At 45.4% G+C, this 71,421-nt stretch overlaps 3 protein-coding genes across 4 annotated transcripts in view; 1 reads left to right on the top strand and 2 right to left on the bottom strand.

The window, feature by feature from the left end:
* The window catches only part of POLR1E (RNA polymerase I subunit E), a 15,909-nt gene extending 13,728 nt beyond the window's left edge, over positions 1-2,181 (top strand). Inside the window, exons 11-12 of the mRNA XM_019966221.2 lie at positions 569-700; positions 1,843-2,181. Of these exons, the coding sequence (XP_019821780.1) occupies positions 569-700; positions 1,843-2,002 (292 nt within the window). The 3' untranslated portion in view covers positions 2,003-2,181. The remainder of the gene's footprint in view (positions 1-568; positions 701-1,842) is intronic.
* Positions 2,182-10,007: 7,826 nt separating this feature from the next.
* Positions 10,008-52,652, bottom strand: FBXO10 (F-box protein 10). 2 transcript variants are annotated; one of them, XM_019966223.2, is made up of 12 exons: positions 52,535-52,652; positions 49,476-49,567; positions 32,215-32,805; positions 28,500-29,321; positions 26,597-26,746; positions 25,234-25,370; positions 20,046-20,116; positions 18,133-18,285; positions 16,855-17,124; positions 14,636-14,946; positions 13,359-13,537; positions 10,008-11,971 (listed from the first exon to the last, which is right to left on the bottom strand). In XM_019966223.2, the coding sequence occupies exons 3-12, from the start codon at positions 32,797-32,799 to the stop codon at positions 11,797-11,799; spliced, it is 2,853 nt and encodes a 950-aa protein (XP_019821782.2). In that variant the 5' UTR covers positions 32,800-32,805; positions 49,476-49,567; positions 52,535-52,652; the 3' UTR covers positions 10,008-11,796. The 2 variants fall into 2 exon arrangements, with proteins under 2 accessions (XP_019821782.2, XP_019821783.2); XM_019966224.2 differs by lacking the exon at positions 18,133-18,285.
* A 14,599-nt stretch (positions 52,653-67,251) lies between these two features.
* Positions 67,252-70,594, bottom strand: TOMM5 (translocase of outer mitochondrial membrane 5). Its single transcript, XM_019966225.2, has 2 exons — positions 70,384-70,594; positions 67,252-67,627 (listed from the first exon to the last, which is right to left on the bottom strand). Exons 1-2 carry the CDS (start codon positions 70,502-70,504, stop codon positions 67,593-67,595), a joined length of 156 nt encoding a protein of 51 aa, XP_019821784.1. The 5' UTR covers positions 70,505-70,594; the 3' UTR covers positions 67,252-67,592.
* Positions 70,595-71,421: the final 827 nt, after the last annotated feature.

The following is a 71,421-nucleotide window of genomic DNA, read 5'->3' on the forward strand; positions in this document are numbered from 1 at the left end:
AGAAGTTCTCATTAAGGCTCTGGGAAGTCCTGCAACAAAGACTACACCAAACACTTTTTCCAGGGACGCCTTCCCAGTGTCCCCAGAACCAGTGTTGTATGGAGAGGTGGTGATGCAGGCAGGGGCAGGTCAGGGGGATGACTTTGGGGAAGCCCCCTAAGCAGCACACCTGGGCCTCCTTCCTGCTTTTTGCTTGCTGTGTCCTGTTCTGACTGCTTGAAGAATCATGGGCAGCCAAGTGTGGAATGACTGTTTTCCCAGCACCCCTGCTGAGCAGGCTGGGAGGATGGGGATGGTCTGCACCAGTGCAGGCTCCAACTGTGCCTGGGGAAGGTGGAAATGCAGCCTTTTTTGTCCTCCCTGGAGGGACACTGGGATTGGCTCCACTGTGTGTGAAGGCTCAGGCAGTGTGACAGGACGAGGGATGTTGCTCAGATTCCTTTTCCTCTCCCCAAGATGAGAAGACAGTTGAATGCATATGGGAATAGGCTTGGATATTTTCCTTTCCTTTTGGAGAAATCATCTTGGAGTTTAATTTTGTCTCTTTTTTTCTACCACTGATTTGCAGTTTGCGGAACTTAATTTCAGACTCTATGAAGGCAAAGATCACCGCCTATGTGATCGTACTGGCCTTGCACATAAGTGGCTTCCAGATTGACCTGACAATGTTACAGAGGGACCTGAAGCTCAGTGAGAAAAGGTGAGCATGACAGAAGAAAAAGCTCTCTTAGGGAGCCTTGATGTAGTTCTGGTACTGCTGGAAAGTGTGACACACTATTGAGGGACCTGGGGACAATCTTTAGATGAATGAATGATTGACTGAATGGACAGGCAACCAGACATTACTGTGTGTCTTAACTACGCTAGGCACAGTGTCAAATCTGTCATAATCTCCCAGTGATTTCTCTTAAGAATCAGTGGAAGAATCTTTGGTTCAGAGAAAGCAGTGACTTTCCCAGGGTCACTCAGACAAGAAGAGGAATAGTCGGGCTTCAGAAATGAGCCTTCCATTCCCATGTAATTGAGCAGCCTCCAGTCTCCGAGTTGCTGTCACTGGAAAGAGGGATTCTGTATGATTCTGATGGGGTAACCTGGGGGTGGAGGTTGTATAAGAGAACCCCAGTTTCAGCTTAGCAGAAAGCACTCTCAGAGTCAGATGGAAGGAGCTACCAGGGGGTGTGTCTAAGGCAAGGCAGAGCAGGAGTTTGGCAGGGCTATCACATTCACACTTCTCTGAGCGGACTGGGAAGGCTGGCAGAAGTGGCGACCTTTCAGGCCCTTTCTAGCCTTGGTAGAAGGGATTCAGACTGAGTAGGGAGCATAACCGCCAGGGTGCTGAATTGCAGGGTGTGTTGGCCTTTGTCAGTGATTAAGGAGTATCTGACACCCAAGGACCCTGGTGGTGGTCCAAGAGCGCCTAGGAAAACGCCTTCAATGGACTCTTCCAGCAGTCTGGAGCAGGATTATTCTGAGGGCTGTGCACACATGGCTTCTCACGGATAGTGAGGTTGAACATTAAAGACAAATAGATTCTTGGAGTCTGTAAAATTCTGGTAAGTGCTTGATCCTTGTTATAGGAAGTAAACAGTTATCAACAGGAGTCAGATAACCTGGTTTTCTATCACTTGTATAGGCATTTTCTAACCGCTACACATTGACACGGGAATCTGATGGCTGTCAGCGATCTTGTCAGTCCCTGCTCGGAGCTTTGCTCCTGTGTCCACCTTTGGGATTCTGTCTTTGAGGCTTGGAGCACAAATGTGCCACCCCCTCCTGCCTGTCAAGCTTCCCTGAGCATCACATTGAGGAGACTCTCCCTTGTTTTATGTGTTTGTTCCTTAGGATGATGGAGATAGCGAAAGCCATGAGGCTGAAGATCTCCAAAAGAAAGGTTTCTCTGGCAGCGGGTGGGGAGGAGGAGCACAGACTGGGCACTCTGTCCATCCCGCTGCCTCCAGCCCAGTCCTTGGACCGTCAGTCAAAGCGAAGGAAAATGACCTAGAGGTGTGTGTTCCCAGACACAACATTTTGGCCACTCCTTCTGTTCATTTGCATTTTTATTTTTAAAGAAAGAGGGTTAAAGAAGAAGCCTTGCTTTGGCACGGGCATGAAGCCAGATGCCAGCACCTCAGTTGTGTTGGTCTGAAGCAGAAACATAAAGCAAGGCCCTGTTGGACTCTCTGTCTCTGCTTTGGTGTCACTGTGACTATAAATGGCAGATGGTTCATGTGTGGGATGTGGGACAGTCGGAGGCAAAAGATCTCACAGGCTGAACCTTGAGCCACATCTAATGGATAAAGGTTAACATTAAGAGAAATGTGAAATGCTGTGCTTAGGTCTGGAAGGACCACCGGCGTCCATGGTGAGGACAAAGCCCAGCAGGGCTGGGAGAGGAGGCTTCAGGTCACCAGTGTGATGGGGTTGCCCAAACATGCTAACTTAGTTCTGGGCTACTGAAACAAAGCAGAACCAAATCAGAGGAAGTGATTAAATCAGTTGCTCAGCTTGGCTCAGGCCACACACAGGGCAGGGGTGAGCCTTGAAAGCCAGTGAATTAATTGGTCAGAGCTCAGTACAGAAAACAAATGGTCCTAGATGTTCTTAAGGAGAAAGGAGTTTAACACATGGACAAAATGGTACGAAATTGTTAAAAAGTTGCAGGAGCTGGTGTCAGGAAGTTGCTGCTAGAACTGCTGAGTTGAAGAACACAGCTTGGGTGGCTGGCCAGGCATGAAGAAGCCACTTGAATTCATGAAGCTTCTTGAATTCAGCTGCTTCCGGAATTCATGAAGCTGGTAACTTGAAACTGGAATGCTGGTTCAGCCACCCATACTTTCAGTATCCAGGCTTCCACCTCCTGGCTTGTCAGCATGGACAGCCCAAAGATCAAGAGGCTGGCCGCCTACCTTGCTTCCTTCCTCTGTGAGTACACATGTAGGGATCTCATTTCGTCCAGAATCCTAGCAGTGAGGGTGTCTTAGAAATAGGTTTCAGCTCTCCAGCCTCTAGTTACAGGAAGCCATACCAGAAGCAGATGGGAAGGGGTGCTTACTGCCACCCATCTTATCTGCCAGGGGAATATGGAGAAGTGGTGTCCAGAGGGTTGCTGTGAGGAACGGGACTGTGACACAAAGTCTCAAGTATATGGCTGATGCTCAGACTCAGTTCTTCAAGGTTCTCCTGAGGCAGTGGGAGCAGTGCAGTATGTGGGGCTCATGCTGGGGGGCCGGGGGCAGTGGAAGAAGGAAGAGAGAACCCACCTCTCTCTGAAAATGAGAAAGGAAGATGTTTACACAGCAGCTGGGCCATCTGTTAGGGAAGACATAGTAGAAATGGGCCTTGGATGATTAATTCAGGGCATGTGATCCTTGTATTTCTTCGATTACTGGGGTGCGGCTGTCAGAGTCACTTCTAACACATGACCAGGCCTGAAATGCCCATTTTCCATGTTCTTGTCTGGCTTGTCCCCATTTGTGTCTGATCCTGGGAAGCGGGCACTTCCCTCCAGCAGAGGTGTGAGCAGGAAATCTAAATGCCTGTTATTTTTCTTTATATAAGCTGTTGCAAAAATCAGGTATGTGACTGCATCAGAAAAAATAATAATCCTGATTTGACTTTGGGAAAAGAATCCCTAATGTGTTTGCGGGTGTCATCATGAATACGTTTAGATTCTGATGGTTTTGACACCTCAAGGCTTAATTTCCAGCAGTGATTAGATCACAGCATATGACTGGCCCCTGAGCAGCCTCTGTCCTCATGGGGAAGCAGGCACTGTGTGGGTCACTTCCGTCACTCGCACCGAGGGGTGGTGTGGATGGGGAAAGGCCTTGAGTGGTAAGTATACTGCTGACCCTTGAAAACATGGATATGAACTGCTTGGGTCCACTTAGACGTGGACTTTTTCCAGTAGTAAACACTACAGCACCACATGAGTGGTTGGTTGAACCTGCAGATGTGGAACCACAGATACAGGGGCTGGCCTGAATCATATGTGGATTTTGCAGTTGTGTGGAGGGTCGGTGCCCCTAACTTCTTGCGTTGTTCAGGGGTCAGCTGTATACTTGTCCTGGGTGACAACAGGTGTACTTCACTAAGTGTAGGTGATGCGGTCCCAAGAGACTGAAAAGCCAGTTTTCGCACATCAAAGGGTTTGTGGATCAGAAGGCTCAAAAGGGGGCCCTTTCCAACAAGTCTCGAGAGAGGGCGCCTAGCACAGTGCCCAGTATATAAACAGCAGTGTCCGGAGTGAGCTAGAGTCCATAAGTGGCACCTTCTTTCCTTGGCAGAGCTATCCGGCAGTACACACTTGTAGAATAATGGGATTGTACTAGGTTTTTCCTGGCTCTCAAACCCCACTTATTTACTAATGCATTCCCAGAGGATTCCTTGATCCCACCAAGTTACTTGTCATAATCGCTTGATGATCTCTTTGAAGAAAAACAGACTGTGGGCTAGAGGCTTATACCCTTAATAAGATTTGCAGTTTGTGGAATAACTTATAGAATGTTAACAGAATGAAGTCTTTTCCTTGGAGGGAAGTGGCCCTGACCTGCTGACACTGTTGACAGTAATGAGATCAAAGAAGGAATATTTAACATCCTTGCAGAGGACTCAACATAAAAAAAAACTAATTAGGTAAAAATTTTTAAAGCATCTTCTTTTAAGAACTTTATTTTTATATAATGTCATACTTAGAAAGTTGCAAGAATAATTACAGTCATATACAGAGAACTCCTGTATATCCTTTACCCAGGCGCTCCAACTGTTTATGCGTCATCCTATTTATTATTTGCTTTGTGCACTTATATATTTCCTTTTGAACCATTTGGGACAGTTTGAGAAAAGCACCCTTTTTATCTTAAGTACTTCGGTGTGTATATCCTAAGAATAATGAGGCCTTTCTCTTCCATAAGCGCGTTACACTTACCAAAAGCAGGAACTCGGATCTGGCCCACAGCTCATATTCACGTTTTGTCCATCACACTTCATTGGTCTTATTTCATCTGAAGCAATTCCTCAGTCTTTGCCGTTCCTAACCTTGACATTTTGAAGAGTAAATTAGCCATCTTGCAGAGTATCCCTCAACTTGGGTTTACCTGGCATCTCCTTATGATTAGATTCAGGATATACATTTTCGGCAGGGAATTTACAGACGTGTTGCTCTGCTCCATACGCATCACAGTCAGCATGTGATGTTGGTTTGTCTTTAAGTTTATAATCTCTCCACTTTGGAGTTACTACTTTTCTTTTTGTAGTTAATTTTTGGAGAAATACTTTAAGCCTCTAAATATCCTGTTCCCCATCTAATTATCACCCATGAGTTTTAGCCTGGATTGATCATTTTTGCTGAATGAAGTACCATGAAGGCTACAAAATGACAAGTGATATTCTCACTCCCATAGTTTCTTACACATTTACTGTTGGCATTCTGTTGTTAAGGAGAAGCTTTCTTTTCTCTTACATTAAAAAATTTTTTTGTTCATTTAGTATGGACTCATGGATTATCCTGTGAACAGTTACCAATTATTTTGATGCTCAGATTGTACCACATTTGGCCAATCTGAGTTCCTTCAAGCTAGCTCTTGTATACCTGTCTTTTTAAGGATACTTCACAAGATATTCTAGCCGCCTTGTACTTTCCTGCTCTGGTCCTGGATCTGGAATCAGCCTTTTATCCAAGGAGCCTGGGTAGATGACATGAACGATTGGCCCAGACTAAGAAGTGAAATGCCATACTGACAATCAAAACAGATGGCATCTTTGGCTGCAGTCAGGCAAAAACTGGTTTCTAAGCAGGGGTGACAGGTCACTCAGACTGTACTAGAAGGCCAGGCTAGGCTTGACTTCCATTTAAAAGGATGATCACAGTGAATGGGCCCAATGCAGTGGCCATAACTGCACCCTGTGAAGTTCTACACAGGAGGGGAGAAGGAACTAGTGGAATGAGGGTGTTCCTACTGGGAGACTACCCAAGGTTGGAATAAGTCCAGCAGGCCCCAGGTGAGTCCACCATGAAGACTGGTCAGAGAAGAAACTGTGCTATTGGAAGGAGAGGGAAGAAGGTGGGCCCAGTGATGTTACTGGACGGGTGTCAGCTCATGTGCTGTTCCAAGACCCAACTCTGGCTCTTGTCTGGTCTGGCCACAGCATGCCCACCATTCACTATAGCCAGGGCCTCCTCTGACTACAGGGAGCAGTGGCCTCAACAGGACTGGGAGGCCTCGGTGATGAAGCTGTATTGGTTTTTTTTTAAGTATGGTTGATCTACAATGTTTTAGGTGTACAGCAAAGTGATTCAGTTATACATATATATCTATATCTGCTGCTGCTGCTGCTACTGCTGCTGCTAAGTCGCTTCAGTCGTGTCCGACTCTGTGCGACCCCATAGACGGCAGCCCACCAGGCTTCCCCATCCCTGGCAAGAACACTGGAGTGGGTTGCCATTTCCTTCTCCAGTGCATGAAAGTGAAAAGTGAAAGTGAAGTCGCTCAGTCATGTCCGACTCCTAGCGACCCCATGGACTTCAGCCTACCAGGCTCCTCTGTCCATGGGATTTTCCAGGCAAGAGTACTGGAGTGGGGTGCCATTGCCTTCTCCAATATCTATATCTAGCTATCTTTTTCAGATTCTTCTCTTAGTTATTACAAGATATGAATACTGTTTCCTGTGCTATTCAGTAGGTTCCTGTTGTTTATTTTATATGTCATAGTGTGTATCTGTTATTCCGAAATTCCTAATTTATCCCCTCCCCCCATATTGGTCTTTGTTGTGCTTATACACTCCCATCGGCAGGCATCAACATTGAGCCTGACTGGCCAGCAGGGAAGGCTAGGGAGGCCGCAGGGTAAGCTGCTTGGGTGGGGAACAGCCAAGACCTGTGAGGTCCACACAAGGGTTAAACCTTCAACTGTGGCAAGGCACCCTCGGGAGGAGACTTAGCTGCTGCAGACAAGCAAGCAACCCCAGGGAAGCACAGCTGCCTTAGAGAACCCTATCTTCTGATCCATGATTTCTGTACATAAGAGCTGGGACATACCTCCTGAGGTGCAAGACAGGACTCCCAAACTCTGTGTCTTCCTTAAGCTTTCCAAGACCCACCCGGGCTACTGAAGTGGATCTTCCAGATGCTTCCCCAGCCACGGAAAAGCCAAGATAGGATGGGTGGCCGGTGTTCCACTTATGCCTCCAGATGACTTGGCAGAACATGGGCACTGTATGTGTGTGTGTCCTGGCTGTTCCTGTTATGGAAGCCCTAGGTTAACAGCCTTACTCACACCTCTTCTGCATACAGCCTCTTAACGTTTGGTAGGGAACCTGCTGCTAAGTCACTTCAGTCGTGTCCGACTCTGTGCGACCCCATAGATGGCAGCCCACCAGGCTCCCCCGTCCCTGGGATTCTCCAGGCAAGAACACTGGAGTGGGTTGCCATTTCCTTCTCCAATGCATGAAAGTGAAAAATGAAAGTGAAGTCACCCAGTCGTGTCCGACCCTCCGCGACCCCATGGACTGTAGCCTTCCAGGCTCCTCCGTCCATGGGATTTTCTCCGGGTAGGGAAACTACTGAGCCTTAACAGGCATCACCATTCAGAACACAGTTCCCTCTGGGGAGAGCAATCAAGATGGTGAAGTAGTACGATGTGAAGCTCACCTCCTCCCACTAATACATCAAAAATATACCCACATGTGGGATAGTTCTCACCAAACATCTATTGAGCCCTGGCAGAAGACCTCAGACCCCTGAAAGAGCAAGAAAATCTCCACGTAACGGTAGGATGAAAGAAAAGGGGGGAGGGGAAGGAATCCAGATTGTACCTGTGCTCTTGGAAGGAAGCTGTGAAAGAGGAAAGGTTCCCCCACCCTGAAGTCCCTTCACCAGCAGAAATCAGCCAGAATATAAAGGAGCTTCAGAGCCTCTGAGGAGAGCACAGCCATCAGTCTGCCTCTGCTAGAACAGATAAAGACCTGTATAGACGGTCAGTGCTATGGGTGTGCACTCCCCAGCCTGATAGGTGTCCACTGGAGTTCATGTCCACAGTCCGGGGGGTGGCTGGGTGCAGAAGCTTAGGCTTCGGAGATTAGACTCCATGAGAGGACCGAGGTGAACTTCGTGCAAACAGCCTGAAGGGGTTGGGGTCTGGTAGCACCGCACCTGAGGGTGTACTCAGAGGGTGCCTGGGCCACCTTAGAGGGCAGGCACCATTGTGTGGGCAGTGAGTGAGGGGAGGAGCGAAACCCACTGTTACAGCCTTTATCACTGCATCAGCTCTCAGGCAGCAAGACACCATCCAAAAGAACAAGATCTGTCACCAACTTTGAAAGCTGCTGCCCCTTGGATGCAGGAGTCATCTCTAGTGGCTGACTTGGCCCTTCTGGGTTCCAGGAGACATTTCTCCAAAGAAGAGATACAGATGGCCAATAGACATGTGAAAAGATGCTCAACATTGCTAATTACTAGGGAAATGCAGATTAAAGCTATGAGGTACCACCTCACACTGGTCAGTATTCCATTCCTCATAAAACTAAAAACAATTACCGTATGACCCAGCAATCCCATTCCTGGGCATATATCCAGACAAAACGAATCCAAAAAAATATGTGCACCCCTTTGTTCATAGCAGCACTATTCACGATAGCCAAGACATGGAAGCAACCTAAATGTCCAGTGACAGATGAATGGATCAAGATGTGCATATATACAATGGAATACTATTCAGCCATAAAAGAACAAAATGAGGCCATTTGCAGCAACATGAACGGACCTTGATTATCAAGTGAAGTCAGAAAAAGACAAATACCCTCAGATATCACTTATATGTGGAATTTAAAATATGAAAAACGAAGGCTATAGGTCCCTCAGTCGTATCCAACTCTTTTCAACCCCATGGGCTGTTGCCCACCAGGTTCTGGTGTCCATGAATTCTCCATACAAGAGTAATGGAGTGGTTAGACATTCCCTTCTCCAGGGGATCTTCCTGACCCGGGGATCGAACCTGGGTCTCCTGAATTACAGGCAGATTCTTTATTGTCTGAGCCACAAGGGAAACACCTTATGACAAAACGAACCTATCTACAAAACAGAAACAGACTCATGGACATAAACTCTCAGCCATAAAAATAATGAAATTTTGCCATTTGTAACAAGGATGAATTTGGAGGGTATCATGCTTAGTGAAATAAGTCAGAGTAAGACAAATGTTGTATGATAGCACTTATATGTGGAACCTAAAAAATAAACTAGTGAATATAAAAAGAAACATACTCTTAGATCTAGAGAACAAAGTAGTGGTTACCAGTGGGAGATGGTGAAGGACCGGGAAGCCTGGCGTGCTGCAGTCCATGGGGTCGCAAAGAGTCTGACATGACTGAGCGACTGAACACGTGGGAGAGGGAAGGGGGAGAAAGGTGGGCGATTAAGAGGTACAAACTACTATTAATAAACTACAAGGAGAATCAACTACAGGATATTGTACAGCACAGGGAATATAGCTACTATTCTATAAATGGAGTATAACCTTTAAAAATTATGAACCACTATGCTGTACACCTGAAACATACATCCACTATACCTCAGTTAAGAATATTTAAGAGAAAAATTCTAAAACTATCCTAAAAAATAAAAGTCTTAATTAAAAGAGCACTTAAATACTAATTACTGGCTTTCTACTCAAGTTATGTGTAGATGCTAAATGAGTAAAACTGGGGAAAACGTGGTCATGGATCTGAAATCCCTTTGCAGACCATCAGGTCATCCACACCAGGGACTTCACTGTTGCTCTTCAGAAAGCGCATGGGGCAGGCAGGCCTGCACCATGGTCCCTGACCTGTGAGGACACAGACGTTAAAACCTGGGATCCTGTGGGAACAAGCTGAATGGACATGATGGCCCTGGTCTCCCGCCTCCTTCAGTGGAAGCTGTGGTACCTCTGGGAGGCAGAAAGGTGATGGGCCTGCATCCAGTGCTCAGGACCCCCAGTAGATACCCAGACCAAGGAAAGTACCCCCCAAAGTGCCTCTTAAAATATAGAACTTTATTTTGGTTGCTGAGATTTTCATAAGCACTTGGTTCACAGAAAAGTCATTTGTTACAAAATAATAAAAGGCAGCATTTTGTACAGCGACTCACATTGGGGCCACAGATAAGTGCAAAGAACAGTGCTGGGGAGTGGAGGGACCCACGCTCTTGTGCCCCAAGTCCTCAGGGAGGAGACTGAGCCCCCGACTCCCTCTAGCCACACCCTACCCGACCTGGGAGAACAGCACCAGGGGCCTGGCAGAACCTGCCTGGGACGCCAGCTGTGGGCGTACAACCATGACCTTACCAGGCTGGTGAGGTGCCGCATGAAAGGCCAGGTTGGCGAGGGAATGTTTAGGTTGAGCCGAGCCTGTCAGGCTCCCTTCCTTGAATAGTGGGTCTGAGACCGCCTGGCTCTGGAACCTTCACACATTCACAGTTGAGCTTAGCAGAGCCTTCCTGTCCCTCTCCTCAAGCTACTAACCCTCCCTGTACCCTGGGCTGGGGACACAGGCGGTGACCTTCATGGAGCTTACAGGTGAGTCAGTGGACAGGGATGGACCTGGGTAATTTCTAAGCAAGACAGAGTGTACCCTGTGGGGGCAGAGGAGGCTCAGAGGGCAGAGCGCTGCCATTCGCATGGCGTGTTGAGCCTGGAAGGATGGGTGGGACCTGGGTGTGCATAGCTGGCGAGGAGGGCACGCCCAAAGGTAAGGAGAGTGTGAGCCAAGGCACAGAGTGGGAAACCACGGTAGGGTCTGTAAAGGCAGGTGGTCGGTCATCCATGAGAACGTGGACACAGATGGGGCCCCAAGCACCTCCATCTCCACCTGTCTGGCGCCCAGCAGGGGCGGCTGGTCTGGGTGTGCTTGTGGGATTCGAATCCTCCCTGTGCTGCAGGCACTGAGTCAACTATGTCCTCCTGAGTCTGGGGGCAACTAGAGGGTGGAGCAGTCAGGTGAGTCCTTGCACTGCCCAGCCCTCACCTGCACACCTAACCACTTGAGGGAAGCCTTCTCCACACGCCCCTCCTGCTTTCCCAGTTGTCCCTGGGGCAGCCTGCCAAGAGAGGCTCCTTATCTCAAGCCCCTACTCCTTCAAGGTCCACATCCAAGAGAACTGTGTCCTTGAGGAAACCAAACCTCCAGCCTCCCTCACAGCAGAGTGGGTGTTGCAGTGTCCCTGGAGAGTAAGCTGAGGGCTAGGAAAGGGGATGACTCGGGGGCTCTTTCCATCTCACTGGAATCACTTCTGTCCCTTAAAAGTAAATTCATTCTTCCCTGAGAAGATTCTGGGTTTGGTGTGTATAGTTCCCTGTAACTCAAACAGAAAACCCTGGCCAAGGTTTCAGAATCAATTTCCCCAACTCTTCATCATCTCTACAAGAGCTCGAGGGACTAGAAACCCACCAACTTCTGTTCCCTTTTTCTCCTTGAAAAATAATTCCATGGTTGGGGAACTAAGATCCTGCAAGCAGCACGCATGGCACAGCCAAAAATACCAACCAACCAAACCAACACAAAACCCAAGCTCCTTCCTGCTGTGGGCTGTGGAGCTAAAGGGCTTTGGAGGTGCCTTGTTCTCAGTCCCCAGAAGACTTGAGAGCCTGCTTTTCAGGGAGGAGGAGATAAGATGAGCAGGAGCCTTCACAAGTGCTACTTCTTCCCTCCGTGAAGGCTGCAACCTCTTGGCCCGGCAGGGCCCAAGCCTGACAGCAGGGTATGTGCCTGCTTCCTGGGGTCTTTGGACGCCCCCCAGCTGCCTCCTCCTGCAGCTCTCCATTCTTACAGGATGGTGCAGAAGATGCTGCGTTTGCTGTGGTAACCACCTTCCACATGGGCTGTGATCCTGGTTGCCATGGCTGTCACCTTCTGCCCACCATGGGCAGCGGAGGGGCCTCGGAGAGAGTTTTCAAGGTGAGGCCGTGCTGGTGGGTTCGCCAGGCGCCATGTATCAGACCTGAAGGGGCAAAATGAGAATGCAGTCTTTGAGGGTCTAGAGCATTTGCTGAATGTCCTGTACAACCTTACCTTTGGCTCAAGATCCAGGTGTTTAAATTGGGGTATAGGTTGTGTCTCCCTAGTTAAGTGATAGCAAAAGGGGGTGGGACATGCATGAAGCTAAATCCAGTTCCAGCTCTGCCTTCAGTTCTGATGCAACCCTGGACAGGTTCCCTCTCGTCCTCTATTCCTCCATCTTTAAACAAGGATCTAGATAAGACCAGTGAGTTTCTCTTTTTTTCTTTCATTCCTCCAGGCCCAATTTTTTTTTCCCATTATGTATGACCATGAATGTTATGCAAGCTTTATTCATTCATTTACCTTTAGTTTTTGGCCATACCCTGTGGCATGTGGGGATCTTAGCTCCCTGACGAGGGATTGAATCTGCACCCCCTGCGTTGGAAGGCAGACTCTTAACCACTGAACTGCCAGAGAAGTCCCATACAAGCTTTATTAATCATCAGCAAAAATTAGAAGCTACCTAAATATTCCTCAGCTGATGAACAGATAAACCAAGTGGTGTGTTCATTAAGCGACAAAAAGAATGAATGACAGTTGTGACACCACAGGGGAATCCGGGATACACTGGGCTAAGTCTAAGAAGCTGGGCTCGAAAGACTACATGGTATATTATTTCTTTAGATGACATTCTGGAAAATACAAATCTACAGAGGGCAGAAACTGATGGGTTTCCAATCTCTTAAGCTTTTGTGGAGGTTATGAAGGGTTGGGGAAAATCAAATGATAATGATGGTTTGATCAGGACTTTCTGACCTAAGTTACAAGGAATCACCTGTAATACATATCAAATCCTAAACTGCTTAAACCAGCAACATTGTCTTGTATTTTTATGATAATATTACAAGTAGGGCTGGCAAGGTGTGGGCAGTGTCAGAGGCTGGCTACTAAGGGGTGAGTAAAAGCCTGGGGGTATTTGTTCAAGGGGCAACAGTGGCCACAGCAATAAACACTCATGTGAGACCTCAGATATGCTACTAGGTCACAGGACCTTATTTTATCTTAAGTTGGTGCTACGGACTTTATTAAGTGGATTTTACTAAGGCTCAGAGATGCTGAGTAAATTGCCCAAGGTCACATAGCCAGTAGCTGGCAGAGGTGAGATTTGAAACCACATACCCAGACTCTTTGAAAGCTTATTCCCTCCTAGGGAGTCAGGCTCAGCTCCTCTGCCCAGGCCCAACACAAAGGTCAAGCACAGGCCTTTATCTGACCAGAGCTGAAAGCTGGCATGACTAGAGCAAGGGTTGCCACAATCACTAGGCCTGGCTTCCCCAGTGACCTCGCGGTGGTTCTAGAAGATTGGTTTAGGCACCCCATGCACTTACTTCTTGAAGACCAAGAACCTGTTGTTCTGTATAATGCATTCTTGGTTGTTTGAGCTCTGCTGGAAGATGGTCTTGTTGGTCCTGCCCTGGAAGATGGTGTTCTCCTGCACCAGGGCCTTGGCGTGGCCCTGCACTGCAATGCTGGAGGCCCGGAATGAATGGATTCGGTTCTTTATTACCTGGGAGAGGCAGCCAAAGCTTGTCACACCTCGGGGACTGGTGGGAAGCCAGGTGAATGAATCACCAATTATAAAACTGAGGGGTACAAGCACGCTAGGTAAGTCAGCACTGAGCCAAGGGAGCTCATGGAAAGGCTGTCGAGCAGCCAGAGAACCAGAGAAGGCTTCCTGGAAAAGGTGATGGATAAGCTGTAGGAGTTTCTCAGGCACAGAGCAGGGAGAGATGTTCCAGGAAGAAGGAACAATGTGAAAAGGGCCCTCAGACTGAGGAGGTGGAGCTGGAAGCAAGGGCCACTGATGGCCCAGCTGAGACGACAGTGAGCCCTCCTCTGCCTTCCCACAGTGCTTGGATGCACAGCCAAGGAGTTCTTTACTCCTTGCCGAAGTCAGGGACTCACGAAGCCACAAAGCCGAAAGGAGGCTCTGGGACTGTAATTTCACATGGGCAGGGACTGGGTCTGCTTGGCTCAACAATGAAACCCTAGCACCCAACTCAGTGCTTTGCTTAAAAGTGGAGCTCGGAGCTCAAGGTCCTGTGGGGAAGAAAACCAGGAAAAGGAGCAGACACAGCACTGAGGGAAGTGCCCTGGAGGCAGGGGTGGGCAGAGACGCCTCAGAAGCCAAAAAAGGGGCACCTCCCACAGCCTGCACCGCCAGGGAGGGCTTCCAGAAGACAGTGACAGCCAGTGGGGAGAAGGCTACTCTGGGTAATGGGACAGTGTTGCAAGGCCCCGGGGCAAGACAGGTCCTCAGTGAGATTAGTCCTCTAGGAGGAGAAAGCTGAAATAGCCCTGATCTTGACCTGAAGACCATGAAGATACCTCAGGGGGCACCCCCACCCCAGTTTCCTGCCAGTACCCCTCCTGTGTGAAGTGCCCCCTGTCTCTTGCAGGCAGGGTTTAGGTGGCACCCTTGCAGACTGCTGAGGGTTTATGGTTTTGTTTCTCAGTAGAGAGGGCAAGAGAGCCCCCCTAGGACTGGCATAGGCACGCACATGACACACACACACACGTGGCTCTCCTGGGACTGGTGTAGGCACGCATGTCTCACACTCACACACACACACACACACACACACACACACACACACACACACACCTTTGTGTCAGACATGGGCAGCAGCTGCAGCCCACTGCCCCGGTTGCCAATGATGTCATTTTCCATGACGGTGCTGTCACCCTTGGTGATGACGCCATGGCCTCTGTTGTCATAGATACCATTGCCCCGGAGCTCCACCTTGCACTGGGCCTCGATCTTGACCCCACTCTGGCGGTTGCAGGAGATGCTGTTGTTGGCCACACGGGTGAGCTGACTGCTTTGGGCCACAGTGATGCCCCTGACTCTGTTGGCGTGGATCACGTTGGTTACAATGTGCAGTGCCTCACTGCTCTGGATGTAGAGTCCTGAGGCTGTCGGGGGAGAGGAAGCACAGGGTGGCCCCAGGGTCACTGCTAACCAGACCAGGAGGAAAAGCCTTCTCAGAACTGTGCACCCAGGAAAGGAGGTAGGGAGGAGAGGGAGAGGCAGCCCTGGGGACTTGCATCTTCCAAGCTGGATAACAGAGCAGGAGGAAACCTAGGACCAGCAAGGAAACTCTGTTCCTTCTGAGCCAAGTGCTCAGTGAGGGGGACGGAGACACGCTGTGAAGAGGCGCCTGAGACTCAGCTGGTCCTCTGGCCCAGGCACTCATCCTGCACTGGAATGCCTCCTACAGTTGTCTCCCCCGACTGCCGTCTGTACCTCCTGGGACGGAGCGCTCACTACCTGATCAAGGCTGCCCATCCTGCCTCTGGACAGACAGACTCACCTGAGTGAAAACTCTGTTGCTTTTGTTCTGCTTCCCATTCTGAGCTAGAATCTGCCTCCCTATTGTCTGGGGAAATTTTCTTATTTCTGAAGAATTAAGAAATGTCTTACAGATACCATAGGGAAAAAAAGCACAAGATCAGCAGGCTGAGAACCGCAGAACGTGGTCAGGAAGAGGCAGCATGGCAGGCGGACCTGGGGTGGTGAGGACTCCCAGTGGTGACGTCTGCCGCAACCCCGCCAGGAGCGGGAGGCTCGGGCAGCAGGGGGAGGAGGCTGAGGGAGGGTGATGACCACAGGGTCTTGTGGGAGCAGTCTGGGTTGTAAGCCCTGCAGGTCTGAATTTTTTGGTGCCACCTGCCTGTTGCTTCTCTTGGCTTGGTTGAGAATCGCAAAAATAAATCAAGTGTTTTGAATTTACGTGGCTTTGCTTGTTGAACTGGACAGTGTGGCCATGGGAAGGAAACCCTGAACTGGGAGGGAACAGAACTCATTTTCCAGGTAAGTAAGTGGGCTGGGGCCACTGGCCCCCCATCTCCCTGCCTCGGCCACTCCCAGGGTGATGAGCTTCCTCAGGGCCCAGGGGCCTCTCTTTAACAAGCCTTCCTCCACCATTCCCCAGAGTGATTCTCATAATCAGCCAGGTGTGGGAGCTGTAGAGTTGGATGAATTCCACAATAATTTCTTTTCCCCATTCAACAAACATCAAACACCTACCATCCATTTTTATCAAGTTTAAGATAACATGGATTTTAAATATTCTTATTTTCTGTATCTCTAAGAAAGAAAAAAGAAAGTGAAGTCGCTCAGTCGTGTCCGACTCTTTGCGACCCCATGGACTGTAGCCTACCAGGCTCCTCTGTCCATGGGATTTTCCAGGCAAGAATACTGGAGTGGGGTGCCATTTCCTTCTCCAGGAGATCTTCCTGACACAGGGACTGAACCCAGGTCTCCCGCATTGTAGGCAGACGCTTTACTGAGCCACCAGGGAAATCTAAAAAAAAATCACTGCCAATTAAACCATGATATGCCATCAACTGTAAGATGTATCTCATCAGAGATGTGAAAAAAATATGAAAAATGTGTCTCAGAATTGACTGAATGTATATGCCAGGTGTGGGACTGGTGCCAAGGGGCAGGGGGCACCAACAAGAGTGGGATTCAGTTCCTCGCCTCAAGTTCACTGCCTGTCAGAACTGATGAAACAGCCACAGAACGAACAGTCTCAGCCCCCGTGCTGGTGGGGCTGGGTGAGGGCCCAGGTGGAAGGAGGGAAGGATGGCAGGCGAGGTCTCTGAGGTCCGTGTTGTTTGGGACATGTGGATGGGAGAAAGGGAATTTCGGGCAAGAGAAAGGCGAGGGGTGTGGTGGGAGAAGAAGAGAATGGATTGAAGTCCAGGGGGTGGGGGTACCAGGTGAGTGGCTAAAGAAGTGGCTGATGAGGCTGAAGGGTCTCAGGGCAGGCCGAGCATGGGAGGCCTTGCGGCAGGGCTGCGGGGAGGGGTGCTCACCTCCGTTGTGGTTAACACTGTTGGACTCGACCAGAGCTATGGTGATGGGCCGGCGCAGCGGGTCGTCATCCTTCTCCAGCTCTGTCTCCCACAGGATGGCATCCCCGTCCTCGCTGAAGTTCTCCTGGGCCCCGTGGCCGCCTGGGAATTCTCCGGAGCCATCCTTCTGGCTGAACACTGCCACTCCGTACAGGCCATTGTAGCTGACATGGTTGCTGGTGACGTGGGGCAGGCTGGACGCCATCATCCACACCCCACAGCCCTTATTAGCTGTAACAGTGAAAAGAGCTGGTCGTTAACGCTGCCAACAGGCAAGGCAGAACCCAGTATCTCAGGCGGGGAAGCAAAAAGGCACTGGCCTGGGAAACTGGGCCACTGATTGGTAAATGGCCTTGAACGAGTCACTTTAGGGCTTGGCTGCTGCAGGCTTCTCCTTCATACAAGGGGTAGTAACAGTCAGGTTAATCTCACAACTGTTGTCACTCCATGGGGTGTAAAAGTGCTCTGGGAACTGCCAAGGCCCTACTTCCAGATCGGAAACACACGAGCCCATGGTGACAGTGCCCAAAGGGCCCTCAGAACTCCTCCAGCCCAACCACACCCTGCACGGAAATGCAGTGTTTGAGTCCCAGCCCTACCACTCCTTACCTGTGTGATCCTGAGCAGGTTACTAAACTTCTCTGTGCCTCAGTTTCCTCATCTTTAAAATGGGGTTACTAACTGTACCAACCTCAGAAGGGGTCCTGAGGATTAAATATGATAATGCACAGGAAGGGCCTAGTAAGAGTCCAGGACCTGAATGTAGGTTAACTATTGTTATTATTAGAGATACAGTCCAGAAAGACTGAGGTGTGGCCCAAGGTCACAGAATGAATGAGAATAGTTTTCTTTCTATGATTACCCTATTTCTCCATTATATTTTTAGTTCTCTGGATCAAAAGAAAGAGCAAGAGGGGTTAGATGTTCATGTATCAGAAATCAGATGGCCCTGTCCTTACATAAGATCCACTCCTGCCCTTGGTTGTTTTAAGTGGGGATTAAAGCTCTCTGCTTTGCTGACCCCATGGGGTCAACCTGGATTAGAAGGTGATTTATGAAAGGCTCATGCCTTCTGAGAGGGGCTGTGACCTGAGATACAGGCTGGTTAAGATGAGGTACTGGAGGCCCAGGGAACAGCAGTGACTCTCTTAGGACCTACAAGTTGGAGGTGGAACCTGTGCTTCCTGCCTTCAGGCTGCACTGGCCCCCAAACCTGTCCCCAAGGAGAGCGGCTCTCACCGTAGATGGTGTTTCCTTCTAGCAGGCCTTTGCCTTCATCCCCCACAACCACACCATCCGAGTAGCCAAAGCAGATGAGGTTGCTCCTGAGGATGGGGACCCCTCCTCGGCGGATGTCCACACCTCCCCACTGATTCTCTCGGATGACATTTTCTATGGAAAGAGGTGGAAAAGAGGGTCACAGGCCTCCTACAGTGCTGCCATGGGGACTTGAACAGCTGACAGAAAACAAGTCCGGACAAGGACACTGAGGCCTGCCCCTCTCAGGAGGCAGCACCCAGAATCTTGTCTGCTGTGTGGCTTCCCAAGGACGTGTCTGCTGTCTGCTTTCCCCAAGGGCAAGGTTTGTGTCTGCCTTGTGGTTTCCTGTATCCCCAGAACCCACTGCATCTAGCGGCCTGGAGGACTGATAACTAAGAACAGGCTGGCTTTAGTGTCCTCGGACCAAGGCCAGGCAGAGCTGTCTGTCCTGGGGGACTGTCCTCGGGAGCACTGACACAGAATCCAGCCACCCCTCACAGGCCTGGGGAGGTGCGACCCTGTCCTTCTCAGCCTCAGTTCTGGACTGACCACAGCCCTCCTCTCCCCTCCACCATGTCTCTGGGAGGGGGCGGGCTGAAGGGCCACCAGTGAGAAGGGGTGTCCTGGGACACTGCTGCTGCAGCACCAGGATGAGGCAGACTCTCAGCCTCTTGCGACAGGACTGCAATGGTTCAGGAGAGCCTGTGTGACCAGCTCCTGCCTGCCTCTGGGACCCCATCTCATACTCCTTGCCCCTTGCTCACCACACTGCAGCCAAAGGAGCAACCTCTGTGCTCCTCAGGCCTGCCAAGTCTGTTCCCACAGGTGGCCCCATTTGGAATCCTGGTTCTTTCCTGAGTTCCTTCCCATCCTCCAGCTTCTGGTTTACATGTCACTTTTTTGGAAGGCCTGCACTGACCACACAGGCCTAAATACCCAGTTTGTCTATCGCCCTATTTTAATTATCTGTAGAGGAAATTCCCTGGCAGCCAAATGGTTAGGACTTGGCGCTTTCACTGCCAGGGCCAAAGTTTCATCCCTGATTGGGGAACTAAGATCCTGAAGCTGTGCAGTGTGGCCAAAAAACAAAAATATGTATCACCCTCAGAGATGACTCTATTTGAAAAAAAAAATACATGCTTTTGTTATTTTCGCCTCCTGAAATGTCAGTTCCTGACAGCAGAAATTATCTGTTTTCTTCACTGTTGCATCCCCAGCTCTTGCATACACCGTGTGCTCAAAACATGTCCGATAAATGACGAAAGGCGGGATTCAGCCAAGAGGAGTTACTGGCCCAGTGTTTGCTGGATCCCCTTAATGTCCTAGGTATGGCTATGCTCTGTGCTGAGGCTACACTGACGTACCAGATGGACATGATCCTTGCCTTACAGAACACAGCAAAGGAGGCTGTCATTAAATGGATCATAAGAAATTAAGTACAATGTCCTACAGAGCAGGCCTACATGGTGGACTAAGTGAGTGGATGTACAATGGGAGCTCAGGGCAGGCTTCCCCCAGGAAGAGACAATTGGGGTGAGGCTCAGAGAAATGACAGGAGTTGGCCAGGCAGAGGGGGAATGGGGATGGATTGCCAGAGCAGGAACAAGCCTGTAGAGTCCAGAGAAGGGGTTCAGTTTGTGTGGTGTGAATATTTCTGACAGTGTTCTGTGAGCCACCCACTCAGATCCTGTAAGCACCAGGCCTGGCAAAGAACGGACGCAACCTCCCTGCCTGGTAAGCACGGCTAGGGTGTGGAACCTATGTCCTCGAGCGCTGGTCACCATCAGGAGGCCAGTCTGTCCAGGAGAAGGACTGGGTGGGTGGGAAGCTGGGGACGTTGGCTGGGTTGTGGTTGCCTGGCTGGTTACAGCTGCAGGCAGTCTCATGCCTACCTGTGATGAGGCCTCTGCCATTCTCGTTCACAGCGATGCCGGCTGCGTGGCCCTTGAAAATGTGGTTCCGGCTAAAATGAAAGAAGACAAAAGGTGAGACCAGACCAACATCATGCCTCAAAGACAATGCCCATCCAAGGTGCCTACCCTCTTCATGGGCTTCCCAGATGGCTCAGGTCCACTGGGATATGGAGCACCTCTTTGAGGCCCAGAAGCCAGGCAGAAAGCAATCACCAGTTACACGGCCCCCAAACCACCTGCAACTGTGCCACAAAAACAGATATCCCTGTCTCTGCAGCCTCTCTGGACTGCTAGCCACACTCAAGCACCATTTTATTTGTATGATCGTTGTTGTACAGTATTATATCATTTGAAGGTGTACAACACAGTAATTCACAATTTTTTAAGGTTATACTTCATTTGCAGATATTATAAAAATTGACTATATTCCTGATGTACAATATATCCTTGTAGCTTATTCTATACATAATACTTCATACCTTTTATACCTCTTAATCACCTACCCCTAATTGCCCCTCTCTGCTTCCCTCTCCCTACTGGTGACCACTAGTTTGTTCTCTATATCTGACTCTGCTTTTTTATTATACTCACTAGTTTGTTGTATTTTTTAGACTCCATGTATAAGCGATATCATACAGTATTTCTTTCACTGACCTATCTCACTTGGCATAACGGAAGATCTAAGAAAGCATGCTCTTGACTCAAGAGACACACATGGCCCTACTGCCATGGAAAGTCCTCGAGAATGAGCTCCCTAGAATAAGACACCTGAGTGTGTTAAAGGACCTGCATTGCTCCCGTCTCTCAACTCTGGTTGCCTGCCTGTAAATACAGAGCCACTCAGACACTGGCAGAACTGGGTTATTTCTGGAGGATACGCATTTGCTGATTGGTATTTTTACTAACAGGAATACTGTGATCTCCTTCTATACTGGAGAAGCACCTGCCCCCTCTCTTAGGAGGTGCCCTCCTACTTCCTACCATGCAGCTGAGGGATTTAGATCCAAATACACAACTAGCTGTTCAGAGCCTGACACAGGGCCTGGCTCCTCTCACAGAACCTCACTGATCAGGAGTTGGCTGATAAGTCTTCCCATCACTAGGGCAAGGTCCAAAGCGTTTACCATATGTTACTGTTGTTTAGTTGTTGAGTCGTGTCTGACTCTTTTGTGACCCCATAGATTGTGGCCTGCCAGGCTCCTTTGTCCAGGGATTTCCCAGGCAAGAATACTGGAGTGGGTTGCCATTTCCTTCTCCAGGGGAATCTTCCTGACCCACAGATCGAACCCACGTCTCCTGCTTGGCAGACAGATTCTTTACCACTGAGCCACCACCAGGGAAGCCTGTACTTCCTTGTGGGGAAGCCAAATGCCAACTGTACGTACATTATGCATTTGGAATTGAATAAGTGAAATTGTCTGTTAAAAAACATCCTTATGTTTTTACTCAGATGCGAAGCAACTGCTTTGATGTGATTATAATTCCATCAACTGATGGTTACTCTGGGCTTCTAGAATTCAGAATCAGATGCAGTCCATGGGCTCAGGCAAACCTCATTCATATTTCTGAGAGCTGCACCATGGAAGCAAATTCATGAGTGTTATACCTTTAACACAAATCTCACTTTCATAGAGAATCCATGGCCACTTGAAGAAACATGTGTGTGCACATAGGGTAGGCAGAACAAAGATAAAAGAGACATCAGAGGGATGGTATGGGGAGGGAGGAGAGAGGAGGGTTCACAATGGGGAACACATGTATACCTGTGGCGGATTCATTTCGATATTTGGCAAAACCAGTACAATATTGTAAAGTTTAAAAATAAAATTAAATTGGAAAAAAAAAAAAAGAGAGACATCAGAAAACATGAGGAAAAGGGGACAGAGCATTGTTCCAAGAACCAAGGGTGGGATATTAACACAGTTTGAGTCCTGTGCTTCCTTGCAGCCAAGGCAAAAAACAAACAAAAACAAAAAACCATAGGTTATGTAACTCTTACCAGCAAAAAAATATGCTCAATGGCTTGCCTTATTGAGGTCACATCACGGACCTTGAAATTCAGGGACCTCCCACAAATCCCTGTCCTCCATCACAAAGAAACATAAAGGAAAAAAGCACAACCAAATTCTCTCAAAGCGACTGTTTTATTCAAAAGATACTTTTTATTGAAGTGTATTTGATTTATAATGTTGTGCCAATCTCTGCTGTATAGCAAAGTGACTTACTTATACACATACAGACGTTCTTTTTCATACTCTTTCTCATGATAGTTCATCACAGGATAGGATATTGAATATGGTTCCCTGTGCTGTACAGTAGGACCTTGTCGTTTATTCATCCTGCATATAGTAGTTTACATCTAAACCCAGAATTTGTTTTGTGGGGGGAGGCTTTTGGCTTGTGGGATCTTTTTCCCCAACCAGGGGGAACAAAGGCCCTCAGCAGTAAGAGCATGGAGTCTTAACCCCTGGATCACCAGAGAATTCCCTCAAAGGGACTGTTTTAAAAAGCCAAAAATAAAATAAAATAACAACAATGAAAAAGCCAAGACACTGATACGGTTGTAATATTCCTTGCTCGAAACCCTTCAACAGCTCCCCAGCACCCACAAGGTTTGGGTATATGGCTGCAGTAAGTAATTACCAAAAACTTAGTGGTTTAGAACAGCACGAGTTTATTATCTTCTGGTTTAGGAGGTCAGAAGTCCAAAATGGGTCTGACAGGGCTAAATCAAGGTGCCACTAGACCCGCCTTTTTTCTGGAGACTCGGAAAGCATCTGTTTCTGACCTTTCCAGCTCCTAGAGGCGGCCCAGGCTTCCTGGTCCGTGGCCTCATTCCTCTGGCCTTGCCTCTGTTGACACATTTCCTTCTCTGACTCTCCTGCTTCCCTCTTCTAAGGACCCTGTGATTACACTGGGCCCACCTGGATCACCCAGGGTACTCTCCCCATCTCAGCACCCTTATCACATCTGCACAGTCTCTTCTGCCTTGTAGGCAATCTATGCACAGGTTCCAAGGATTAGAAAATGGATAGATTTGGGGGGCCATTATTCTAGCTACCACACGTGGTATTCGAGTTCCTCCATGTTCCAGCATCAACCCCACTTTGTAGGCTGACCTTATGCCCAGACATACCACACTTTTCCCACCACTTTCCCAGGTCATACTCCAAATTTCACTGCCCCAGGCTTGTAATGCCTTTCTGAGGCCAAAAAATCCTATTTGTCCTTCAGTAAAAAGTAAAGTGTTAGTCGCTTAGTCACATCCAACTCTTTGCAACCCCATGGACTGTAGCCTGCCAGGCTCTTCTGTCCATGGAATTTTCCAGGTAGGAATACTGGAGTGGGTTGCCATTCCCAGGGCATCTTCCTGACCCAGGGATTGAACCTGGGTCTCCTGCATTGCAGGCAGATTCTTTACCATCTGAGCACTGCTCAAATGTCAGCACCCCACATGCCCTGTCCTGACTCACTCAGCTGCAATCATGACTGGTTTCCTTCTGCACTTGCATGAAGACGTATAAAAATGCTCACTTTAGTGGGTCCTTCCCTTACAGCTCCCATCTGCAGAATGACACCAAACACTTCACAGAGCAGAGACTGTTCATACATCCTTTATACTGCTAACCCCCTTAGATGGAGTAAACACCTAAATGTGTGTTTAATGAATAATATGCACACATGCAAACCCATACTCTTATCTTAAGGCAATAATGTAAAAGATGGGAAAACAGCTCCATAATCATGTGATCACTAATTGTTTTTAGTAAGCTGCCTATTGGAGAAGGAAATGGCAACCCACTCCAGTATTCTTGCCTGGGAAATCCCATGGACAGAGGAGCCTGGTGGGCTACAGTCCATGGGGTCGCAAAAGAGTCGGACATAACTTAGTGACTAAACAACAAACAAAACCAAGCTGCCTACAATAGTGAAAAAATAGAAGCCTAACAGTAATAGGACTGGTTCAAAAATGAGGAATGTTCTGAAACTGACCAAAGTGATAAATATAAGATCCTTCAACAACATGGAAAAGTACACACAGGATAATGCAGGGGAAAACTCTCAGACTATATTTGCTGCACAGTAATTCCAGTTATTTTTGTAAAGCGCAGACATAACATGTGAGTCTTCCACTCAAAACCTTTAGTGATCCCCCCTTATCTAGACAGAATAAACTCCACCTTTCCCACTGGACTACATAAAGCCTTCCTCATCTGGCCCAAGGCTTTCTAGCACACTTCCCGGCAGAGATGGACTGCCACGGGGATATAAACACTCAGGCTGCAGTGACCACAGGACCCAAGATGATCTGGGACAGTCCCAACTTGAGATGTTTTACAGCAATGTCACAACTTGTGTGAGACTTTTTCTCAAGCCCCAGAGGACTGTGTGCTCCCTGACTCTGCTATGTTCACCTGCCTCTGCTCACACCACTTCCTTCTCTAGGAGTGTCTACTCCCCAGTTCCATGAGAGGCCAAGTCCTACCCGTATTTCAAAGTCTTAACCCCAATGCCAGCTCCCAAATGAGGCTCCCCACAGTCCCCTCATCAGAATAACTCCCCCTCTCGGTACCACTTTGACAGCATTTATCACAGCCTGCACCACATGATGGGTGGGAGGGCAGATCCGCAGCCCCACTACCTACAGCTTATACCAGTGATGGATCACGGCATGCTTCCGTGCTGAGGTCAGATGTAGCCTCCAATCTTAATACAGCATCCCAGGTAGCCACTAACAACCGATCAGAGTTGTCAAGTGAGTTGAAACCTCTATGCCAGTCCTATCTTAGCATTATTTCTGGACACACATGTCTTCCTCCAGACTAGAGTAAGCTCCAAGGGAGCAGAGTCTACCTGGTTTAACTTTGTTATCATTATTAGAAGTGCCCAATAATGCCTGCTGAATAGAATGGCCCCACATAATTAACTGGAAGGGAACACAGACACAAAAGCACAGAATACAGAGAATATAACACAGAAGGCTGTGTTACTGAGGTGGGATTGTGGGTGAAGCCTGTCTCTTCTCTGCTTGCATGTATACAGTTGCTTTAGTAAACAAAAATGGTTTCAAATGAAGCAAAGACAGGAAGCAGGGAAGCAGCGATGAAAGAGGAAGAAAGGGACCATGGGTGAGCAGGATGGTCTGAGTACAGAGGCACATACATACCTCACAACTGGATTTCCGTGGTACAGGATGTAAATGCCAGCCTCCTTGTTTGAAAAGATTTGATTGTTCCGGATGATGCCTTTCCCATTGCCAAGGACAACAATGCCGGACCGAAGGCCGTGGTGGATCTGGTTACACTGCAGGTGAACAGGAGATACCACAGAAGGCAGATCAGACATGCCGGTGAGCAGCAGAGGGCTCAGTGCTGCCCCACAGCAGGGCCAGGATGCGTCAGCAGAGGAAAACACGTCACTGCAGGATCCCAAGCACAAAACAAAGTGAATGGACCGGGCGTGGCCCTGCCCTCTCTGCACAGGTGCACACATGGATACCTGTCAGAGAGACTCCCGAGAGAGGAGTCTACCCCACCCAGACTCTTGGGATGTATTAATAGTTACATCCTGACACTTAATGCTGAGGGCTCTTGCCTTCATCTACAATGCACAGTACTGAAAATTTCTGAGCCTCCAAAGAGCATGATCATTATCAAGGCCACATTACCCCAGGGCCCCGGGGGCGGAGCCCCAATATGTGGGAACACTGACTAAGCACAGGCCTCAGGGACCACCCAGGGAAGGGAGGGGGACTGTGGAAGGTGTAGCCCCAGGGAGCTTAGGTTTCCCATGAGGCAGGAGGCCACCAGAAGGTATACGAGCTACAAGGACCTTTGGAGGTATTTCTGCCAAACTCCTCTGAGCAAACGGGGAAAGAGGCCCAGGGTCACACAGTACATTTGTGGTAGAGCCGGATCTGAAACCTAGCTTTTCTGTTTCCCAGTTAGTTGCCTTTTGCATGGTGGTTAAAATCTTAGGTTATAATAAATTATAATTGTTTCACTCTTCTAATTTACACCCTAAATACAATCATATATTTAAACCAAGAAGCTAGCTGTTTCTTTTCCAAAACTATTTCACAAAAACAAAGTTCAAGTTTGCTTTAAAGTGTTTCCTGCTGCAGGAGCTCCTATTCTTACTGGTTTCCAGATTTTCCCCTGAAGGATTTGGCAGACTCACCAGGGTAACCAAGTGTTTTTCAGGGCAGACATCATATCTTTATTTTTACTGAACTCAAAACCCACAAGAGCATATCAGAGCTGTAGGAAGGAAGGCCCTGTGAACTTCCCTGTCTGCTGGGTCCTCATCCTTGCTGGGGGAAGACTTCAGGGATGTGATTTATCCAAAGTCACCTTCAACACATGGAGGAAGAGACCAGAGTCACTAGGACCCACAGAGGAAAGGACAGGAATGACTTAAAAGCAGGAAGCAACAGGAATTTAAAATGGTAGCATTTGCTTAGACATCCTAGAAAAGGTTTCTGAGAACTATGAGCCACCCTGCAAGGGACACCAAGACGGAGGAAGTACCAGAATGAGAGGGTTGGACTTCTTCCGGATGTCCACGCCGGCCTCCGCATTGTGGCAGATGTTGTTGCCAGCAATCAGGCCTCCACCCTCCAACCGAAGAAAGATGCCCGATGCTCTGCAGTGGTGAATGTGGTTCCTGAGCATGATGATCTAGGCAGAGAAGAAACAGCCATTCATTTTCTGGTCACAAAGGCTATTTTTTAAAACCTGCTCAGGGGGCACCTGAGTTTCTTCCTTCCTGTCTGGTCTGTGCAGATCTGCCTGACTCCAGCTCAGTGGCTCTCGCCATGAGCTCACAAGGAGGGAGCATCTCGACACCCTTTCCGGTTTGGACCTGCAGCCTCTGTACCAACCTCATACCTGTCCTTCACTAAACCCTGGATGGAAGCTTGGCCCTGGGCTCCACATCCCCAGCCTCAGAGCAGGATGGAAGTGATGCTTAGATGAGATAGGATTAGGCAGGCTGCTAACTCCACGTGAAGAGTTCCCCAGAGGTCTGAGGGCACAGCTACTTTAAACGGAACCAAGTGCCAATCCCATAGGCACTTCTGCTGGACTTCACCTGCCTAAGGAAGTGCTAGAGGGTAAGGTAACTCACAGGCGCTCCTTGCCCACCTTCCCTTTGGCTTTTTACTTGTAAGACAAATACCCATTCTTGCCCACTCTGCATCTCTCTTAATGTATTATCTTGGGGTGGAAAACCCACTGGAATTCCAAACTAAGAGACAGTTAGAAACGTTGGTATAGGGATAGGGAAGACACCATAAGCCGGCACACAGCTTATTAAGAGGGCATACTGCCACTTACACTTTCTTTTTATATTTAATAATTATATAAAAACTTAAAATGTATGTTTTTTTAAAAACTGTGTATTCATAATACAATATAGTATGTGAAGGCAAATTGTGTACTAACAATAAACAATATATTACATTAGAGTTAAGTCCTGGGAGGGGTAAAGTGTAATGCAAGTACAATTTCAAGGAGATGCTTTCTGCTTATAATGGAGAAAGTTAGAAAGAGTATTGCTCCCACAAGAAGAATCTCTGAATCCATGAGAGCTGAGGTTGCAGGACCACCAACGAGCCTGGAACCTAAGGGAAAAAGGCACCTCCAAGGACATGAGATGGGACTACCTGCTTGTTTGAAAAGACACAGGTGCCATGCTAGCCAGAAAGAAAAGTTTGGGTAACTGTTTTCACAACTTGTTAAAAGCCAAGTGTGAATCAGTAAGAGCACAGAAGCCCCGGGAGAAGCTGCATCTATTCACTTCTCCACAGACCATGCCAGCTGCTCATGGAGAAAGGCTGAGGGCCAGACAAGAGGCCAGAGATGCCTCCCTTCTGCTGGGCACTTGGCGGGAAAGAACAGTCACTTTGGAAAAAGCACTAAGCCCCTCTTGGATTTCCCCCCTAATTTTCCCAGAGAACAAGCTTCAAGCAGTTGGGTGAAGAGCTGCAAACCCCGTGGCTCTCATGGGGTGGGGGTGGGGGGGTGGAAGACAGAAAAACAATAAACCCTTTATCCCTCAGGGATGTGGGAAGAAAATGTTTTGGTATTGAGGGTTAGAATTCCCCTCCTAGTGCATGAGGTGAGGCAGGACCACTGCAGAGGGCCCACTGCCAAGGTCCTAAACCCATGGACACACCTACCCAAGACTAAGGATGAATGCGGATACCAGAAACTCCTTACCAGGACAGCTCTGCCTCATTCAAGTCAGATGATGGACATGAGGCAAGTGTGTATTATAAGCTTAAGAGATGATGACTTTTTAGAAAATACAGACTAGCTCTATCCAAGCCCTCCAGCATACAACCACTGAAGCCCTCTCACCACTCAAAAATCATGTTCCTGGTGACCCAGTGAGGCCTCATGGGTCTGCACAGTAAGCCTATGACAGCACCTTGCTATTATGTATACACCGCACCGCGTAAGTCAGGTTCCGGAAGATGTTTCCTTCCATCTTGGCTCGGCCATAAGAGCAAACAAAGACACCTCCCTTGCCGTCCCGGAAGAGGCACTTGCGGATGAGGCAGCCCTGCACGGAGCTGGCCAGTGCCATGGCCTCCCTGTCCTTCTGCAGCTCCTGCTGCAGGGAGTTCAGCACCAGGCAGCTGGGCAGCTGGATGGAGGCTCCAGGCAGCGGTGGGCCCAAAAAAGAGCCCCCCAGGACTGGCCGTGGGCCCTGCACTTGGTAGGACAGTCTGTACGTGAGCTGGTCCTCGTCCTCGTCCTCACCACTGGGACTCAGGCCTCCATCGCTGCTGTCTGGGGTCCGGGCCACCCTTTCCCCATTGCTGCCCACCTCTGCATCCTGTGAGCCAGCCCTGGGGGAGCCGGTGGTTGGGCTAGTGGGGCTCTGGCTGCCTTCAATGACAATGCCACAGGTCCTTGGGCTCCAGGCCTGGTCCCTGCTCTCCAGGTCAAGGGACATTAAAGAGTCCGAGTCCTCGGTGGGGAGCACGCCAGGAGAGGACCTGATGAGCCCTAAGAGGTGCGTGTAGGCCCAGTTGTTCTCTGAGGATGGGTGGCCCTCGACAGTCACCGAGTTGTTTTCACTGCCCACGAATTCACAGTTTTCCAGGACACACAGGGGCACGTTGTGCAGAAAGACATGAGTGTTCTTGAAGGAGCAAAACTTCACTTGGCAGGTGCCTGGGCCGTGGACCTGGATGTGCCCATTCTCGAAGTTGCAGTTGTCAAACTGGACGTGACCTGAAGTTGTCTGGGAGATGAGAGAGCGAGAGACAGTGTGTGTAACAGGGATAAGATCTGTTTTGCTTGTCAGAGCTCTGTCTGCTCCAGAGGGGGTGGCACCTCAAGAGGCCTTCTGTCCTGCTGGTCACGTTCCCTTCCCCACAGGGTGCATGTCTGCCAGCCCCGGAGGAACTGGGAGCTGCTCTGCATGAAGGAAGCTGCCTGCCCTTCTCTCCCTCCAGTCCCAAAGGGCGGGGGCAAGAGTGGAGATGGAGAACGGCAGAGAAGTTCACTCTGCAGCAGGGCCCTTCCCCAACTCCCCAAATCTCAAATAAATGCTACCAATGCTCATGAAGCACTTAGAATAAGGAGTGTGGGGGTGACCTGCAGAAGGGGGAAGATGCTGAATGCTCAGAGGGATGGGGGAAATGGAATTGACACATGTTAATACTGGAGATGAACCAGGAAACTATCACTCTAGGGATGATTAGAAATGATGGGGAAGCTTCCAATTTCTACAGACCCAGGAGCTGGCTGGGATGCAAGCCCAACTTTACCAAGCCCTCTGATGGGTAAGGGTCCCACGTGGTGCCTCAGTTTCACAGAGACTGTGTCCCATCACGTGGCACTTCTCTGGGTCTCACCCTCCAAAGCACTCTCCCTTCACTGTCATCCTCCCTTGGCCCTGCAAGCCAGCCTCCCCTGAGCCTGTGGACTGCAGCTCATCAGAGGCCAGCCTAGTGTCTGGACTCAGGACGGAGCCGGCGAAGTGGGAGGGCTGACAGAGGCCAAGGTGGCCAGGAGGGGCTGTGCCAGCAGTGGGAGGCCCCGACACAGGTGTTGGGAGTCTGCGTGGGAACTAAAGCTGGTGCACAACTAGAGCTGGAGACAGCAGGCTTGCCACAGCCCGCAGCACAGAGGCTAAAGAGCGCGGGGCTCTGAGGTCTGGCCGCAGGGCCCAGCTCCCAGCTCTGCCTCTCCCAAGGGTGTAACCTCAGGCCGACATGTCACTGCTCCAAGCCTCAGTTTCTCTGTCTACAGTACAGGGCTCACAAGCTAACAAAGCACCAGGCATGGAGCCAGGCACAAAGATGGCATGTGAGAAAAGCCAGCTATTATCACCATGGAGAGCAGAGTCCTCTGGGGCAGGGGAGTGCTGAGCCCCACAGCGCAACTTACTTGAGCCCTCAGCTCTGCAGGCCTGACAGTGAGGCCTGGCTGCTCTGTATTTCTGAAGAAGAACTGTTTCTGGATTTCACACCAAGTTCCATGAGATATATTTGAACCATAAAAGGAGGGAGTGTCCCATGATCCTGTTCAGTAATCCTTGGACAATTTTACATTCTCCAGCAGTGATCTCCCTTGAGAGCTTGTTCCAGAACTTAACTCCCCTAAACCTGTTAGTTCTTCCCTAGGGCTAACCTAACTTTTTCTTGATGCAATTTAAGTCTATTTTCTCTTACTTGGTCCTCTCTGTAGAAAAACACTGGCTCTCTAGAGATGCAAAGCCACTGCCAGGGTTCTCCTCAAAAGTCATATAAAACAGCTGTGAAATCACCCTGGCCTTGGCATTTTTTCAGGCAGGGTGATTCTGGCCCCTTGTCCTGTTGTTAGTTAAAAGACAATCATGGACTGAGCACTAATATATGCCAAGCCCTGAGGCAGGAAGTGGGCTGAGCTACAAAGACATCTATGGCCAAGACCTACCCCTTGAAGATCTGTGGCTACATTGATGAGGGGGAAGCAGAGGCTGAAATGAACATCTTACTCCAAGAATAAATGTCTATGAAATGTGAAGGGTATGGAAATGAACGATTCTTCTGGGTCTGTAGATCAGCAGTGGAAGACCTCATCAGTCCTTCTGAAATCTTCTAGGTCTAATTAGCAAGCAGCCTTTCAAGCTTCAAGGAAGACAGTACAATGTAATTTCAAAAGTGCTTAGGCTCAAAGGCCTAGATTTGAGGTCTAACCTAATTACCACTTGAGAAAGTTATTCAGTGTCTCTGAGCCTCAGTGCCCCTCATCTGCAGAATGGGGACACATCTCCTCTGTCTACCACAAGATTGTTGTGAGACCACTGATGCAAAGTCACCTATATTATGATTACAGGTTTTGAACCCTAGTTCTGTCCCTTACAAAGTCTGAGACCCTTGCTGAGGCTCTGTTCGCTTGTCTATAAAGCCAGCTGACACTACCCATCTTAATCATGCTGTAAGGACATGCCTGGCACCCAGTAAGTGCATCGTAAATGACCGGTGGCACAAATATCATTATGAACCTGACAGATAATCTGGTTGTTACCGGTAGAATAGTGGTGGTGTAGTTTTTGTTGACAAGGTACAAAATCCATGCACTGTAACCAGTTTCTAAGCAATGTAACAGCTGCAGACTGTTCTGCCAGGAGCTACCAAAAGCTACCGTGCTTGTCTCTGAAAACAACTGCTCTGTTTCTAGAAGGAATATGTTGTTCTGATATTTTCCGACTCTCTCTCCAGTCACTCTTGGCAAAAGCCAGACCTTCCCTGACCCTCCCCAGAGTGGGGCTAACGTGCTGAAGGTCCCTGGCCTGCAGAGCGTCCCCTCTTTGGCCATCTCTCTGGGAATGTTGCCTGTCACCATGCGGCATGCTCCTAGAACCTGGCTTTCCCACCTGGCTGCTGTACCTGTGGCCCCAGTTGGTCCAGTTTGGAAGGGAAGAAGTACAAGGCAATTTTGACCTCCAGTGAGGGAACAAAGCAGAATGTAGATCTTTACTGATCCCCGTGCCTCCTTCTCAACTGGTGTAGAACTCAGAGGACTGTGTTATAGGAATAATGACTGAACTCTCAATTCCAACAAAAAAGGGGTTACAAACCCACCGAGAAGAGGCCAAGACTCAGGGTCAGGCTGGGAGAGGCCATGCATCGGAGGTCGACACCCACCTTAAACATGAAGGGTGAGAACCAGGCTGGCATGAAGACAAGGTTACACAGGCGTGTGGTCGAGCACTGCTGGTCAATGCTGGCCAGCAGGGCCACTTCACCTAGCTTCCCATGGCCTACAATCTCCACAGGCACCTTCAGGATGATTTCACCTTGCTCTTCATGCAGACCTGGGAACAGCAGGATTCGGTCAAACAGGCTGGACATGGCCAGGGCACTGCCTAGGCTGTGAAACTCATGGCCTGGCCCGACACTCAGGGTCCGGCGCATCCTCCTCCGGCGAAATAGAGAAAAGCAGACAGAGGTCTCCAAGATGGCAGCGTTCTTGGTCCAGGTCTTGGAGGCAAGGTAATGCTGCTTGAAGGCCTCCCTCCAAGACTCAGGCTCCACATCGGGCTGGTTGGGCCAGTTGGGGTGGCGGCACTCAGCACAGCCCAGATACAGCTGCCGCCAGCGAGTCCTGTCGAGACTAAGGATCAGTTCACGCCAGGCCCTGCACACCAGGCTGCAGCGGCCCAGGTCGGGAAGGGGCAGGTAGGCCAAGATCATACGCCACAGCTCCAGGGGGAGGCCGCCAGCCTCCATGGTCACCTGGGACACAGACACAGAACAAAAGAGGTTTTTGTCCATCCTGCTTATGGTCCCCTTCCTTAAAACATCCCCTGACATGATAGAAATACAAAGGATCGTAAGAGGCTACTGCAAGCAACTATGCCAATACAATGGGAAACCTAGAAGAAACGGACAAATTCATAGATAGGAACAATCTTCCAAGACTGAACCAGGAAGAAATAGAAAAATATAAAAACAGACCAATCACAAGTACTGAAATTGAAACCATGATTAAGAAACTTCCAAAAACAAAAGTCCAGGACCAGATGGCTTCACAGGCGAATACTAGCAAACATCTAGAGAAGAGTTAACACCTGTCCTTCCGAAACTATTCCAAAAAATGGCAGAGGAAGGAATACTTCCAAAATCATTCTATGGGGCCACCATCACTCTGATATCAAAACCAGACAAAGATACCAAACAAAAAAAGAAAAGAAAACTACAGGGCAATATCACTGATGAACATAGATGCAAAAATCTTTAACAAAATACTAGCAAACTGAATCCAACAACATATTAAAAGGACCATACATCATGACCAAGTGGGATTTATCCCAGGGATGCAAAGACTTTTCAATAAATGCAAAACAATCAGTGTGATACATCACATGAAAAAATTGAAGGATAAAAAGCATATGATCATCTCAAAAGATGCAGAAAAAGCTTTTGACAAAATTCAACACCCATCTGTGGTTTAAAAAAAACTCTCGTCAAAAAGTGGGCACAGAGGGAACTTACATAACTCTACATAACAAACCCAAAGCTAACATTGTCCTCAACAGTGGAAAGGTGAAAGCATTTCCTCCAAGATCAGAAACAAGACAAGGATGTCCACTCTTGCCACTTTTATTCAACACAGTCCTAGCCACAGCAATCACAGAAGAAAAAGAAATAAAAGGAATCCAAATTGGAAGGGAAGTAAAACTATCATTGTTTGCAGATGACATGATACTATACTTACAAAATCCTAAAGATGCTACCAGAAAAATACTAGAGCTAATCAATGAATTCGGTAAAGTTGCAGGACACAGAAATCTCTTGCATTGCTATACACTAACAACAAAAGATCAGAAAGAGAAATTAAGGAAACAATTTTATTTACCATTGCATCAGAAAGAATAAAATACCTATTAATAAACTTACCTAAGGAGGCAAAGGGGCTTCCCTGGTGGCTCAGACAGTAAAGAATCTGCCTGCAGTGCACAAGACTTGGATTTGATCCCTGGGTTGGGAAGATCCCCTGGAGAAGGAAATGGCAACCCACTCCAGTATTCTTGCCTAGAGAATCCCATGGACAGAGGAGCCTGGTGGGCTACAAGTCCATGGGATTGCAAGAGTTGAACCTGACTGAGCAACTAACTTTTAATTTTACAGGCAGAGTACATCATGAGAAATGCTGGGCTGGAAGAAGCACAAGCTGGAATCAAGATTGCCAGGAGAAATATCAATAACTTCAGTTATGCAGATGACACCACCCTTCTGGCAGAAAGTGAAGAGAAACTAAAAAGCCTCTTGATGAAAGTGAAAGAGGAGAATGAAAAAGTTGGCTTAAAGCTCAACATTCAGAAAACTAAGATCATGGCATCTGGTCCCATCACTTCATGGCAAATAGATAGGGAAACAATGGAAACAGTGAGAGACTTTATTTTTTCTGGGCTCCAAAATCACTGTAGATGGTGACTGGAGCCATGAAATTAAAAGACACTTACTCCTTGGAAGGAAAGTTATGACCAACCTAGATAGTATATTGGGGAAGGCAATGGCACCCCACTCCAGTACTCTTGCCTGGAAAATCCCATGGATGGAGGAGCCTGGTAGGCTGCAGTCCACGCATGGGGTCTTGAAGAGTTGGACACGACTGAACGACTTCACTTTCACTTTTTACTTTCATGCATTGGAGAAGGAAATGGCAACCCACTCCAGTGTCCTTGCTGGAGAATCCCAGGGACAAGGGAGCCTGGCGGGCTGCCGTCTATGGGGTCGCACAGAGTTGGACACGACTGAAGCGACTTAGCAGCAGCAGCAAATAGTATATTAAAAAGCAGAGACATTACTTTGCCAACAAAGGTCCGTCTAGTCAAGGCTATGGTTTTTCCAGTAGTCATGTATGGATGTGAGAGTTGGACTATAAAGAAAGCTGAGCGCCAAAGAATTGATGCTTTTGAACTGTGGTGTTGGAGAAGACTCCTGTGGGACTTGGACTGCAAGGAGATCCAACTAGTCAATTGTAAAGGAAATTAGTCCCGAATATTCCTTGGAAGGACTGATGTTAAAGCTGAAACTCCAATACTTTGGCCACCTGATGTGAAGAGCTGACTCATTTGAAAAGACCCTGATGCTGGGAAAGATTGAAGGTGGGAGGAGAAAGGGACGACAGAGGATGAGATGGTTGGATGGCATCACTGACTCAATAGACAGGAGTTTGAGTAAACTCTGGGAATTGGTGATGGACAGGGAGGCCTGGCGTGCTGCAGTCCATGGGGTAGCAAAGAGTCGGACGTGACTGAGTGACTGAACTAAACTGAACTGAGCAACTAAGACATACAGACATACACACAAGGAGGCAAAAGACCTGTGCTCTGAAAACTATTGGATCCTGATGAAAGAAATTGAAGATGACACAAACAGATGGAAAGATATACCATGTTCTTGAATCAGAAGAATCAATACTGTCAAAATGACTATACTACCTAAGGCAATCTACAGATTCAATGCAATACCTGTCAAATTACCAATGGCATTTTCCACAGAACTGGAACAAGGATTTTTAAAATTTTCATGGAAACATAAAAGACTCTGAATAGCCAAAGCAATCTTATGAAAGCAAAATGGGGATGGAGGAATCAGGCACCTTGATTTCAGACTATACTACAAAGCTACACTAATCAAAATAGTATGGTAGTGGCACCCACAAAAAAAGAAGTATAAACCAATAAATCAAACAGGACAGAAAGCCCAGAAATGAACCTAGCACCTATGGCCAATTAATCTATGTCAAAGGAGACAAGGATATATAAGGGAGAGATACAGTCTCTTCAATAAGTGATGCTAGGAAAACTAGACAGCTAAATATAAAAGAATGAAATTCAAACATTCTCTAACACCATACACAAACTCAAAACGGATTAGAAATCTAAATGGAAGACCAGCTGCTATATAATTTTTAAGAGGAAAACACAGAACACTTTTTGATGTAAATCACAGCAGTATCTTTTTGGATCCACCTCCTAGAGTCATGAAAATAAAAACAAAAATAGACAAATGGGACCGAATTAAACATAAAACCTTTTGCACAGCAAAGGAAACCATAAACAAAATGAAAAAAAAACACACTCAAATAATAGAAAAAAATATTTGCCAGTGAGGTGACCAACATGGGATTAATCTCCAAAATATACAAACAGCTCATGCATGTCAGTATCAAAAAAACAAACAACCCAATCAAAAATGGGCAGAAGACATTTCTCCAAAGAGGACGTACAGATAGCCAAGAAGAACATGAAAATATGCTCAAAATCACTAATTATTAGAGAAATGCAAATCAAAACCACTGTGAAGTATTACCTCACACCAGTCAGAATGGCCAACAGCCATCATCAAAAAGTCAACAAACAATAAATGCTAGAGAGGGTGTGGAGAAAAGGAACCTCTCCTACACTGATGGTGGGAACATAAATTGGTACAACCACTAAGGAGAAGAGTATAGAAGTATCCAGCAATCCCAATCCTGACTGTATAACCACAGCAAATTGTAATCAGAAGAAATACACGTACCCCAATGTTCACTGCAGCTGATAAGTCTCCCTTGAGGAGCTCTCTGAGCTCAGAGAGGATTTCCTTTCATGCAAATGTCACATTCTCTGTTGTTCCATTTGGCATTATTTACTATATCTTTACAACATTAATCCATGGGGATCCATGCAGCAACAGGGATTTCTATAACCAGGTAACACTTAAAAATATATACATATTCCCACAAGATCATCTCAATATACACAGAAAAAGCATTTGATAAAACCCAACATCTATTCATAATAAAAAAAAATCTCACTAAGGTAGGTATAGGACTATATCTCAACATAATAAAAGTTATTAATATTTATGGTAAACCCACATCCAACATAATAAACAGTAAAAAGTTGAACAGTAAAAAGCTGAAAGCCTTCCCACTAAATTCAGGAATAAGACAAGGATACCCACTCTCACCACTTCTATTCAACATTGTATTGGAAGCTCTAGCCACAGAAATCAGATAACAAAGAAAATAAAAGGTATCCAAATTGGAAAAAAGGTAAAACTGTCACTATTTGCAGATGACAAGATACTCTCTCTATACAAAGTCTCCACATAAAAACTATTAGAGTAAATAAATTTTGCAAGGTAGCAGGATATAAGATTAACATAGGGAAATCTGTTACATTTCTTTATACTATCAATGAAATATCAGAAACAGAAAGTAACAACCCTGTTTAAAACAAGGTCAAAAGCAAACAAAAAACAATTTAGGAATAAACTTAACGAAGGAAGTGAAAGACAGGTATGTTGAAAGCTATAATACACTGATAAAGGAAACTGAAGATGATTCAAAGAAATGGAAAACTGTCCAACGCTCTTGGACTGGAAGAATAAATGCTATTAAAATGGCCATACAACTCAAAGCAATCTACAGGTTTAATGCAATTCTTATCAAAATACCTGTGAAAAATTATATTTTTCACAGAACTAGAACAAATAATCCTAAAATTTATATGGAGCCACAAAAGATCCAGGATTGTCAAAGCAATTCTGAGTGCCAATTCTGAGAAAAAAGAACAAAGTTGAAAATACAACCCTTTCAGACTTCAGACTATATTACAAAGATATAGCAATCAAAACAGTATAGCACTGGCACAAAAACAGCCATATAGACCAATGGAACAGACTTGAGCGCCCAGAAACAAACCCACACACCTACAGTCAAATTAGTTTATGACAAAGAAGCCAAGAATATACAATGGAGAAAGGACAGTCTCCTCAACAAGTGGTGTGAGGAAAGATGGACAGCAACATGTCAATCAATGAAACTAGAGCACTCCCTCATAGTACATACAAAAATAAACTCAACATGGTTTAAAGACCTAAAGGTAAGCCATGACACCATAAAACTCCCACAAGAGAACACAGGCAAAACATTCTCTGACATAAATCATAGCAATGTTTTCTTACATCAGTCTCGCAAGGCAAAAGAAATAAAAGCAACATTTCACTTTTGCACAAAAAAGGAAACCATCAACAAAATGAAAAGACAATCTATAAAAGGAGAAAATATGTGCAATGTGGCTGATAAGGGGTTAATGCCCAAAATAACACAAACAACTCATACAACTCAATATTAAAATGAAACAAAAACCAAAACTACCCAATCAAAAAATGGACAAAAGACCTAAATAGACATCTCTCCAAAGAAGACATATAGATAGTCAACAGGCACATGAAAAGATGCTCAACATTGCTAATTAGAGAAATGCAAATCCAAACCACAATGATGTATCATGTCACACAGTCAGAATGGCCATCATCAAAAACTCTACAAATAAAAAATGCTGGAGAGGGTGTGGATAAAACAGACTCTTCCTACACTGTAGGTCAGAATATAAATTGGTGCAGCCACTATGGAAAACAGCACGGGGGTTCCTTAAAAAACTAAAAATAGAACTACCATATGATCCTTCAATCCCACTCCTGGGTATATATCTAGAGAAAACTTTAATTTGAAAAGATGCATGCACCCCAATGTTCACAGCAGCATTATTTACATTAGCCAAGATAAGGAAGCATTCCAAGTGCCCATCAACACATGACTGGCTTAAGATATGGTGTATATGGAAAATTCTTGGCCATTACGACTTCCCTGGTGGCTCAGACCATAAGGAATCTGCCTGCAATGCGGAGACCTAGGTTCAGTCCCTGGGTTGGGAATATCCCCTGGAGAAGGGAATGGCTACCCTCTCCAGTACTCTTGCCTGAAAAATTCCATGGATAGAGGAGCCTGACAAGCTACAGTCCATGGGGTTGCAAAGAGTTGGACACAACTGAGCAACTATGCAATATTACTCAGCCATCTGCAGCAACATGGATGGACTCGATAGAGAATATCATACTTAGTGAAGTAAGTCACACAAAGACAAATATATGGTACCACTTACATGTGGAATCTACAAAATAATACAAATAAATATATACACAAAACAGAAATAGACTCACATAGAAAACAAATTTGGAGAAGGCAACGGCACCCCACTCCAGTACTTTTGCCTAGAAAATCCCATGGACGGAGGAGCCTGCTAGGCTGAAGTCCATGGGGTCGCTAGAGTCGGACCCGACTGAGTGACTTCACTTTTACTTTTCACTTTCATGCATTGGAGAAGGAAATGGCAACCCACTCCAGTGTTCTTGCCTGGAGAATCCCAGGGACAGGGGAGCCTGGTGGGCTGCCGTCTATGGGGTCGCACAGAGTCGGACACGACTGAAGCAATTTAGCAGCACCAGCAGCAGCAAACAAATTTATGGCTACCAAAGGGCAGGGTTGGGGGGAGTAATTTATGGGTATGAGATCAACAAACTATCATACTATACATAGAGTGGGCTTCCCAGGTGGCGCTAGTGGTAAAGGACCGGCCTGCCAATGCAGAAGACTAAGTGACATGGGTTTGATCCCTAGGTTGGGAAGATCCCCTGGAGGAGGGCATGGCAACCCACTCCAGTATTCTTGCCTGGAGAATCCCCATGGACAGAGGAACCTGGCAGGCTAGGTCCATAGGGTCACAAAGAGTCGGATGCAACTGAAGCGACTTAGCACTCGGCACTCATACATAAAGTAGACAGGCAATAGGAATTTACCATATAGCACAGAGAACTATATTCAGTATCTTACAGCAACATAATGGAAAATAATCTAAAAAATAAATAACTAAATCACTCTGTATACCTGAAACTAATGCAATATTTTAAACCGGCTATATTTCAATTTTAAGAAAAGTATACAAGTTTTGCCCTCTCCCCCTTTTCTTTGTCACTGGGGCTTCTGAGCCATAGAATTAAAAGTAACAAATGTTCCCCAGGGCTTGTGCCTGTAAATAACTGATAACAATGGGAATCTGTTTAGATGCGAGGGAGCAGGTCCTGAGGCAGGGCTCAAACTATTCCTTTTAAAATGTGTTTCCAAGAGTGTGAGAACTCAAGGTTTCTGTGAGGTCCCTACCTAACCACACTGGAGGGATCCACATGCCTCTGGGCCACCTGAGTGTCCCCAGTCTCAGTGGGGAAAGCAGGGGCCATTCCCTTGGGAGATGAATCCTATGAAACCTGGCTCTCAACAAGTAGACTCTCTCCCTTCCTAGCCCCATGACTTGAGGTAAATCCTTTAACATCTGTGAGCTTGTTTCCTTATCTGTAAACAGGCTCACAATGGCTATCTTGCTATCCTCCATGAGGATTTTGAGAATTTCCAAAGGAAAATAAATCATTTATTCAACAAATATTCATCAATTGTCTAATATTGTGCTAGGCACTGTTCCAAGTACTAACAACCAGTAAACAAGACCTTCAGGGACAGAAAGTACATTTAAAAAAATAATAACATAAACGCTGAGAAGACAAATAAAGCAGGCTAAGGGGTATATGTGTGTGTGCCCACGTCAAGGAAGGTCTCCAAGGAAGTGACATTTGAACAGAGACCAGAATGCCATTTAAAGCTCTGGCGTGAGATCACTAGAGAGAGTGAAGGTGACCAATGCCTTGCCAACCTAACATCTAAATGGCATGAAGTGGAGAGAGACTGGGAGCAAACACCCTGAGAAAACCATACAGAATTCTGGTCAACGTAAGGCACCGGAACTGAAGCACTGCTGTGCCGTTCAGGCTGCCACTGCTTCCAAGAGGGTGGCGGCTGTGCCATTTAGATCACTGCATATCATGACGGGTCAGCAAGTTGGGGTCAGGAATAAAACCTCTAGTGGCATCTCTGCAGCTCACTAATGCTCTTGGGAGAGTGGAGTGTGGGGTGGGTACAGGGGATGGGAGGAAGTAGCGAGTTACAGCATAGGGACTACCCTATGTGAGGAGCGAGGCAGCACACGCAGATGCAGGGTGGCCACGTGACGCAGCACCTGAACACCTGCTGTAGAGAAATTCATTGCAACCAATTAGACATTCTCTGCCCTCAAGGAGCTTATTGTTTTATTTAAGGCTTCAACTTACGGTCTGTCTCCCCTGAGTAAAATGTAAGCTGCTTTGTAAGCTGCCTAGAACCATGCTTGGCCCACAGTAGGTGCTTAATAAACACTTACTGAATGAATGAATGATCACTATCATCAGTTATCTGGTGTACAGTATTAGAACAGCCTCAGCTGTAGAATCCACACTTCGAGACAGATCCTTGTGGAATTAAAAAAAAAAGAAAGTAAAGAAAACCCAAGTATGTGGTCAACATTTGCTATGTATAAGACTCTGTGGTAAGTACTATGAGAGAGTCAGAAATAATATAAAGACCTCACCCTCAGGTCTGGCAGGAGATGAAGCTATCACTACCACCACTTCCCCCACCCCCAAAAACCACAGTACAAGGAAAAAGTGATCCGTGCCATAAAAGAGGGAAAGCCCGTGTGTAAAGAATAAAAATGTGACCCCCTAGCTGGGGGAATCAGCCAGTCACAAGAGAAGGCAACAAAAACAGCAGGAGCTACTGTTTACTTAGCATGACTGTCTGAAGGGCACACCATTAAGCACATTTCATGCGTTATTTCCTTTTATTCTCTCAGCATCTCTTCAAAAGCCTTACAACTCAGAATGTTGTTTCTAGGACCTATAAGAACTGGTTAGAAATGCCAGCACTTGGGCACCACTGGATAACTATTGGATCAGAATTGGCATTTTAACAATTTTACAAGGAATTCGTATGTACTATGTGTTTAAGCAGCACTGATTTAAAATTATTATTGTCTTTATCTTATACATAAAGAAACTAAGTGAGAGAACTTAGGTGACAAATGGCTTACTCCAAATTACTCTGCTAAAGAGCCGCAGAGCCCCCTTTTGAAGCCAGACCTTACCCCAATGTCTGGGTTTTTAATCATTAAGTTTCATGGAAGAGCTGATGTCAGAGATACGGGGTGATGTTGGGGCATCCAGAGAAAAGATGAATGGGGACTGTGGACAGAGGAGAGGGTCAGCCAAGCCCCCAGGCAGGAAATTTTGGCTGGGATTCCCTGGTGGCTCAGACAGTGAAGAATCTGCCTGCAATGTGGGAGACCTGGGTTTGATCCTTGGGTTGGGAAGATCATCTGGAGGAGGGCATGGCAACCCACTCCAGGTTTCTTGCCTGGAGAATCCCATAGACAGAGGAGCCTGCTGGGCTGTATAGTCCATGGGGTCATAAAGAATCAGAAATGACTGAGCGACTAATCACAGCACAGAGGATACAGAAAGAAACTCAGTCTGGCTGAAGCTCTAGGAGTCTGAAGGGGTCAGGGAGAAAGATCAGCTGGTTCAGTTCCTGCAGAGTTTTTGTTAACTTGAGGGCAGTAAGGAGCTGCCGTGAGTCCCAGCAGAGATGGCCCTAACCATCCTGAGAAGAGTCAGACAAAAAGGGCCCACGCAGACTCAGGAGTCGGGGTCCGCCTCTCCCCCACCGGATAGCCCTGAAGGTGGGACTCAACAACCCATGCGCTCCTGTCCCACGTTTGTATAATGAAGAAAATGTACCTACTTCCTACCTAGGGGAGGCCCCAGCAGTAGATCAAAGCGGTGGGAATTTTGCTTTTAACAAAAAAGCAAGGGAAAAGAGCCAGGACAGTTCAGGATTCTAGTATTTTCAAAGGAAAAACGAAGAAATTCTCATCCCCTGTTCTGAAGCGTACTAAATACAAACTGTATTAGTTGAGGAACCGTAATAGGTTAATGATTTTAGACTTTTCTTCAAATCAAGTACATTTCCTAGAGCTTTGTTGATCTTAGTTTGGAAGTACACAGAGATTGAAATACAATGAACCATCAAAGAGCTCCCTACACATACCTACACTTACACATGTACACACTCTACCGGAAAAGGAAACAAAGCTTAAAACCTTGAAGATGACAGATCTCATTTGGGCTTTTTATCATTTCTTCAAACCTCAGTACTCTTCAGCCTGAGAAACAACCAACTGTTTCTTACTTTCCGCTTTGAAATTTGATGACACAGACAAGAATTCTGTGTTCTGGCGCATTTACAGGGCTGAGTGTGGCTGGGAGCTATAAGGACCCACTTTTTCTCCTTCAATGCACTGCCATTTATTCTCACCTAGGAGAGTGCACTGGGTCAGGGAAACCCAAAATCTGGATTTGAATCAGATTCTAGTTCACTGGGTGACCTTGAGGGGGCAGGGAAAGGTTGAGGGCTTACTAAATGCCAGGTGCTTTTTATATGCCATCTCAGTAAGCACTTCTAACCACCTGAGAGGTGGTAGTCTTCTCATATCCGATTCCAGGAATAAAGGTTATTCCATCTTTTATTCAGCAAGCAGTACAGCTGCCATTCCCAGCCTGGACTGAGTCCAAAGCCCCTGCCTCCTAGTTTCCTTCCTGAGGTTCTGGGGTTCCTAACTTGTGCCATGATGGTAAAGGACCTTCTAACCTCACCGTTACACAAAACTCACAGATCATGAAACAAGCATGAATTTACTCCTGCAATTATTATGCATTAGAGTATCACACAGTGTCTGAGCTGGATGTGACACAGCAAGACTCAGTTAGGAAGCCTGGGCCAAAGATTTAGGACCTCAAGCCAGTATTTGTAACAATCAAGGCACCTGTGCCCAGCAGCAGCCCTCTGGCCAGCAGGCAGCAAGTGTAGCAGCAGGAGGAGGAATGAACAGAGACCTTCAACCGACCCCAACCAACCCAGATGTTCTGGTGGCCTCCCTCTGGCCTCCTCCCAGGCGGCTTGGTCTGCAAAGGAAACAGATCTTATGTCTCTTTCTCACCACCTCCTGCCTCTCACTCCACCACATACAGCTTCCCAGAAATTTCTCTTCAATCACTCTCAGCTTGAGACAATTCCACACCAAGTGCTTATTATTTTACACCTGAGATCACATGTTCAATGGAGTCAGAACATCTGGGTCTCAGCTTCCTCATCTATTAAAGTGGGGGGGGGGGCGATAATAAAACCCTCAGGAGTTGTTGTGAGACTACAATGAGACAATGAATGGAAATTACTTAACATTGAGCCTGACACATAGTAACACACAATCAATAGTGATGAATTCCCTGTTACTGACTCTTTCCTTTCTCTAAATTCCTTCTCTTTCTGTACTGCCTTTGAATCAACCCTCCAACCTCTTAGAAAAACAAATCATAGTAAGTGATGGTCTTCTGTAGTCAGATAAGATACAAGAACAGAGATGGAATGGAGGTCACGGCCGCCCTTCCTGGCCCACAAAGCAGACAGTCCCACCAGGCCAAGCAGCGGGTGCAGAGGATTCTTATTGCAACTGAGCTACCTGATGCCATTTGATGGCAAAGAGAATGAGGTTTCTTTTCAGAACAGCATCACTGAAAGAGCACTGGCAGCAACAGAAATCCACCCATGTAGGCACTGACCCTAAGTTCTGAGTGTCTGTTCTAGTGAGTCTCTTGACTCCAAGAGCTAACAACAGAGAGCTTATCATAAGGGTTTATGTGGCATTTAAGAGAATGGATTTTTAAAGAAACACAAGAATAGAAACATAGTAGGTCTGGATCAATGGCAGCCCCAAGGCCCTCAGCAGCTGCAGTCTGGGTCTTCACTCATCACATGACTCAGCCACCCTCCAAGGATCTCCTCTATTCTCCTCTTGTTTGGAGTCTACATAACATTTCTCTCCTTCATGGCTTCTGCTTCCTCCTAAGATCAGTTAGCCAGGGCTCCTCAAAGGCTTGACTCTACCTCATGGCTTCTCTATACATACCATTTCAGCCTCAATTTCTGTAGCTAAGTGTCCTTCTGTGTCCGCAGTTTAAATGTCTAAGAAAACACGCGTCTTCTTTTACACTGGGTCACATCACAGGTCCCTGGTGAGGCCAGCAATTGGCTGTTCTTGGGTCTGATGTCCATCTCTGGTTCAGTTAAATTTTGACCAGGGTGTAGGGGTAGAGCAAGATTTTATGGTAGAAACACAGCTGTCTGGGGCTGCCACTCCATGAACAGGAGTTATGGATGTAGAACTTTCCCTTAGAAAGGGCTGTGGGAATGGCAAGCACCACGGCTGACATGTTGAAAACATCTATACATACCAGAGCCCCACGTGTCTGCTGCTGTCAACCACCAAGATGTCCTCAGCCAACAATGCCAAGGTGCCCAGAGTGAGTAAAGGAATTGTTTGACCAGCCTCCTCCTTCCCTGTCAGTGGGCTCATGAATAGGTGATGTCCTCCCACTTTTTTCTTATAAAGATTAACAGAGTTAATTCCAATTGCAACCTCTCTAACCCTCTTCTTTCTTTGTATCTGTCAGCCATTACTCAGTGCAGTGACTGTGGTAGCTGTAACTTTGGTCTGCCCAGCACACTTTCCCTCTTCACAATTTTTATTTACTGTTGGCTGTGCTGGGTCTTTGTTGCTGCACACGGGCGGTGTGGCGGGTCTTTGTGGGTTGTGCGGGCTTCTCACTGTGGTGGCTTCTCCTGTTGCAGGGCACAGGCTCTGAGTGCACATGCTTCAGTAGTTGTGGTGCATGGGCTTAGTGGGCCCTCAGGATGTGGGATCTTCCTGGACCAGGGATCGAACCTGTGTCCCTTCCACAGGCAGGTGGATTCTTAACCACTGGACCTGGAAGTCTGCACCTTCCCTCTTTTGGTTTTTTCAGAAGAACCCCACTCCCACTTCATTTAGTCCTGAGTCTAGGGGCTGTCATGCAAAGTGCTTCAGCCCTTCATCACAGAGGATGGATCCCCGGCCCAAAGTAGATGATCAGAATAAACCATCCCCCCTTGCCAGGCACGGGGACAACTCAGATGACTCTCTGAGGAACAAAGCCAAACTAAGACACACAAGGTTAAGTGACTATGAGAGATAGAGAAACACCCTAAGAATATTTTGGCCCCTGGATCCAGCTATGCCGTTTTATAAGCCAATAGAGTTTCTTTTTAAAGTTAAGAGTGCCTAAGCTGGTCATTTGCAACCAAGAGAGTTCTGACAGGTATACGCAGAGTTTTCTTAAGGAAATTCTTTACTCTCTCACTTTTTTTCCTCCCTTATCTCACTGGTTCCATCTCCCGGTCCTTAAATGACTCTAATCAAAGCTGACACACTCTATTATAACAAGTTGCCAATAAGCGGCAAAGGAAAAGACAGTTCAAGTGGCCTAAGGTTTTGTACCATCCAAAAGAAGAGTAGAGACATTTATCATTTCCATAATTTATCAACTTTGGTTAAATTAAAATTTCAAGGGTAACCATTAAAAGAAGAGCAAGAAGAGCATAATGTCCGTTTGAAACTAGAAGAAGGGGGTAAAAGCAGTGATTAAAAACCACCTCCCCAACAGGAAAAAGAGAGCTAAAATAAAGGGAGAACTAGCAGGACAAATGCGCTGAAACATAAAATATGACGACAAACTTAAACCTCAATACATCCATGGTTGTATTAAATAAATACAGACTAAATGTTCCAGCTAAGAGACAAAGACTATAAAAAACCAAACCCCAACTATATGCTATTTATAACAGACATTCTTAAAACACACAGAAACAGAAAGGGTGAAACAAAAAGGATAGGAAAAGATATACCTTGCATAAACTAACCAAAAAAGATGGTATGGCTATACTGGTATCAGATAAAATAGAGTTAAGGCTAAAAAAAATAAGGTTAGTACACCAAGAAGTAGAACAACTTCATATTTGTATGCACTTGATAATTGGGCTCAAAGATATAAAAGCAACAAATTAAAAGGTAAAATAGACAATGTCATTATCATAGTTGTATATTTTAACACATTTCTCTATAATAGCTAAGATAAGCAAAAAAAATCAGTAAGGATCAAGAATTTAAAATAATTAATAAACTTGATCTAATGGCATTACACAGAACTATTACAGAGAATCCAATAATTAAAGAATACAAATTATTTTCAAGCACACATATAACACTTATAAAAACTCAAAACAGAGCCCTAACAGAAATTTCAACAAATTTAAAAGATTAAGATTATACAGAACAAGCTCACTGACTACAATCAATTAATAAAAGATAACTAGAAAATACTCATATCCTTGGAAATGAAGAAAACATTTCTAAGATACCTATGAGTCAAAAGGGCAATCACACTGGATACTAGAAAGTGTTAATGAATGAATAAAATACTACATATCAAAACTCATGAGCTCTGACTAAACAGTATTTGGAAAAAAATGCTTAACTTTAAATGTAAAGAATAAAAATAAAAAGTATAGAATTTAATGAACTAAGCATCCATTTCAAAAAGTTAGAGGAAAAAATAAAAAAATATACAAGGAAAGTAAAATTCTTTTTTAAAAAAGCAGAATTTAATGGAATAGAAAACCCAACCATGGAGAAAACCAATGAAGACAAAAGTTGGTTCTTCGAAAGAAACCTCTACTAAGCTCAAGAAGAAAAAAGAAAAGGCATAAAAATAAAATCAGATGGAAAGAGGATATTGCTACAGATGTTGCAAACATGAAAAGGGAAAGGAAATATTACAAACTTTACATAAATAAATCTGAAACTTTAAAAGGGACAAATTCCTGAAAAATATTACTCAAAAACTATCTTAAGAAGAAATTGAAAAACTTGTCCTAGAAGCATTAAACATTGAATCTGTGGTTAAAAATAACATAATAAAATAAACTTCCAGATCCAGGTCGCTTTGTCACAGAGTTCTTTCTTACATTCAAGGGACAAAGGAGGGAAACCAATACGGATGGTGGAAGCGGAAGTTGATGGGCATGATTTGATCTTTGGACCAGTGGTAGTGGCTGGGATGGTCCCACTCACCTTATACTTGTGAGTTTCCCCAGAAACTGTAACTAACCAGAATCCTGGAGAGGTTGTCCCCAGATGGAGTGAAGTTGACGTAGAAGGGAAAGGTTTGACTATAGGGAATACCACTGGTGCCCCACCCAGATCCTCTTTACTGCCTAGCACACCCATCCCCCAGACACAAGTGTCAGCTGCTAACAACACACTGATGTCTCTTCTCCAGAAAACTGCCACCTCACCTAGTTATCCTTCTCTTCCTCTCCTCCCTCCATCCTGCTTCCCTCATTCTCCTTTTCCTGACCACTTCTTCCAATGCATCATTTGAGTGTTAATCCCCACTAAGGTCCTGCTTCAACAGAACAGGATCTAAGATAAACAGCTAGGAGGATGAAAAGGGCAGGAGAAGGTACTTTTAAAACATATAACTGACAAGGAACCACTACTCAAAATTTATACAGAACTCAGATAAATCAATAAGAAAAGCTGAAAAATAGGCAAAAGACGGAATAGGCAGCAAACAATAGATGCCATCTGATTAACCAATAAAAAAGTGCTCATTAATAGTAACCAAGGAAAGAAAATTAAAACCACAGAGATATCAATAAAAACCACCTACAAGAAGAGTTTCAAATTTTTAAATTGACAATACCAAGTCACTGCAAGGATGTGAAAAAACAGGAACTGTTACATATTGCTGGTAGCAAAGTAAATTGGTACAATCACTTGGAAAACCATTTGGCATTATCTAGCAAAGAAATTCTTCTTCAACATATATAACCTAAAGAAACTTGTTCACAGGACTTCCCTGGCTATCCAGTGGCTGGGACTCTCTGCTTTCACTACAAGGCGCGCGGGTTTGATCCCTGGTCGAGGAACTATGATGCCACAGGCTACGCAGCATGGTCAACAAATTTTAAATAAAATAAAATGGTTAAATGGTGAATTTAAAAAATACATAAAAAATTAAGAAACTCATTCACATACACAATAGAAAATGTCTAAGGATGTTCATGGCGGCACTGCTCTTTGCATTTAGAAACTATATCATAAGACACTTGTAAACACAAGGATGAATAACACTACTGTGACATATTCATACCATGAAACATTGCTAGCGATGAAAGTAAGTGCAGTCACCACATGGATTCAGCTCACAAACAAGCTGAGCAAAAGCAGCAAACACAAAAAGCACACAATATGATTCTACACGTATAAAGTTAGAAACCTAGCAAAAAAGTAACTGTATCGCTGAGAATGCAAACATAGGTGACAAAACTACAAAGAAAAGCAAAGAAACAATTATCACAAAAGTCAAGATAGTTTCTTCCAAGGAGGCGGTTTTGATTTGGAAGGGGGTGCTATGACTACTGGCAATGTTCTATTTCTTGACATAGGCGGTAGTTACATGTGTATTTCCCTTAGAACTGTGAAACGATACATTTATGGATTTTACCCACATGCATTCTTGGTTGTATTTCTCTCTTTTTTTAGGCTGTGCCTGAGACATGCAGGATCTTAGTCCCCCGGCCAGGGATTGAACCCGTGCCCCCTGCAGTGGAAGCATGGACTCTTGACCACTGGACTTCCTGTGTCACATACTTTTAAAAGTTTAAAACAAAGACAATAAAATAAACATATTGATTACCGTTTGACTCTTACCTATGAAAAGTGAGGTGAGTTGGCACCCAAAGTCCTGGTGGAGCTATCTGGTTGAAGGTTGGCATTCCTGAGTATTCTTGGTAGGCAAAATCCTGGAGAGGAGTAAAAGTGATTTGCCAAAAAGCCTTGGGTTAGAGTTAGGACGAGAAAGGATTCAGTTCCCAAACCCTGAGAAAAGCTTTGAAAATACATAACTCTACTATGTGGTCTGAGGTGACCCCAACCAAGGCTGCCTCTATGTGCTTCCCAAATAGGGGAGACTGGGGGAACCAGCTTAGTCTCAAGCTCCACACATGCCCTTTGGGAGAATGGCTAAGCACAGTGGCATAAATTTAAAAAGCTCCAACCTTGGAATCCAAGCATGGGATCAACTGGCAGGGCCATGGTCCAATAAGGGCACTGAGCAGCAGTGGACACACTTCCTTAAATGGTGCAGGACAGCTGTTCAATAGTCATATGATACAGCTGCGTCAGAAACAATGTGGGTAGACTGCTCAGACTACTGTTCTCTCCCTTCTGGAGAGTAAGACTGACTTCTTTGGACTGTCTGAGCCCCCAGGGGGCTTGGAAGTGGGAGACTTCGTAATTCTCACTAATGGGGGCATTAAGAGACTTGGGAGATTGTTTGGAAAAATAAAGAAATATGGGGCTGCTTAGAACCCAACTGGTTTTGAAATGAGATATATGGTTAAACATCCAAAATGAAAAGACAAAATATTAACCAAATGAATCTGCTTATCTACCTTTATCTACCTTTATGAACATATTAGCATGTGTACAGGTAGGAACTAATACATCCCTAGGCTAAAAGAAAGACTAACGAGGGAAATAAGGAAACATTTCAAAGCAAGCCCATGATAGGTGACTTAAGAGAAGATCCATTCATTAAGGTAAACTGAAAGGACAAAATGCTTCTTGTACTATTATTATTATGTGCCTGACACACGCAGAAGGAACTTGTTTCTTTTACATCTTCCTTGAAAAGCATCTCAGTATCTTCTTGGTTTCCCAGGACACCATCTTTACCACCTCTTAAAGCTCTCACTTGCTCCCAATCTACATCTTTATCAGAGCCCCACTGATTTGCCCCTTCGGATTATCCCTCTAAAGATTCTGAGATACCTAAACCAGGGTCTATATGTGTTGTTGTTCTGTTTTTTTTTTTTTTTTTCTGTTTCTACTTATTACCACTCCCCTTGGTCCTGCCACTGATGGATGTTTGTTAAAGGAAAGAAGGAAAGAGGCTGGGAGGGAGCAAAGGATATTATGGCTGCACTGTAACTGAAAAAAAAGAGAGAACCACCATCAGAAAACAAACTGCAGGGAACTGGGGACTACCTGACCATGTATTACTTGACAGCTACTTATGTTATCATAAAAATACAATTCGTCTGATAACCATGGAAACCAAAAAGAAGGCACCGAGGTGAGGGTGGCTCTTTTCAGAAATCTAAAAACAATAAGAGGGCTGCCTGAAACCAGAAAAAGAAATCCAAGCACTGTACGCCTGAGGAAATCCTTTACTAAAAGGCCTGACAAAGCAGCGCTTTCTCCAGTCTCTAAAATCTAACCAGGCTTCAACAAGGGCGCTGGGACCGCTGGGGCTGATCATGAAACTATTCAGGCCTCTGTGTGCATCGGTCCCTTGGGGCCAGCTGCTATGAGGAAGGCTCACTGGGGACCTATTGTTATTTTAAAATGTACTAAGAACTGGCAGAGGAATATGTGTGTGTGTGTTTCTTCTCCAGATCCTATCAGGTACACAAGCCCACAGTAAGTGCTCCATATATACTTGTTGAATAAATGAAGAAATCAGGTTAAAATTCAGGGAAAGCACAGCATCTGGTAAACAGTGTGTGTTCTTTCCACCACCCAGTGCCAACATCCTGTCAGGTTCTGAGAAAATCAAAGTCCTGTACTCAGTTCTGGGTCCAGTTTCTCCATTTGCCCAAGGAGACAACTGGAGTAGATGGTTTCCCAGGCATCTTCCAGCTCTGACAGTCAATCACTGTATTGTGCTTTTTTTGGTGGCAGCACACGCCTGGCACTTCTCTTTCCCCTCAGAGGGAATCTGATACCCATCTGCTCCAATACATTAATGTTCCCATCCTGACTGACTCACTTGGTAGAAACAACAGGTTCACATGCCAACTGTAAATGAGAAGGCAAAGGGGGAACAGACAGAAATGGGGAAGAACTCCACTTGGCCCCGTTCTTAGGAAATCAGTACAGCACTCTTTTTAGGAATAAATATGCAGAAACGGAAGTGTGATGATTCTAAACATCCCTCACCTGAATGACTCTCTAGCTTACTAATACCTGTACTAATAGCAAATTATTGAGCATTTCTGTGCCCGACACGGTGCTAAGCCCTATTACACTTAATCTTCACAACAATCTCATGAGCTAATTACTGTTGTTATCTTCTTCTAACAGATAGGGTTCTATCCTGCTCGAGGTTGCACAGTAAGTGGCAGAGCTAGGATATGAATCCAGGTGTAACTGACACCCTGAGTTCTGGCTCTTCAGATGGCTTTTCCACCTGTTCTTCATTGTGGTCCTGTGAGCGAGGCAGGACCGGATTGATCACCTTTACTTTAAAGATGGAGAAACTAGTCTCGGGACAGGCTTTGCGATTTGCACAAAACACAGAAGACATAAAAGGTGCCTGGCCTCAAACACTCGCTCCTGCGTTCCGAGATGAGGGTTCTTCCCATCTTCCTCTTCGACTTCATTAACAGACTCGCACAACCTCCAGGCTGAAGGCAACCGCAGAGATCCACCTTCCTGGCCCCGTTTCACAAAAGGAGAAACCAAGGCACAGATGTTCTCCGGAGCAGCTAAGCCTCCAAGTGCCAGCAGAGCGCGGGGCCGCGGGCGGCCTGAGGGCAGCCCTCCCGGTGCAGCCGGGGCCAGGTGCTCAGACTCCTTGGCCGGCAGCCTCGCGAAGCGCCCGAGGTCCCCGGGAGGCAGCCCCAGGGCGCCCGAGCCCCCTCCCCAGGGCCGCCCCCCGCTCCGGGGCCAGGGCATCCCGGGGTCTCGGGCTGTCTCCCCCTTACCTCGCCGGGAGCTGTCCGGGGCGCTAGCCCACAGCACCGCGGGCCTCGGGCGCCGGGGCCGCAGCCACCTGAGCGAGGACTGCGGCGCGGGGCCAGGGGCGGGCACGCCTCGAGCCCCGCCTAGGGGCGGTATTTGCCGCGCTGGTGCGGGGCGGCAGCCGTCACGTGACGCGCGGGGAGGGGATGCCGGGAGCGGCGGGCGCGCGGCCGGGCTGGGCTTCCGGACCACCGCGGCGGAAAGGAACCCGGAGTCTCCTCAGGGAGGGTAGGGAGAGGGAGACGTGAACGGGGCGGATGAGGCTTCAGACGCTACGAAGTTGAGCTCGCGAAAGGACGATTAAGGCTGGTACTGCATGGCCCCTTGGAGCAGAAATAGAATCGGTGGGTGGAAATTGCAGGCAGGCGACTGGGGTCACTATGAAGAAGATTCTTCCAGTCACCAGTTATCTGTCGGTGTAATGGGCTGTTCCAGGAGGTAATGAGCAACTTTGTAGGTGTGCGCAGAGGGGCTGGTTCATTCATTCAACGAACTGACCGCTGGCTATGGTCCAAATAATATGCTGGGAGTATATATTAAATGATTTTATGTATACACACTACCTGTCACATACTTGCTGCTGCTGCTGCTGTTATTATGGGCACAGACGTGAACAAAGCTGATGTGGCTTCTGTCCTCCTTAAGTTAATTTCTGAGTGAAGAAGGTAGACATTAATCAGATATCATTTAAATAATTTGTAGTAAGTGCATGGGAAGAACCCAGATTTAAAACTAGGGGGCAAGGGAGGGTGGTCAGGAGTTAGCCAGACAGAAGAGAGGCCAGTAAAGCCTCTATGAAAGCTCTTGGGTGGGGTGGGGCAAAGAAGAGAAGATTGCTCTTTGGGTAAATGGAAGATGTCCAGTTTGTCTGAAGCTTATTGTGTTGACAAAGAACAGTGTAAGTGAAATTAAAGCCAGGTAGGGATCAGATCATGCAACATTTAGTAAGGCACAGTAAGGATTTAAAAATTTTATGTAAAAGGAAGGCAAAGAAGGGGTGAAGGATGTGGGTGATTTGAGACCCCCCCCTCCCTCTTTTAGTATGATAGGAGTCGTGGGGAAGATCCCTTGAAAAAGGAAATGGCAACCCACTCCCATTTTCTTGCCTGGAAAATTCTGTGGACATAGGAGCCTGGCAGGCTACAGTCCATGGGTTCACAAAGAGTCAGACCAAACCTTAAAAAAAAAAAGAAGAAGAAGTATGCCAGCTACTATGTGGAGAATAGACAAAGTAAGAGTGGAAGCATGGAGGTTGGTTAAAACTTGGACTGGAGTGATGGTAGTGAAGATGGAAGTAGATTCAAGGAACTTTATTGAGGTAGTCAGCCTCAAGGCTTGATAGGGGAAACTAGGGGGATTCCCCAGTCTTTTAGCTTAACGTGATTGGATCCATGAAAATGCTATTTTGTGAACTATTATCAGTGTCAGTTCAGTCGCTCAGTCATGTCCGACTCTTTGCAACCCCATGAACTGTAGCACGCCAGGCCTCCCTGTCCATCACCAACTCCTGGAGTCCACCGAAACCCATGTCCATTGAGTCGGTGACGCCATCCAGCCATCTCATCCTCTGTTGTCCCCTTCTCCTCCTGCCCCCAATCCCTCCCAGCATCAGGGTCTTTTCAAATGAGTCAGCTCTTTGCATCAGGTGGCCAAAGTATTGGAGTTTCAGCTTCAACATCAGTCCTACCAATGAATGTTCAGGACTGATCTCCTTTAGGATGGACTGGTTGGATCTCCTTGTAGTTGAAGGGACTCTCAAGGATCTTCTCCAACACCACAGTTCAAAAGCATCAATTCTTTGGCGCTCAGCTTTCTTTATAGTCCAACTCACACATCCATATATGACTACTGGAAAAACCATAGCCTTGACTAGACAGACCTTTGTTGGTAAAGTAATGTCTCTGCTTTTGAATATGCTATCTAGGTTGGTCATAACTTTCCTTCCAAGGAGTAAGCGTCTTTTAATTTCATGGCTGCAATCACCATCTGCAGTGATTTTGGAGCCCCAAAAAATAAAGTCAGCCACTGTTTCTACTATTTCCCCATCTATTTGCCATGAAGTGATGGGACCAGATGCCATGATCTTAGTTTTCTGAATGTTGAGCTTTAAGCCAACTTTTTCACTCTCCTCTTTCACTTTCATCAAGAGGCTCTTTAGTTCTTCTTCACTTTCTGCCATAAGGGTGGTGTCATCTGCATATCTGAGGTTATTGATATTTCTCCCTGCAATCTTGATTCCAGCCTGTGTTTCCTCCAGCCCAGCGTTTCTCATGATGTACTCTGCATATAAGTTAAATAAGCAGGGTGACAATATACAGCCTTGACGTACTCCTTTTCCTATTTGGAACCAGTCTGTTGTTCCATGTCCAGTTCAAACTGTTGCTTCCTGACCTGCATACAGGTTTCTCAAGAGCCAGCTCAGGTGGTCTGGTATTCCCATCTCTTGAAGAATTTTCCACAGTTTATTGTGATCCACACAGTCAAAGGCTTTCACATAGTTAATAAAGCAGAAATAGATGTTTTTCTGGAACTCTTGAGCTTTTTCGATGATCCAGAGGATGTTGGCAATTTGATCTTTGGTTCCTCTGCCTTTTCTAAAACCAGCTTGAACATCTGGAAGTTCACGGTTCACGTACTGCTGAAGCCTGGCTTGGAGAATTTTGAGCATTATAGCGTGTGAGATGAGTGCAATTGTGCAGTAGTTTGAGCATTCTTTGGCATTTCCTTTCTTCGGGATTGGAATGAAAACTGACCTTTTCCAGTCCTGTGCCCACTGCTGAGTTTTCCAAATTTGCTGGCATATTGAGTGCAGCACTTTCACAGCATCATCTTTCAGGATTCGAAATAGCTCAACTGGAATTCTATCACCTCCACTAGCTTTATTTGTAGTGATGCTTCCTAAGACCCACTTGATTGCACATTCCAGGATCCAGGAACTATTATAAGGGGAACATATTTGGTGGGGGCGGTAGTGGGGGGTGTCAAGAACTCAATGTTGGACTTGTTAAATTTTAAATGCCTGTGTGTCAGCCAAATGGAGATCAAAAGATATTTTGATACAGACCTCTGGATTTTGGAAGAAAATGTCAACTACAGAAATCTAACTTCAAAGACTTACAGGACCTTCTAGAACTAACACTAAAAAAGATGCCCTTTTCAACATAGGGGACTGGAATGCCAAAGCAGAAAGTCAAGAGATACCTGGAATAACAGGTAGATTTGGCCTTGGAGTACAAAATGAGGCATGGAAAAGGCTAATAGAGTTTTGCCAAGAGAATGCACTGTCATAGCAAACACCCTCTTCCAACAACACAAGAGACAACTCTACACATGGACATCACCAGATGGTCAATACGAAAATCAGATTGATTATATTCCTTGCAGCCGAAGATGGAGAAGCTCTTTACAGTCAGCAAAAACAAGACCAGGAGCTGCGTGTGGCTCAGATCATGAACTCCGTATTGCCAAATTCAGACTTAAATTGAAGAAAGTAGGGAAAACCAGTAGACCATTCAGGTATGACCTAAATCAAATCCCTTATGATTATATAGTGGAAGTGACAAATAGATTCAAGGTTTTAGATCTGATAGATAGAGTGCCCGAAGAACTATGGATGGAGGTTTGTAACATTGTACAGGAGGCTGTGGTCAACACCATCCCCAAGAAAAAAAAATGCAAAAAGGCAAAATGGTTGTCTGAGGAGGTCTTACAAATAGCTGAGAAAAGAAAAAAAAAAAAAAAAAAAAAAGCAGAGGAGAAAAGGAAAGATACATCCATCTGAATGCAGAATTCCAAAAATAGCAAGGAGAGATAAGAAAGCCTTCCTCAGTGATCAGTGCAAAGAAACAGAGGAAAACAAATGGGAAAGACTAGAGATCTCTTCAAGAAAATTAGAGATTCCCAAGAGAACATTTCATGCAAAAATGGGCACAATAAAGGACAGAAATGATATGATTCTAACAAAAGCAGGAGATATTAAGAAGAGGTGGCAAGAATACACAGAAGTCCTATACAAAAAGATCTTCATGACCTAGATAACCACGACGGTGTGATCACTCACCTAGAGCCAGACAGTCTGGAGCGTGAGGTTAAGTGGGCTTTAGGAAGCACGACTACAACCAAAGCTAGTGGAGGTGAGGGAATTCCAGTTGATCTATTTCAAATCCTAAAAGATGATGCTGTGAAAGTGCTGCACTCAGTATGCCAGCAAATTTGGAAAACTCAGCAGTGGGCACAGGACTGCAAAAGGTCAGTTTGCATTCCAATTCCAAAGAAAGGCAATGCCAGAGAATGTTCAAACTACTGTACAATTGCACTCATCTCACACTCTAGCAAAGTAATGCTCAAAATTCTCCAAGGCAGGCTTCAGCAGTCATGAACCAACAACTTCCAGATGTTCAAGCTGGATTTAGAAAAGGCAGAGGAACCAGAGATCAAATTGCCAAGATCTGGATCATGGAAAAAGCAAGAGAATTCCAGAAAAACATCTATTTCTGCTTCATTGACTACGCCAAAGCCTTCGGATCACAACAAACTGTGGAAATTTCTTCAAGAGATGGGAATATCAGACCACCTGACCTGCCTCCTGAGAAATCTGTATGCAGGTCAGGAAGCAAGAGTTAGAAACGGACATGGAACAACGGACTGGCTCCAAATTGGGAAAGGAGTACATCAAGGCTGTATATTGTCACCTGCTTATTTAACTTATATGCAGAGTACATTATGCAAAATGCAGGGCTGGATGTAGCACAAGCTGGAATCAAGATGCCAGGAGAAATATCAATACCACCCTAATGGCAGAAAGCAAAGATGAACTAAAGAGCCTCTTGATGAAGGTGAAAAAGGAGAGTGAAAAAACTGGCTTAAAACTCAAAGTTCAAGAAACTTCATGACATCCGGTTCCATAACTTCATGGCAAATAGATGGAGAAACAACGGAAACAGTGACAGACTTATTTTGGGGGCTCCAAAATCACTGCAGATCGTGACCACAGCCATGAAATTAAAAGGCTTGCTCCTTGGAAGAAAAGCTACGACCAACCTAGACAGCATGTTAAAAAGCAGATATGTTACTTTGCCAACAAAGGTCCATGTAGTCAAAGCTATGGTTTTTCCAGTAGTCATGTATGGATGTGAGAGTTGGACCATAAAGAAAGCTGAGCGCCATAGAATTGATGGTTTTGGGCTGTGGTGCTGGAGAACTCTTGAGAGTCTGTTGGACTGCGAGGAGATCCAACCAGTCCATCCTAAAGGATATCAGTCCTGAATATTCACTGGCAGGACTCATGCTGAAGCTCCAATACTTTGGCCACCTGATGCTTAGAACAGAGTCATTGGAAAAGACCCTGATGCTGGGAAAGATTGAAGACATGCAGAAAAGGGGACGACAGAGGATGAGATGGCTGGATGGCATCACCAACTCGACAGACATGAGTTTGAGCAAGGTCTGGGAGTTGGTGATAGACAGGGAAGCTGGGGATGCTGCAGTCCATGGGGTCACAAAGAGTTGGACACAACTGAGCAACTGATCTGAACTGAATCTAAGAATGCTGTGAAAAACAAATCATTGCAGCATACTGAGGTTTGAAATAGCTGACTTCAGTGATCCCACTGACATATCTCAGTCCTTAGTTCTATACAATGTATTCTCTAAAAATATATTCCATCTATTAATACCATATGATGAATTGTTATTATTACAGATTCTGGGTGAGGCCTGAGTTACCATGCAGCTTTTCTTTTATAAATGGAAAGAAAAACACAAAAACACACGCACCCTAAGTCTAAGGCCAACAATTTATTTTAAGCAAAGTCAAAGTTGTACACACTAGCTAGATACAAATAGCAGACCACTCTGACTTAGGTCAGATCAGAACAGGGGAAGTTCAGACTACATCACACTACAATGGGCGTGATGATTTATCTCATTATCTTTGGGCAAAGCTATAACATGTTTAATCCTTTGAAGGGTGTCCCATTGTATGAAACTGGCAGTCTTGATGTCTGTCAAAAAGCAATCAAAAGCCCGAGTTTCTGGATTTGTGCCAGCCAACATTATTGTTTTGGCATTTCTATGAAACAGTTAAGCCTTTCAAAGGAGTGTAACAGCTTTCTACAAGAGCATGCTGTCTCTCTCATTGGTACAAACATCACTTGCCACATGGAAATTTTGTTTTTAAATATGTGCTTAAAATACAAGAACATAATTTGTAAACTGCATCTTTCTGCCCTCACCTCATCTATGCCTGCCTCTATCCCACCGCTAGATGTGCATTGATTTTTCTCCTACATTAGAAAGGACCTGTGCATCTTTGCATTCTGGCACATGGTTGGTATTTATTGTAAAATGATAAGTACACCTACATCATCTCCTTAACCGTGTGAACGTTATTTCCCGTGTGTTATAGAAAAATGAGGCTCAGAGTGATTTGTCCAGGGTCAATATAGTAGACATCTGTCGTTCCTTTTTGGCTGTCCAGTATCTGAATTCATGCCTACATTTGGGAATTCCCCATCCTATGAACTTGCTGGCAATCAGAGCATGCCTTTCACTACAGAAGCTGAAATTGATTTTTTCTTTACTTTTCCACGTGACCCTGATGCTATAAATTAAATATTCCTTGGACTTGGAATCAGAAATACAACAAAGTTTTATCTTGGAGTAATTCTCTATGGCAACCATAGCAAATGCAGCAAGATGTTTTCTGAGCAATACTGGCTGCCATGATAGTCCAGGGACCTCTGGCTTGGTAGTAAGTGGTGGCATCTGCTGCTGCTAAGTCGCTTCAGTTATGTCTGACTCTGTGCGACCCCACAGATGGCAGCCCACCAGGCTCCCCCGTCCCTGGGATTCTCCAGGCAAGAACACTGGCGTGGGTTGCCATTTCCTTCTCCAATGCATGAAAGTGAAAAGTGAAAGTGAAGTCGCTCAGTCGTGTCCGACTCTGTGTGACCCCATGGACTGCAGCCTACCAGGCTCCTCCATCCATGGGATTTTCCAGGCAAGAGTACTGGAGTGGGGTGCCATTGCCTTCTCCGAAGTGGTGGCATCTAATCCTCAGCAAAGGTGGTGTCCTCACTGCACCAGTTGCATGGAGTGACAAAGGGGGATATGTTCCAGTTGCCTAGTCTCCAGGCCTCCTGGTGATGCTACCTATAATCCTTTATAATGAATTACTTTTCTCCTTACATCTACCAAAACTGGATTTTGGTGTTTGCAAGTTAAAAAATCTGACTCATAGAGTCACGTAATAGCAGAGCTGAGGACTTTGAACTGATTCTAGTGTTCCTTCCTAACATAAACCTGTACTCTTCAACAGCCCACATTTTCTACAGTACATTTTGATGTCTCTGAATCACCCTTTATTCACCAAATTTATCTTTTAATGTCAGGGGATTGTTGAATATTTCAGTCGCACAGTGAGGCAGCTGCCAAGGAACATAGTTTCAAATGTAGCAGCATCACTGTACAGTTGTTCATGTAATATTAAAATTTGTTTGTATTCTTATCCTTTATAGGCCTAAGCAGAAAATGAAAATACTACTTATGTGACTGAGAAACAGGTGAAAATAATCAGAAGTGCTTAGAGCAGATCTTTAGGTTTAGCAGAATGCTTATTGGACTAAAGTCAGCTGTGTGTTTCTGAAGACAATTTAAGAACCTTTTATATAACTGAAAATATTTCATAAGGTACTGTGTTTAAGAGTGTAAGTGATTGTGTAATGTGTTTACATCTCAGCAACAACAAGTCGATTCAACTTTTAGATGTGTACTTTCTATGTTTTTGTGAACTTGCACAAAAGCAGGCAAATGGTACCACCTCCACTCCAGTACTCTTGCCTGGAAAATCCCATGGATGGAGGAGCCTGGTAGGCTATAGTCCATGGGGTTGCTAAGAGTCGGACACGACTGAGTGACTTCCCTTTCACTTTTCACTTTCATGCATTGGAGAAGGAAATGGCAACCCACTCCAGTGTTCTTGCCTGGAGAATCCCAGGGACGGGGGAGCCTGGTGGGCTTCCATCTATGGGGTCGCACAGAGTCGGACATGACTGAAGCGACTTAGCAGCAGCAGCAGCAAGCATAGCTGTAATACTGAGTGCACACAAGTAGCAACTGTTCACGTCTCCTGGGTGACGTCTGTAATAGAGTAGGTAAGAATCTTGGTGCTTTATTTATAATTTATTATTGTAGCCTTTAAAAAATAGCCTTTAAAAATATTGAGGCTCTCTTGTGCTGTGTAACTTGGAATTGCAGTATATATACTAGCCAGCAGATGGCAGGATGGGATCTCTTTCTTAAGACTAAAGTATGAAAACACAATAAACAACAGGAGTTCCTAAAAGAATCAACGGTCTTCTTGCTCTTCAGTGCTCAATACACTTCAGTCACACTTCACAGTCTTCCTTAACACATATACTTTAGCATTTTTTCGACCCCTCCTCCCACCAGCACTTTTATGTGGACAGTTCCTATTCATCCAAATCAGTCACTTCCACGGGGAACCCTCCCTGCTTCTTCCCCATCCCAGGAAGCCAGGGCTCCTTTATTCCATGTTCTTACAGCCACGTTAGTTTACTCTCATAGCAGTTTACATAATGACTTAATTATTGATGAATTTAGGTAATATCCAACTCCCCTGCTATTTTGTAAGCCTCTTATGGATTGGTACAATGACTGAAATCTTCTCTTCTGTATCCCTCACCTACCACAGTGCCTGGTCCTCTGTAGTCACTAAATAAAATAAGTATCTGTGAATGTGAACACCTCCACCAAGGAGACTGGGAATATTTTTGGAGGCCTAGACAACAGGTAGTGTCTGAAAGCCACTGGTTGCTTTAAAAAATAGATTTCCTAAGCTCCATCCATAGCAGTTCTGATTCAGTAGGTCTTTGTTTAAAAGCTTCTTGTGTGGTTTGCAGCCTGCTTTGGAAAAGCCCTCTGCATGTGGTGCCCGACACTGCCAGTGTTCTTTTCCCTATTATACTTGAACCTCTCCTTTGGCAAGGGGCATCTGTGTATGAAAACTGTCCCTAGTATGCATTCTTTGATTCCCAAGTACCTGACACCCAGCCTAGTATCCACTGACTCTTAAAACATCAGGTACCCATAAACACGAAGACATACTTATTGTAAGAGTTCTTTTCCTACCAAGAAATGAGTACTACAAATATGCTATTTTACTATCTTATTTACATATGGAATTGGAAGGAAGGAAATAAGTGATAATCTGAGTCTACAGTATCTAGCACCGTTTCTGGCATCCCCCCTGCTCCCCCGCTACCCCGTTCTTCTCTGCTATTCACTGTAAACTCAAGAAAGGTGAAATTACTAACAGTGGTCTAAGTTTGATATGCTTAAGAAAACAGGCTGAAAAAAATTTTAAGTGCTTTCTGTCAGATCAGGAATAAATAAGCACCCTGCAACTTAGGGAACAATAAAGTAAAAAATACAAATTCTTTTTATGATGATGAACTTCTAAGCAGTAGAAGGCTTGCTAACAACAGTGAGGGTTTGGTTAGAGGAAAAAGTAGATGTTAAATTAAATGCCCTTCTCTTCAGCTTCTTTAACAGCATCATTGTTTCACTAAGCTAACAACAGTATTTTACTAAGAATGATTTTCTCAAGATTTAATAGGTTTAAGGTTTAACTTACACTTTTATTTTTATGTTCAGTAAAGAATCTGTGTCTTACACTTGTGACCAATGAAAACAATGGTTATTACAAAAATTGAGTGAAATTCTATAATTGATGTGAAGGTTCAATAGAAAGCTTGTTAAATTTTATTCAGAAGTATACCAAAAATATATAGATGTTGAATTTTACTAATGATGGTAAGATGAGCAGTTCATTGGATCATTTCCTGGTTCTAATTTTCATCTAGCACATTTCTAAACATTTTTTTTTGCAATATCTTTATTATTTCAAGTAATTTATATATTGTTTTTCTTCTATCAGCTGAGATAATCAGAGACAGTGCAATTTGAATTTGGGGAAGAAGAGCATCACATACATTCCCACTGCTGCATCACACCCAGCAGGAGTCTTCATTATGTTTCCACACTGTCCCATATAAAGTAGTCTTCAGTCTCTTGGTATCACAAACATATGTGCACTTAGCTACTTTCCTCCCTCCTAAATAAACATACAAATTGGGGGAGAGTAAGTTATAGTAGGTCAACTGTGGTCCTTGTCAGATGACTATATATACCTTAGCTGTGAAACCAACAAGCTGACCTAATGGAAACAGTTCAAAAGGTCATGTTAGTGATACACATCTCTTTGGAAAACAAAACTAAAGGATTCTGTTTTTCAGAACAGGAATTTTCCTCTCCACTGAAAGGAAAGGAAAAGTATTTTGGGCCAAAAGATCAGATAGGAAAACCAAGAGTCAGTGAAGAATCTCTACCATAAATAAAGAGGACTGAGGAGTGAAGCCTGGGACACCCACCAGTGTCAGAGGTTAGAGACGAAGAGCCAACAAAAGAATCTGAGGAAGGGTGGGTGAGTGGAACAGAAAAGGCAGATAAGAGGAAAATCGAGCAGGCCTGGTAAGGTGGTTAAAATAGCAAGGAAGTGTGTTGAATGCTGCTGAAAGGGCAAGACAGGTTAGTTAACCTTGACAAGAGCAGTTCCAAAAGATTGGTGGGGATGCAAACCTAACTGGAATGGGTTCGGGAGGTAACAGGAGGAAGGAATGAAAATAGAAACAGTCTTCTTGAAGCATTTAACTGAGAGCAGAGAAATGAGATGGAAGATGGAGAGGGGTGAGGATTCAAGAGGATTATGGTGGATGCTGTGCCGAACCACCCAGATTTCAACTTTGGATGAAGGAACTCAATCTGCCAGCAGCTATGAGGTTTGGCTACAGATACCACACAGCTGCATCCCCCTCAGGAGATGCTTTCAGCTGAAGGAAGCTGCCTGCATACAGTACACCGGGGCCCAGCAGCCCCTGTGCGGTGGCTAGGCAATCCAAGGGCAGAAAGGCCCTGCCCTCTGGCCTTGTTCAGGACTTCTCTAAAGGGCCATCAGCATCAGATACCTGTGGGACTGACTGAAGCTGCTTTTTCAACCAGGGCAACTATTCTGTCTTGCCCAGGACTGAGGTTTCCATGCTAAACTGGGATAGTCCTGCATGGTTGATCACCCTATTTGCAGCTGCACTACAGTTCAACTTCTCCTCCTGCCCAAACTTGTTTCACTTGCTCTCGGAAGTGCTTCCCCTTCCCCCCAAGAACTCCCCCTAAAACCTCCTATACAAAATCTCAGCATCTCCAGGGGAAGAAACTTGCAACAGGGCTTTTTTTCAGTCAGAGGAAATCACAGCCCTTTTGAATCCTATAGGTAATGATCCAGTAAAAGAAAAGGGAGGGAGATTTGATGGGTCACAATTGTTGGGTAGCTGATGCAGGTGGGATTGAGGAGTTTGGCCTTAAATAGGAGAGGGCTTTCCTAACGGAATCTACGTGACCTAGGTATCAAACCTGTGTATCCTGCATCTCTCCCTGGAGAAACCCACGGACAGAGGAGCCTGATGGGCTACAGTCCATGGGGTCGCAGAGTTAGACGCCACTCAGCGACTAATACTTTGACTTTCCTAATGGGAGGGAGGGTACAGCTACTGGTGGGTGGGTCATCACGGGGTAAGTTTATGGGAGCTTTCCTCTGGATGCCGCTATATTCTCAGGGAAAGAAGAAGCAACACTGTCACCTGAGCTTGAAGATAAGGGGAGATCCTAGAGGTCTGAGAAGGTGTGACATGTCTATCTAGTGGATTAGAACAAACTAAGGAAATGCAGTGGTTCTACAGGACCCAGTTGAAGTTCAACGGTCATTATTTTCCAGGCAGAACCTGTCAGGGTGTTTCTTTCCAGACACTTCAGCTGCAGAGAGTAGGATTTAATCAGGATGGGGTTTTGCCAGAAAAGTATAATGACACTAGAGGGAGGGAAGAGATTTGAAGGTGTATGCAAGAATGATTACAACACTGGCTAGTGGAGTGAGTTGAGGCATGAAGGTGGTGAAGCACAGAGACGAGATGGCAGGATAAACATTATAAGAGGGTCTAGTGGGGCTGAGCTATTTGTATTGGAGGAAAGAAATCAAATCTAAATCTGGGCTATGACTGTGGGGTTGAGTGATTAAGGAAGGCTGGGGTCTGAAAATGACTTGCCAGAGAAAGCAGATCTTGGCAGGAGGAAACTTGCAACTTTTCCCCACCAAATCTAAACCTTTATTAAAGTAGCAGGCAGAATGCCCCCATCCCCAAATCACTATTGTCCTAAACTTCAAACCTGTTAATATGTATCTCATATGGCGAGAGGGGGTTTGGAGATGTGATTAAGGATTCGAGGAAGATTCCCTAATTTGTAGTTTAAGCAGCTATGCTGATGGAGCCATTTACTGAATTTAAGCAAAAAATTTCAAGTGAAAAGTAATAGGTCCAGTTTTGGACCTGCCAAGCTGAAAATACCTGAGATGGAGATGCTAGGTGGGCAGATGGATAGCCAAACATGGCCAACATTTCAATTTGAAATAAACATCGGGACTTTCTTCTAGATAGATGGTAATTAAAGCCATGGTCACAGCTGAGGAAGTTTATAAAGAAAAGATAATCCAGGACCAGAAAGTACTTCAAGCCTGATCAGTGAATAATAAAATTCTGCCCAAGATGATGGAACAGATAAGGGATTTACCCTAGATCTGAAGAGAATGAGGCCACAATAACAGGAAATGAGGAAGGAGTGGTATAAACCTATTGGTTTGCTGCTGCTGCTCTAATAAATTATTCAAACTTACAACAACACAAATTACCTTACGGTTGTGAAGGTCAGAAGTTTGAAACAGGTCTTGAGGGGTTAAAGTCAAGGTGTCTGCAGACCTGTGGCCCTTCCAGAGGTTCTGGGGGAAAATCTGTGCCCCACCCTTCCCAGCTTCTGGAACACAGAGGCAGCCCACATTCCTTGGCATGTGGCCGTATCATTCCAACCTCTGCTTCTGTTGTAACATCTTCTCTGACTCTGCTTTCTTTCTCCCTCTTCTAAAACCCATGTGATTACACTGGGTCCACCCAGATAATCTAAGATACTCCCTGTACCTCCAGAGTCTTCCCTGAATTCATTCTTTCCCCTACACTACATTCCTCCGAATCAACATGTACTGGTCTGCTCATTCCATCCTCTTTGACCTTCCCTTCTATGCCCCACATTGCATCTAGGTTTAAGCAAGCAATTTTGAACTCCTCTTGATCAATATGATTTGAACACCTTAATCAATTCCTACCTGGCTCCCCCTTCTCTACCCTTTCCCCATAAGATAAATGTAATTATTCCTTCAAATCTGAACCAGCAGCAAGGTGAGGTCCTTCAGATATCCATTTGTGTGGCATCCTTTGATGAACTATAGACCCCAAAATGGCAGTCCCATGATTGTCCATTCCCAGCTTCTAGCACAAGAGCATGGCATATAATAGAAACTGTAACTGATAAATGAGTTATTAATCTCTGGGACTTTTGTCCATGGAATTCTCCAGGCAAGAATACTAGAGTGGTTGCCATTCCCTTCTCCAGGGGATCTTTCTGACCCAGGCATCGAACCCAGGTCTCCCATGTTGCAGGCAGATTCTTTACCATCTGAGCCACCAGGGAAGCCCTTAAAAAGCCAGACCTTATGTTAAATCATCTTCCTTATAAATATTTGCAAGAGAACAAGCACCTTACTTTAAAATAATAAGACAGTTCTGTAATGTTGGAGGCTGTTTCACACTTTGCCAGATTCTGCCCTGTACTTTAGAGCAGGTGTCCCATAAGCCAAACTCAGTTTGCCGCAAATAAGCCCTTTTTCCAGGAAAGACTAAAGACATAACAGCACCCCCTCATGACACTGAACACCAAGCAATTTAAATACATGGTGAAAAGTTTAGCTGATTTAGTGTGATAAGTTCAGAAAACTAAGCCTAGGAAAATCAAAAGGATATGCAGGAAAAGGCAACAACAAACAGTGTTTGGAGTCCTAATGAAATCAATCTAATGAAAATCACACTAATAAGTACATAGAAAGGAAGCAGAAATGAGAGACAGAGGTAAGGACAGGGAAGAGACATAATCCTCACATGGAGAAGTCAGCAGGCAACGTCTAAAACAGAAAAATAAAGTAACAACATAATCGTTATTTACAGACAGGAAGGTAAACTCAATGTAATTCTTGAAAAAGAGGTAAATGTCATGGTGTCTGGGAGGAAAGTTAAGGACTCTCTCCTTCTCCCAACAAACCTGGAGAACTGCCTGACTTTAAAAATACAGCATTTTCCCCTTTGGTGGTATTACATATTCTCAGCCTCAAGCAGTAAAACTGCCTTTCATAAAGACTGCTTAAGAATAGAAGCATGTTGTTAGCAAATTCTCCAGTCCCAAACAGGAGGAACTCAATGTGGTTTGTAATAGTCTCAATGTTACAGTAGTCTCACCAGTGATTGTTCATTTGCAGCAAAAATGTGGGTTAAGAAAAATAAAAGCCCTATTTTTCTTATTAAAAATATAGACTAATAGTCCCATGCTTAAATGACATGTTTGTGTGCTGGCTTCTATAAAACATAACTAATGGAGAGGAATTCTTCAACAAATATACTCCAAACAGAAGTAAAAAAGTACACAGAAATGACTCACAAGACAGGGCCAGTGCAGACATAATTCCCTTATAATTCATACTTGCTAGAAAATGGAGTTTGACATCATGATGTACAATTATACCAACATTCATTGAGGCTGATATCACAGGTATAAGGGAATACCATGACTGTAAAACGTCTCTTCATACTCGCCAAAGAGTTTTAGCTATAAGGTCAGTTACCAGCGCCAAAGTTGTTCTTAACAAGTAGAATTTTTATGTTCATTCAGTCGAAGAGTCTCTTACATCTTTCTGGGCCTATTCATTTGCAGATAGGAGAAGAAACTGTAACCAGGTTCTTCATGCCATGCATTCACACGTGACACCCACTCTTCATATGCTGTCCAAACTCTTCATATGCTGTCCAATTTCTTTAAGATAAAAGGAGCTGAAAGGAAAATAAACCCAGAATTTGTTTTCAGATCCAGATCATCACAAGTTACATTATGGAATTACAGGACTGGGAAATAAACTTTACGGTTCAACACATTTTTCAAACAAATGATGGCTAAGCCTTGGCCTGGGCACCCAGCAAAAGCGAACTGCTGTCTTTCAAGGGAGCCCATCCCACTGTCGTGCAGCTACAAGTATTATAAAGTTCACTCTTACACTATATAAAATTTTTTCTTCATGTTCTCCTCTTAGGACATAAAGAAGAAATCTAATCCTCCTTCAAATGACAAGTTTTTACTTTGTCATGTAACTGTCAAAGGAACAAAACTCTGGAAGAAACAAAATGGCATTTCTCACTTTAAAAAAATGCATTTGAAAGGCAGAGAGTGGGGGAAAACACTGAAGTAGGGATCCAGAAAGCTAGACACATATTTTTGTTCCCCCACTGATTAGTCATATATTTTTTGTGTGCTTCAGTTCACATCTGATACAGTCCTATTTCAGTTATTATGAGTAGGGTGGTGTAAATAAAAATGTCTAGCAAACAAGGAAGTGCTGTCACAGGGATCTAAAGAAGTGATATTACTGTCTTGTGTAACAGTGCTGTGGCCAAAATAAGCATGGGAAAAGAGGCTCAGCATCATTAATCATTAGAGAAATGCAAAACAAAACTACAGTGAGATATTCATTAAAACTACTTCACACCCATGAGGATGGCAATTGTCAAAAATCTTGGCAAGGATGTGGAAAAATGGTACTCTTGTACCCTGTTGCTGAGAGTGTAAAAATGGTATTGCTGCTATGGAATACAGTATAGTGGTTCTTGAAAAAAGAGATAGGGGGGTGCTGCCAGCAGCTCGGAGGAGCAGGGAATGGGGAATTACTGTTTAACAGCTATAGAGTTCAGTTTTACGAAAGAAAAAGTGTTCTGGAGATGGTGGTGATGATTACAATATTATTAATGTATTTAATACATTAAATACTTAAAAAAACCTAATTCTTATCAGAAAAAAAAGTAACAGTCATCAAAAGAATGGATAAACTGTGGTATATCCATACAACGGAATGTTATTTGGCAATAAAAAGGAAATACTGATACAAGCTACAATATGGACAAACCTTGAAAACATTATGCCAGAAATGGTCACATACTGTACAGTTCCATTTATAAAAAATATCTGGGATAGGGAAACCTCTAAAGACAAAAGTCCCTTAGTGGTTGCCAGGGGCTAGGGAAGGGGAAAAATGGGAGAATGACAACTAATGGGCATGGTGTTTCTTTCAGAAGGAAGGAAAATGTTTTAAAATAGATTGTGGTGATGGCTGCACAACTCTTGACTATACAAAGAACCAATGAACTGTATACTTTAAATGGGTTAAGTGAATAACATGCAAATTATATCTGAATTTAAAAAGTGGTAAGGATCAGTATTCTGTTTTGTTTTTAAACTGATTCGTCTCAAATACAAAGGTCATTGAAAAGCAGCAAATGTTTCACTGGCAACTAAGTCAACCAAAAAAAAAGGTAAGAGGAGGAACTTAGTCGAGAGTTGCAAGCTGTTGAAGGAGCAAGATGACTTGGTAGTTTCCGTTTTCCAAGGGCTCCCTCTCCTGGGGAAGCAGAGTAACACCACAGACAGTGAAGGACAGAGTAAGAGAGACCCGACCTCAAGAACTCTGGCCTTAGGCCCAAAATGAGCCTTACACAAGATGACCGTGGTATGGCCGCCATTTATCTGAATCACCTCTGCCTCTATCCAGACCTATCAACAATATAGAACAAGGAACAGTGAAAAGGTATACTGAACTGGAAATCTAGCAACAGGGGCAATTCACTTCTGAGATTCCTATCAGTAAAACTAGAGCACTGATCTATAAAACTGTATCTAGCTCCAGTACTGTATGCCTATAATTCTACTACTTGGCGAAAGTCCCCTCTGAAAATGGAGTTCATTTGCAAAGAGGATATACAGAGGCTTAGGCCAAGATCAGGCAATGCAAATAGTTTCTACCAAACGTAAAAATCAAATAAACACTCAGGCATTACCATTAACCCTATCGATCCTTTCTTCTTCTTAAAAAAAAAAAAAAAAAAAAGTAACTACCTATTTCACCCTCTTTACAAATAAAAGGAACAAAATCTTCTGGATTTCAAAGGTTAGCACTAATGGAAGGAAACTTGGCAGTCAGTTAAGAACTCTGGATTCTAGGTCAAGACCATTTACTAAATCGCTGAATGACCTTGAGCCAACTATTGCTCCACTCTAGATACCAGTTTTTCTGTTTGCAAAACGAGGGGGTTGCTCCTGGGGATAAAGTTAGTTTTGTTTAGTTGCCAAGTCGCATCCGACTCTTTGCGACCCCATATACTTTAGCTCTCTGTCCATGCGATTTCCCAGGCAAGAATACTGGAGTGGGTTCCCATTTCCTTCTCCAGGGGATCTTCCCGACCCCAGGGATAGCACCGGCAAACCTTAGAGGCTCTTTCAACTCAATCGTCCTTAAGCAGGGGCTGAGTGATTAACCTCGTGGTCCGGATCGCCGCGTGCACTCGGTACCCCCACCCTGACCCGCCAATCCTAAGCCTTGCCCTCCTGCGCCGGTCGCCTTCAAAGTGCATAACTCTTGCTCCTCGCAACTGCTTAGCTCTTGCTCCAAGGCCCCCACAAGACCGGTGGGACCAGAGCTGGGTGGGCAGGTGGCGGCGAGCTCCCTGCGAGTCTCGCGGCCACAGCCTGGGAGAGTACTTACTGACTCGCAACAGGGCCACATAGATGAGGAAGTTCCGTATGGAGGAGATCACATCCTCACGCATCTTCCGTTTCATCTCCTCCGGGTCCAGCTTCGGCGCAAGGCCCTCGATCCGGAACATCCCAGCTCTCGCTAACGGCTTCCAGCTGCCACCCTCTCGGATCTTCTCCGCAGCCTCCCGGCGCCCGGAATTCGGCCCAACCCCATTTCCTGTTCCCGCCCCTCATTTTCACGCGTGACGACGAGAGCCTGCGAAGGACAAACTTCCTCCTTAAATTAAACTGTTGTGAAGGAAGGCGGCCTGAAGAGGGTGCTCGCAGTCTTAGCGACGCAAGACTCGTGTTCTTCCAGGCCTTTTGTTTAACAACCTCTGTCCTGAACCGGGTGCGCTTAGCTGAAGGGAGCCCGTCAGAGGGGGAGGTGTGCATAGGTACCATCATAAATAATAATAGTTAACACTTACGGAATACTCAGTACACTGCTACCCCATGAATTCGATGTTATAATCTTCATTTCCTAGATGAGAAAACTGAAGCACAGAGATCTTTAAAACAACAGCTTGCCCAAATATGTTTTAAAATACCTCGGAACGGGGGAAGTGTTGGGAAAGAGAGATGAAAGGATATTAGCAAAATACTGAAAATTACTTAAGCTGGTGATAGTGTATCACTTTAGTTAGTCCTGGTCTTCTATTTTGAGTATTTTTGAACTTTTTCATGATAAAAGATAAAGATGATGAAACTTGCTCAAGATTACACAACTGATAAGTTGCTGAGCAGGGTTTTATACCTAGTTAGACTGGGAGAAGGCAATGGCACCCCACTCCAGTACTCTTGCCTGGAAAATCCCATGGACAGAGGAGCCTGGTAGGCTGCAGTCCATGGGGTCGCTAAGAGTCGGACACGACTGAGCAACTTCACTTTCACTTTTCACTTTCATGCATTGGAGAAGGAAATGGCAACCCACTCCAGTGTTCTTGCCTAGAGAATCCCAGGGACGGTGGGGCCTGGTGGGCTGCCGTCTATGGGGTCGCACAGA

Source organism: Bos indicus, chromosome 8 (genome assembly GCF_029378745.1).
Source record: "Bos indicus isolate NIAB-ARS_2022 breed Sahiwal x Tharparkar chromosome 8, NIAB-ARS_B.indTharparkar_mat_pri_1.0, whole genome shotgun sequence".
Classification (NCBI taxonomy): domain Eukaryota; kingdom Metazoa; phylum Chordata; class Mammalia; order Artiodactyla; family Bovidae; genus Bos; species Bos indicus.

Coding starts and splice junctions, on each gene's coding strand:
- FBXO10 (XM_019966223.2), bottom strand. CDS start 32,799: ATGGAGGCTGGCGGCCTCCCCCTGGAGCTGTGGCGTATGATCTTGGCC. Junction 20,117..25,233: donor CACGGAAATCCAGTTGTGAG/GTATGTATGTGC, acceptor CTTTCATTTTAG/CCGGAACCACATTTTCAAGG. Junction 17,125..18,132: donor AGAAGGAAACACCATCTACG/GTGAGAGCCGCT, acceptor TCACTGTTACAG/CTAATAAGGGCTGTGGGGTG.
- TOMM5 (XM_019966225.2), bottom strand. CDS start 70,504: ATGTTCCGGATCGAGGGCCTTGCGCCGAAGCTGGACCCGGAGGAGATG. Junction 67,628..70,383: donor TGTGGCCCTGTTGCGAGTCA/GTAAGTACTCTC, acceptor TTTTCCTTTCAG/CTCCTTTTATCTTAAAGAAA.